We start from the raw sequence: 72089 nt of genomic DNA, 5'->3' as shown, positions 1-72089 counted from the left end.
ATAGTTGCTTTTTTGAGAATTTAATTTGAGATTGTACTAAAATATAGTCGCACCAACCTGTTAAAGAAGCGCCGTGATTGAGAGTGAAGTACAAAAGATGAAAACAATTTCCATATTATGAACCAAGTTTAAAATCTCGTCATTTTCAATAAACCTAATCTTGTCATCATTCCTCACACATGTGGAAGAGGACTTTGTCTTTGAGAGACAGAAAATAATTGCTTGGGTTAATTAATATTATAGTAAGTTATTATATATGTTTGAGTTCTCAAAATGATTCTTTGATAATATAAAGTATTAGATGTTATTATTATAGCATATCCTCCTCCTCGACATTGTGCAAGGCAAGCATGTAAGAGTAATATAACCTTAACCGTGCTATTATTCTTGCAATAAAATTCCTACTTTTGAACGTGTGCATCACCTTTCTGAAGAATGAAGAACTTCTTGCTGAAAAGGGTCGACCAAAAAGTTGGATATACGCACAATAAATAAGGGTATTTATCTTATGCATTCTCTTTTGGTTGAACCACATATTTCATCATATTTGAGATGGATAGGACCATTATGCACGATAAAGCTCACCCCTACCTCACCCCTACCAAAATTTTAATGCACATGTATTTGTAAGGATTCAAACCAAACCTCTGCTTATTTAGAACAACCTTGTCTTTGTTAATCTATGCACTTGATTGTTATCTTATGCATTCTCTAACTTAGAAGGTTGTGTCTCTCTTTTCGTCCAATAGCTAAGGTTGTCCGATTCGATAAGGGTAGAAGTCCTATCCGACCCAACCCCATAACTCAAATAAATGGCGATATTATAAAAAATCGTCTCCATTTTTTCGAACCAATTCATAGGCGCTATATAATGATGAAATTATAAGCACTCCTAACGAAGCTATATTAAAGGAATCTGGAATGAATTAAAAAAACTTATTATTATTGGTCATGACATAACATATATTAACTAAACAATTATTTATTGATTAATTGTGAGAGAGGAGTACACTCTGCCAGGAGGGGCATGGAAAAGTTTTCCAATAAATTATCAAAAGCAGAACCTTCATGTTCTCATTCTTCTTTGTCTTTTTAAAAGAGAACCCTCCGTGACCAAATTTAATCCTTGGTTTAATTAGTCAGCATTGGAAGGTTGCAAACTAAAAAATTATTAGGTTGTGAAATCACTAATAACTGTCTAAGTTCAAATTAATGCTGGGCATGCAATTCAATCCAAAGATTAATGCTAGCATATGCTGAAGCCCTGGTTGGTTCCATTAGGTATCTTCGTACAATGGAGGTGTTGTCCAATTTAATTGCTGGTCCCAACAAAATGCTAACATGGGGAGGATGGTATATTCGCCTTAGCTATACGCATGCATAAATTAAGTACGGCCAAGACCATTCCTTGAAGGAAAGTACACATAATAATCACTTAGCATCTGTAGATTAAACTAGTAAAAGGGTTTTGTGGTATCTCTGCAGAGTCAGGAACATTTGCTAAACAAAAAGGTTGGAAAAATTCTCCTATAAATGCAAATATAGATATTTACATTGTGTATATACTTCCACCAGATTTCCCAATAATTATGCCAACCTTCTTGGCTTCTTGCTTTAAGAATCAAACTAAATAAGACAGCGACTTTTTTACTTGGCTGGTGTAATTTTTAAAAAAATTTACCAAACTAGTGCAACTTTTGATTTAATTACACAATTGGTGTAAATCGCCATTTAAAGTGGCGATACCTCTTTATTTTTTAATTTTTTTTTATAAAATCGCCACTTGCAGTGACGACACCATAAATTTTGTTTTTTTGACTCTGCTCGTTAGTGACGGACAAAATTCCGTCGCTAATAATTTTGCGATGGAAATATCTACACTCTAATATCCGTCGCTAATATTGTTTGTCATTATTCACTAGGATTTTGTGACGAATAACTTCGTCGCAAACAAAATTGCGTCGCTAAACAATTTGCGACGGATGTATTCTCTCTTTACCTTCCGTCACTAATACCTTTCATATTATAATACGCTAGGATTTTGTGGCGGATTTCTTCCGTCACTAAAAATGAAAGTCAAAAAAAAAAAATTGGGTGTCACCACTGCCAGTGGCGATTTCTATAGAAAAAAAAAAAAGATATCGCCATTGAAAGTGGCGATTTACACTAATTGTGTAATTAAATCAAAAGTTGCACTAGTTTGGTAATTTTGTTTTCAAATTACACTAACCAAGTAAAAAAGCAGGGCCGACCATGTCAAGTTAACGATTTAATTAAGTCACTGAATATAAGAGTATCTCCAATTCTGGTTTTTAAAGGTGAGTTCTTAAGTTAAGAACTATATTAAAGATAGTTGACGTTGAGTTCTTAGTTCTTAAAGATAAGAACTAGTTCTTGTATAATAAGTAAATTTGCTTTATGAGTTCTTAGCATAAGAAAATATTTTTTTCTCTTATCCAAATTGCTTTATTATTTTATGAGTTTCTTTTATTGCTTTATGAAAATAAAAAAAAGTATAAATAATGTGGTGTGGTGGGACCCGGCAAAATTGAGAACTTATGGTTAGAGCGAAATATGCAAAACTTATGGTTGGAGCGAAATAGGCATAAGTTCCCTTCCCCATTTTGTTTTTGGTTAATCATCCCCAAATATGTATGAATTGAAGTTCAATCATAATATGACAAAGTTAGAAGCCATGTCATTTTTATATGTTCGGATAAGGGATTAACAAACCTAAGTATGTGGGTTAGGAAAGGTTGCAGGACTTATAGTCTACATATTACCCTAATTTCAGCAAGACTGAAGAGACGTCTATTAGGGAGGTGTGTTCCCTTAACATGTATATATATAGGTAGGGTTTTAACAAATCTGTGAAGAATCAAGTGTAGATATGATATCATCATATCACAAATATTATTCAGTAATTGTAGATCTTACCTTAGTTATGAGTCTTTATTCTCATAATGCGTAGAACATCATTAACATTGGGCCAAAGTACTAGGTTTATCGTTTTATTCAGTAATAGTTTTCCTCCAATTCGAGTATCTAAGGCCTTATGATGCTTGGAATGTCCAGATCTGAGAGAGTTCTCTAGTTCAAAGCAATGTGATGTTTAGTCAACCTCTCGTGGTATACTCATCTAGGATGAGCTTAAAAGCTTATAAGGCACGTATCTGGGGTGATTTTAGGCAAGTCAGTTTTTCCATAGCTTTTTACCTTGGATATTGACGCATTGTCTAAGGCCCTCTAGGACAATAACAGACCAGGTGTTCTGCTCACATTTGCGTGTAAGGGCTCTACTGAAGCACTCCAATGATCCTAGCTAAGCTCCAAATCCTAAATATAGATTGCGTCTATGTCCTCTGACTTGTCCAAAATAGTTTCTAATTTTCCATAATCCGTCCACTATGCCCTTTGGCATGATTTCCTTTAAATAGGACGTGATTAAGAGCTTTGAGCATAATTGGCCTGACCAAATTGTGCTCCCTAGGAGGCACGATCATGCTCCTAAAAAGTCAACCAGAAGGGTGTGTTAGGCTTCAATATGGTCATGCTTCTCATTTTTTACTAAGCACGGTTGTGCTCTAAGAGCTCCACAACCATTCTCCCTCTTCAAGATAGAAGGCTTGCTTGTTTGCCTCATTTAACTCATTTTAGCCTCTAGAGGCTAATGTAAAGAATACTCAGGATTAGCTTACAGAACTTGGAAATTAACATATTCCAAAAAATTGCGCTTATTAAGGAAGCACTTAATGTGACTAATTATTGTATTGATTTTTTAAAAAAGCATACATTCTTCCTTATTTAACCTTTGTTATGCACTCACCATTGATATCCCAAAAGTCATATTTAGTTGGATTAGTAGTAATTAATGGTAGGTGGTAACTTTGGAATTGAAAACATATAATTAATGTGGAGGGTAAAAATGGAAGAGTACAAAACCTTTTGTTAGATTATTGTAACTAGGTCTTATATTTAGGAACTTCAAAATTTTGAAACTAGGTCTTATATTTAGGAACGGAGGGAGTATTGTTCTTGAGTGGTTCGTTGTTGAGTTTTAAACACACACGCCTCAAAGAGAAAGTCCACTTTATTTTAAAATTAATATAGTAGTTAAGTCTTAGTTATCGAACTCAAGGGACTAAGGCATGAGCGACAATTTAGTAAAGGATCTTATTGTCTAAGCATTCAAAGAGTGGGTTGGTTTTGTACATGTGAATTAAAAATAAAAAAAAACAATAAAAAAAGAATGGAGAATAAGATATAATTAGAAGCCTCGAGATTGTTGGATATACCTAACTTCCCACTTAAGGGACTAGCGAGCTGCAATCATCATGCATGCGAATTTTCTGAATTTGGTGAAGAACGGAGAAGCTATTTGGGAGATGTTTCACAATCCGCAGTAGCTAGATATGTTGAAGCATATAAAATTATTAGCCAGGAGCGTGTTAGTACTAACTTCCTATACACTATTCCTTTTCAATTTTTTCGCCCTCCGCCATGAGCTAACTCACGTACCTATTTTCCGGTAAATCACGTCGTAATGTTATTAAGTGTGGAAAAGAGAATACGAGCGCAATAAGAAACTGAATTGTAAACATATATAAAACGGGTGTCCAATTCATCTCCTACATTACAACCTCGAAAGAGAGTTTTTAACTATCCGTGATAAAAAGTACAAATCAGATAATACAAGTAACTAACATCATACAAAGTATGCGAAATAATTGTTACTCCCAAAATATATTTATCCAAGCACTCCAATCGTCCTGAGCTCTAAATCCTAACTCTAGACGATATCTCTATCCTCTGACATGTCAACACCAGTCTCTCTTGTTTCCTTTATATGTTCTCAATCACCTTTAGGGCTTTGAGCATAACTGGCCGCACCAACAAGCACGATTGTGCTCCCTAGGATGCACTGTCGTGCTCCTCTAAAATCAAACTGCACGGGTGTGGTGGGGTTGAATGAAGACTACCTCGTACAAATGGAGACCCTACATCTCCTCCATATCCAGCCATTTGATTAAATGCAACTTGAATGTGCTCAATAATTGGTGCCTCTAGTGGAACTCTGGTGGAATGAGATGTGTGGTCTGCTTTACGTGTAAGCACTGACTCGAAGTAAAACATACGTTTTTCCTGGGTCTGGAACCATAGTGTCGTCTATTCACAAAAAACAACTGCCACAACCAACAACAATGACACGACTTTGTTCAATAACACATCCACACCCATGATCTAAGGGTGTCCACGACTATGATATTTAATTTTTCCTTCCTTTAATTGATTGTTAATCTTTGATCGACGAACCTCCCCATTCATCTCTTTCCATCTTGTTTCATCCATTTTATTATATCCAATCTTGACCTATACGGGGTACTGGAGAAGGTGATCATCTATAGACAGTGAGAGAAATTTAGGGGAAAAACTTACAATTTAAGATTAACATAGCAGTGTTGTTCTGATAATTTTTTGGTAAGTCAAATGATATCCATTGTCCACAAATAGGGGTAGAAGTAAGCCATAGCGGCTCATGACATGGTCTGTCCAAGGCCTAGCCTAACCTTGCCCGTATTTTGAAAAGGTCAGACTTAGACTTTTTAAAAGACTTGATTAACTAAAGAGGCTAGGTCCAGGTTATCAAATTAAGAAGCGTGTTTGGCCTAATAAGATGAATTGTTTACATAATCTTATTTTAATTATTACTATAAATTGAAATATAATGATATATAGAAAGACCTATTAGCCCGCTGGTCTATGAGCCGGCGACCCATTAGTTCATTGGCCTCTTTAAAATGGTATTTTCTGTAAAATAGACTTGAAAGCAGCTACTAGGACAAACCAAGTTACGCCTTAGAAATTGGTCTATGATAGGACACATGCCAGGCTTGGGTCATAAAATTAGGATGAAGGTAAGGCTTGGGACGTGCAAAGTCTGGCCTGGCCTGGCCTGGCCTGACCAATTTCCACCCCTACCGACATTAGTAACTAAACTTGCGAGTGCTCACAATAATCGATAAGCGGCTGACCACAAAATATGTTATGTTCTCATGGGTGATGATCGAACCCTTGACCTCATGGTTAAGGAACGAGGTAAGCAACTACAAAGCTTAAATTATTTTAGAGAGAAAAAATGATATATTAACAATCAAAATAGTGCAACCCCTCAAAGAAGAGAAGAAGAACGTGAACATGTGAAAGTCACATGATGATACAAATTTAAGAAAGAGAAAAATACGTTGAGATCCTGGAAAAAATAGCAAATTAGTATACCCCATATAATTACCTAACATTTATTATATGTTATTTACGATATGAAAAATAATTTGCATAAAAACTTTTTAATTTAATTTACGAAGCAAATTTTTCTTAGTAGACACGTCCTTGAAAGCAGGGACGGACCCACATTAGAAGGGATGAGGTCAAGTGCCCCCACATCATTTGCACTTTTGCTCCATACCATACTACTTTTTCTTGGTCAACTTTCATAATATACTATGTAAAATACTACATTATCCCCACATACTTAATGAGTGCCCTCATACCTTTACAATTTTACCTTTTCTGCCATTAAAGATCAACTTTTGTTATGTCTAAACACATTTTGCTTTAGTTTTCTATTGAACAAAATTAATGTCCAAGGAATCATAATCGTCACAATGGATACTGTGTTTCTAGATTGTTCTTATGGTATTTAATAATTTGATTTTGTACTTTTGTGTTTTGTTATGTGTTTGTGTTTTTCGTATATTTTATATATCTACCGCCGGGTAACAAAATTTTATTATGTGATATTCTGAAACTTATTGAAAGCAATTTTAGGTGCATATTTTAAATTTTATAGAGGTAAGTTTATTTTTTATTCTACTATTATACATTTTAGGAGTGGGAAATTAATTATGATTATGTGATTTTAATTGATCAAAAATTTTAGTCCCTAAAATAGTGTCTTGTCCTTAATGAAATTGTGATACCTCAATTAAAAATTACTTATATAGGCTATAAATGTCATATTTATACATTTTTTATTTAATGTGTCACAATTTCATTGATTGAGATAAAAAAAAAGACACAATTCAAAAACAGAGTATCTTAATCCGATTTTAACTAGACTAGTCTTGAGAATGAAAATTTTATGCAATTTGTTTTCAAAATATAAAAACTCGTAATGAAAATAATTATGATGTTTATTCAAACTTCTATATGTTATGTTTGTACTTAAAATTTATATGTACATATTGCCCCCACAACACAAAATTCTTGGATGCATCACTGCTTAAAAGTGTGCTAAATAAAACCATTGTAAAGGTACTAAAACCCACACGGAGGAGTCTCTAGTCAAATAATTCAGCCTATATAAAGTGCACGAGTGGAACCTTAGATACTATGAGTGTGTTTGATATATACATATATATATATATAATATGTAGTTTTACAATATCATTTTCAAGTGTGAGTAAGAAGTCTTATATTAGATGATTAAAAGAGAGATGAACATTTTATAAGTGAGAGGACCCACACACCTAATGTCTTAAGGTTTTGAATGAAAGATGTGGTGTTCAATCCACTTGTGGTGTGCTATAGTTATCCCAATGTGATGATCTCCTGATTTTATCTCTTGCGGTCCAACAGTGGTCTAAGAGCCGATGGTTAGTATGACCATGGTAACGACTCCTTGTGTCGAAAGTCTTCCAATCAACGGTGGTTAGGCGGCGTTTCATGTTGATGGAGATCCAACAGTGGTGCAAGTAGTTGGAGGCTTCCGCTTGAGATGGACTCACTTGAGGGAGAGATTGTTGGGAATTCAAGTGTGAGTAAAAAGTCTCACATTGGAAGATTAGAAGAGTGAGGAGCACGTTATAAGTGAGAGGACTCATACACCTAATGTCTTAATATTTTGAGTGAAAGATGTTATATTTAATTTACTTGTGGTGTGCTCTTATTAGGCCAATGTGATAATCTCTGATTTTATCATTTCGCGGTCCAATATTTTTATCCAATATTTTTATTTGTGTCTATTTGATTAATATTGAGGCACGGCGCATTAATAACTTTGAGAAAAGGGTTTGAAAACGAGGGCCACATATTGAGGATAAAAATAAAATGTTAGGTATTCTGACTTTTCAATGCTGATGTATGAGGGATACAAATTATTGTCATATCTTGAATAACAAATTTTAAAACCTTTGTCTTATGCTTTACTTTTTACTAGATATTATACCCGTGCGTTGCACGGGTTTACTTACCATATTTTTTAATATTATATATAAATTATTATAGTTTAAATAAATAAAAAAATATTTTTTAATTATAATTGTAAATAAACTGTGTTAAGACATTTCAATAAATATTATTAGATTTTTTTGTATAAATAATTAATATTACTCAAATTTTATTATTGATATTTAATTATTAGCATAGAAATGATTTTTAGAAATAAAAAAATTTATGAAAAATTATTAAGTTAATTTGAAATATTTAAATTACGTAAAAAAATGTTAAGTGCTAGTGTCATGAAATAAATTTTAATATCATTTTTTATACTTTTGTTCTAGAAATGAACACTCAAGAATGGTATAAGCCTCAAACCCTAGTAACGCATGAGTCTAGTAATAGCCTAATCCTTTAGAATAAATGTCGAATGATCCTTTGCAATGATCATAAAGTCCCATTTTATAGAGGTTACATGAAACCCTAACTTTGCCACTAATGGGGCTTGTTGGGTCGTACCTCACTCGGCTCAACTCCCTTACATACATCAACCGCCCCTGGCGCTTGCCCTAAGGGGGTCCCTAATCTCCTAAGTCCTTTCTCTTCTCTCGCCCCTAGCGAGTTCCTCTCTTTTAGGTCTTGTTCGTCCCTCGGGAAGTTCCTCTAGGGTGTGGGGGGCTCGCCCAATCCAACTTTTTACCAAGAAAGTCATTTGTTGTGACTTGTCAAGGTCAAGAAGAATAAATTAATTTTAAATTTTAGAATTATGATAAGTGATAACATAAATAGCTTAAAATATTATCAAGCGAATTTAAATTTATTTAACTTATTTGGTTTCCGAATGTTTTCTCAAAGCCGATAGCTAAGAGACTTATAATCTCTCGAGGTTCTACGATCACATTAAATGGATATGCCTCTCACAACGAACATTTATTCAACTTTGACCATTATTATTTTTCTCTATTATGCTTCCTTAAGTAATTTTTTTTTTACAACAAAAGATGAATATTATTAATAGCAAATGATTCATGAGAACAACCCTCTCATGGATAAGTAATTTTTACTAATATATCATAGATCAAAATTATTATTAGATATTTTTTCAATAATGCACATATATGTTATAGTTAACTTTAAATTCATTTTAGCGGCGCTTTTTAATTTTAAAACTATTTATCTACATTATTTATTAAAAATATTATTTTATTATTAACTAATTCTAATTTTTCAATATTTGTCAAATGCAAAACTAAAGAAAATTTCAGTTTTTTTTAACAAAATTAATTTTTAATATTGACAATAATTTTTTTTAGTTTTTAATTTGAGAATTATATGATTTAATGCATTTAATACTCTTTGCTAATGAGTTTAATGCAAAAGCTCAAGTGAGCTTTCCGTAGATATATAGATTTTGTAGCTAGTGTCTCAATATTGTTTTCATAATCAATCAAGGAATAAACTTTGTACTATTTAGTCGACTATGCTTCAGTATAACTAATTATCTTAAAAGTTTAAACAGCCGTGTAAATGATATTTGAGCGAATTTATATTATATTCTTATACGCTCCTTCACGTAAGAGCTTACTTGGACTAGAAGTATGAACAATGCACAGACCCAATCTACCACGTGCTGAACTTAAATTTCTTTTTGTTAGAATAATTGAGGGTAGCTAGAATCGAACTCTAAACTTTTTGTTCATCAAGACTCTAATACCATGTCAATGTTATCAATTATCTAAAAAACTTAAGTTGTTGGGTAAATGTCACATAAATAATTTTATATTATATTCTGACATCTATATCTTTTATAAATCAAGCGCATTCGGTAACTAAGTAGTGAGATACATAATTTGATTTGAATCTATCCATTGCTTATTGGACCATAAGTGAAAGAATCTATTCTAACATCTATAGATTTCTTAATGTGTTTACCTACATGCCATTTTGAAGTTCTAAGTTATCCAATAATGAAGTTGAGTTCTCTTAATTAAATGAGCAAAAATACAGTTAGTTAGGCAAGTGCTCGAGTAATAGGAAACCTAATTAAGCACAGACATCCATCATTTTTTTCACATATATAAGTGAAGTTCTTGTATATGCCGTAAATAATTGAAATGGAAGTGATATATATTATCTAATAAAAGTCGAACTTCAACCTCTTTCTGTCTCCTCCTGAACTTTTCATTTTACCTCAATTATTGCTTCAAGGTGGAAAGACATATAAAGTACTATTTACATCCTAATTATATTGATGAAGAGTTTGAAGACTGAAAAGGTTCTTCAACAGTGAAAGATGGCTGAAGTTTATGGATATAAAAAACATAGAATGAAGTCATGTTCTTTCTTTTGTATTAATTTGCAATGGCGTATCATCTGTAAAAGAACAATGAAGTGCAGAAGAGGAAATATTCTGTTTTCCTAAAACTGAAAGCATACATGGAAAGTAATCATACACAGTCACATACAGCAGCAACTAGCAATTCTTGGCTGAATAAAATATTGAGTGAATGATCAGATTGGTCTCTAAATATATTAGGCATTGACAAGTTCGTCCCTAAAAGAAGGAAATATTTTTACGGTATCTGATTGTGTAAAATATAGGGACTAAATTGACCGACGTTTTATCTAATTACATGAACTAACTTAACCAATGTTTTATATAATTAGAGACGAGAGTATTTCCTAAATTTTGGAATCAACTTATTAGTGTTTAACAGTGCCAAAAAAACATTTTGCCCCTTGACTCATAAAATATCTATAGACAAGTTCCTGCGAATAATTTCCCTTTTGCGACCTCCCTATATCCCCGTAAACTACATGTTTTTCACAAGTCACAACATAAATTCTGGGAAATAGGGTCTTTAAATTAAAGTAGTATCATTTTTAGTTCAACTAGGATTTATTCAAATTCTATAAAGAATTCATTCTATTTCCACTTATTTTTATTTGTATCTCTCTCATTCTTTTCTATCATATCACACAATACATCTTATCTTTTTTCTCTCTTTTATTTTTATCTCTCTCATCTCTCCACTTCTTTTCCACTTATAATAAGGTGTGAAGATAACTTTATTCTTTCCAATCTAAATCTGGCCGAAGTTTTATACATTTCCTACTCGTACATTAAAAAACAAACCATTTTATAACCCTATACCAATCAAAGAATAACCACAACAAAAGTCTTATCAGTACAAAAAAGGGGTAAATTAGCGTCAAAATATAATGTCGTCCTCGACCATAATACTAGAATTTACTCATTAAGCGATATAAGGCTCACCTAAATAGTGATAAGAATTCAGAACTAAGAGTATCTTCAATGTTAGTTCTTAGTTCTTAACACTATTCATGTGAGCCCATATTGTCACATGTGTCTAAGCAACTTTTGCTTCAACCAAACGGTCTAGACTTCGATCCTTGCCGCCCAAAATGTTTTTAATATAAAGTTGAATATCAGAACATGATAGGTACGCTTATGTATTGCTCACGCTTCTAGCCTAAACGAGTAAGTCCATACATGCTCTTGCATGAAGAGACGTGTTAGAATTAATAACAAAACCATTCATGTACCATTTACCTAACAACTTAAACTTTTGTAATAATTGGTGTCAACAATACAATATTACTAAAATTAAGTGCAAGATATACTCTAAGTGCTTATAAACATTTAATCGATCGACATCTTTCCAATGAAATTAAACTGCAATATTGAAAAGGTAAAATAAAAATATCACAACCAAAAGTTCCTCATCTTCATCCCAGACATTAGGGGTGGGAATGAGTCAGGTCATTCATAAGAGTCTATGATCTAATCTCCAACAAGTTCAGGTCAGATTAGATCATTTTAGTAAATAGATAAGACTTGGGCTTTTAAAAAAAAATTGTAGTGCTTACAAGTATCCTCCATTTGAAGCAATCCTTTCAAGTTCGGAATATCCACGCAAGGTGGGCTAACTCTTGGAGCGAAGGTTTTTTTCATCCACAAAACTCGAACTCGAGACCTTGCTTAAGGGGAATCAAACATGTACCACTTGAATTAACCACTCACTAGTTATTAAAAATAGTAGGCTCATGACATCTAAAAGGTCTTGTGAGCCTAAGGTTAACCTATTTAAATAATTTTATTAATAAAAATATATTTTATTATTGATTTTGTTGTTACATTATAAATTTGTTATAATATCTTGATAATATATACTTATTTACATTTTTGTATATTCAAGTCAATAGCTTCCGGTTTCTGCTGTAAGCTTGCGGCCTCGCCGGCTTGCTCTCGATGCCAAGACCAGCAGGAAGATAGCTTGCACTGTCTGAGAGATTGTAGGTTCTCTAGGGATGTCTGGTCGAGGCTAAATGCGCTAACTTGGCCTGGGTATCTGGCAACTCATACCCATGCTTGGATCAAATCGCAAGTGAAGGGCTCCCATGCTTCTTTGTTTGTTTTTGCTCTTTGGGGTATTTGGCGTTGGCGAAACAATGTTATTTTGGGTGATGGTAGTTGGACTGCAATGAGCACAGTGAATTGGATCATTAGAGAACATGTTGAGTTCTCCTCTTACCTTGCGTCAGATCTTGCTAGCTCCATGGGGCATTCGGTGGTTGCGCGTTGGAGCTTGCCTCCTTCCGGCAAGCTGAAACTTAACACGGATGGTGCTTGCGACCAGCAAGGTATGCTCATGGGCATGGGGGGTCTTGTTAGGGATGCTACTGGTACGTGGGTTAGTGGATTTTACACAGGTTCCATTGGAGGTGATCCATTTAAAGCTGAAGTTGAGGTGCTAAAGTTGGGTTTAATTCTGATGTGGGATGCCAATATTAGGTGTGCAGTGTGTGAAGTGGACTGTATTGAATTAGTCCAGGTCCTAGCTGATGAGAGGTACCAATTTCATTTTTTGGCGTCAGATCTTCTTGATATCCGGCTTCTTTTGGATCGTGATTGGGATGTCGAGCTTCAACATATCTCTCGGGATGCTAATGGTGCTACTGGCTATCTTGCTGGCATGGGGTCTAGACTCCAGTGTGCTTACACTTGTCCTGAGGCTCCGCCTCCTCAGCTTTGTCCCACCTTGGCTAGGGACTTGTTAGCCTTGTAGTTCCTTTCCTTGCTTTGTTTTCTTTTCCGATGTACCAAAAAGAAATGATTCAAATAGAATGTTGTTATGATAGCATCTTTACATATAAGTTTGTTAGTATACCGAATAGTCTAATTATGAAACAAGTCTTTAAATAGACTTTACAATCTCAAGCTTGGATTTAATGAAGTTCAGCTTAGGCCTTCAAAAAAATTAAATGGTGAAGCCAATTAATGCAAAGCCTATATCAACCTGGTCTATTCTCACCTCTACTAGACATTATCTTCACTAGAAAATAAAACAATATTGGGTTGTCGTACACTACTAATTTTACTACGTAGCATGAACAAAACACATTAATTACTTTCTTGACCTTTATATTCTTGTCAACCTAAAGAGACACACTTCCTTTTCCTACTTGTATTGGGATTGAAGTACCCCTTGTACTTCACTTTTATATATTTTCTATGGCTTATCTAAAAAAACATTCAAGAGGCACAAGTTTTGTGGTGTCACCACAACAAAAAAGGCGGGATTTAGTATTCAAATTTATTGTCGACCATATTGCCGACGCTAAATCGAATTTCTTTGTGTCGACTAAAATAACACAAAACCGGTGCAGAAAGGGGAAAAAAGTAGCTGAAAGTTGGCATCGGTCTAGCCACAACTTAGCATCTGCAATTCATAATTTACCATCGACTATGGTTGGCGATAAAAGCATCATTCTACTTAGCGTATGCTTACTTACATATAGCGGCGACAAAGGGTAAATACTGCATTCACTGGCCAATTTTGTGTCTGCACGGATTGACTCTAACTCCATGTGTCTACGACATACCTCGTGGGCGGGAAAATTATCGTCAACTTGCATCGATACTAAGTTCAGTAGATTTCTCTGTCAAGGCTTCCATGTAAGCCTCTCTACTGTAGATCTTAAAACTATTTTCACTCTTATCTTCCTTGTCTGTCTCCTTCGATGCCCATTTACCTCATCCGATACACTTTCTCCTCACCGTCCTCCGCCGCACTTCCTCCTCACCCTCATTCGCATGTCCTCATCACCCTCCTCCGTCGACCCTCATCATGCTCCACATATGTCCCTTTCCCTTGTTTGTCGCTTGTCTACGTCACAACTCTATTCCGCTATCAATCGCCCCGATCTCATCTCATTTTCCACTGTCACCCTCCCTCTAGCAAAGCCATCTGTTTCGCCATCGTTTGTCTTCCTCCACCACCCTCACTCTCTCCCTCAGCCACCAGATCCCCACTTTCACACACTTCCTTAGTCTCTCACTCTTCGCCATCCCTACTCTCGCCTCCCATATCTGCACCACAACAACCCCACTCTCATTGTTAGGCTGCGTCGCTTTGTTGTCGGACGCCCCACTACACTCGCCCCATATCAACGTTCTTGGCACCCCACTCCCACTGTCGGCTACGTCGTATAGCCCTCGACTGCTCATTTATTGCCACGACTCTACTATCACCTTTTACAGTATTCACTACCTTCTTCTAGTTACCGTGGTATATGTTAATGTGATTTTATGTTTTTTTTAGAAGTATCATATTTGTGTGTTTCAGTTCCTAATGATAAATTTTATTTTGCTTGGCTTTTCTTAATTATACTATGCTAGGTTGTGTTTCTTTGTGACATATCAATTGAATTTAATATGAATGAATTGTTTTGCCAAAGGGAAATTCAAGATCAAGGGGAACGACAAGGGCGGTTTACCACAAGTATGTTTGTAACTTTAAACTGATTTGTGAATTTTAGTTTGCTTAACAGGTTTTGAATGCTAATTTGTTTGGGTTTTATTATGCCTATATTATTAACTTATTGGCCTAATTGTAAAGTAGCTTGGATAACAGGCTTCCTAAGAGAAATGTACTCGCACTATATGAAAATGGACGTTCCAACATTATATGAAGGACAACACCCAATATATGGCAAGGGAAGACCTCAACCGGCTAGCATTGTTGCTCATTTACTAATTTAGTCGGGATTGTATGAAAAAGTGGGAAAACACTTGGACTGGGCGAGCCCCTAGGGGGGCAACGCCTAGCATATAGCCCGCCCCGAGGCGGGGCCCTAACCTTAAGATGGGCCTTGGCTTCGGAGGCCCAATTGGCCCAAGAGATAGTGCCCGAACTCTATAAATAGGAGGGAGTGACCAATTGTAAGGGACCTTGGCTCATTTGATGAAATGATACATGAAATTCAGCATTCTCTCTCTCATTCTCATTCTCTCTCTAGCACAATTCTCCACTCTCTAGGTACTATACCTTTCTTCAATGTTCATTGCTAGAACATTTGGCGCCGTCTGTGGGGACCGTAAACTTTCTACTCCCATTCACGTGGATTGATTGTGCAGGAAGTTATCTCTGTTGGCGATTAGGCAATTCTCTGGTCTTTTGATTTTGATTCTGTAACCGGTGTTCGTTTTCCGATCGAGTTTGCATCGTTCTTGGTTTGGATGGAGACTCGACGCAGGAGGCAGCATCATTCACCGGTGCGACAGCGAATTTCACCGCCTCGGCGGCCTCATCGTGTGATCCTGGATTCTCCGGTACGAACGGCGGGAGTACAGCCGCCTTCTCCTCCTCCGTCACCACCACCTCCTCCATCGCCTTCACAGGTTGGATCTCTGGAGCGCTCACCAGAGAATTCACCTGCTCCGGAGCAACAACCGGCGGTGACACAGGAGCAATGGCGTCATCTGATGCGCAGCATTGGCAACATCCAACAGAGGAATGAGCATCTACAGGCTCAGTTGGATTTCTACCGTCGCGAGCAGCGGGACGATGGAAGCAGAGAAGCAGATTCCGTGGCTGAGTTCCGTCCGTTCTCGGAGGATGTTGAGAGTGTGGCGATTCCGGATAATATGAAAATGTTAGTTCTGGATTCTTACAGCGGAGATTCCGATCCGAAGGATCATCTTCTGTATTTCAATACGAAGATGGTGATAATTGCGGCGTCAGATGCGGTGAAGTGCAGGATGTTTCCATCGACGTTCAAATCGACGGCGATGGCGTGGTTCACAACTTTGCCGCGCGGATCGATTTCAAATTTCAGAGACTTCTCATCCAAGTTTCTAGTGCAATTCTCGGCGAATAAGAATCAGCCGGTGACGATCAACGACCTATATAATATTCGCCAGCGAGAAGGAGAATCACTGAAAGAGTACATGGCAAGGTACAGCGCAGCGTCGGTCAAGGTTGAGGACGAGGAGCCTCGAGCTTGTGCTCTAGCATTTAAAAATGGTTTGCTACCGGGAGGGTTGAACAGCAAATTGACACGTAAGCCGGCGCGTTCGATGGAGGAGATGCGTGCTCGCGCCAGCACTTATATTCTTGATGAGGAGGACGACGCTTTCAAAAGAAAGCGCGCGAAGTTGGAAAAGGGCGACACGTCGCCCAAGCGCGCGAAAAAAGATAAGAATGGCGAAGATAAGGGGGATGGCAAGCAGCAAAGGCAAGATAAAGGGAAGGCGGCGTTGAGGCCGACCAAGGAGCAGTTGTATCCACGGCGTGATGATTATGAACAACGCCGGCCATGGCAATCCAAGTCCCATCGCCAGCGGGAGGAAGCTGACATGGTAATGAATACTGAATTAACGGATATGCTCCGCGGGGCGAGCGGCGCAAATCTAGTGGATGAGCCAGAGGCCCCTGAGTATCAATCACGGGACGCCAATCCCAAGAAGTGGTGTGAATTCCATCGGTCCGCCGGGCACGGCACAGACGACTGCTGGACTTTGCAGCGGGAAATTGATAAATTGATTCGGGCGGGATATCAAGGAAATCGCTAAGGCCAGTGGCGCAACAACGGCGATCACAACAAAACGCATAAGCGAGAAGAGGAGCGAGTGGACACTAAGGGCAAGAAAAAGCAAGAATCAGTGGCTATCGCCACAAGAGGAGCTGATGACACGTTCGCTCAACACTCAGGACCGCCCGTCGGGACCATAAACACCATCGCTGGGGGATTTGGCGGCGGTGGCGACACCCATGCGGCGCGGAAACGCCATGTTCGTGCGGTTAATTCTGTTCATGAGGTCGCTTTTGGATTCGTACACCCTGACATAACAATCTCGATGGCAGACTTTGAGGGGATAAAGCCTCATAAGGATGACCCGATCGTAGTGCAGTTAAGGATGAACAGTTTCAACGTTAGAAGGGTACTCCTGGATCAGGGAAGTTCGGCTGATATTATCTATGGTGATGCATTTGACAAGTTGGGACTAACTGACAACGATCTGACTCCATATGCGGGAACCTTGGTAGGTTTCGCAGGGGAGCAAGTAATGGTGCGAGGATACATTGATCTAGACACAATATTCGGGGAAGATGAGTGTGCCAGGGTTTTGAAGGTAAGGTATCTGGTTCTCCAGGTGGTGGCATCTTACAATGTCATTATTGGGCGAAATACATTGAATCGCCTTTGTGCTGTAATTTCAACAGCCCATTTGGCGGTCAAGTATCCGCTAAGCAGCGGAAAGGTTGGAAAGTTGAAGGTGGACCAGAAGATGGCGAGGGAGTGTTACAATAATTGCCTTAACTTGTACGGCAAGAAGAGTGCGTTGGTCGGTCATAGATGTTATGAAATTGAAGCTTCGGATGAAAATCTTGACCCACGTGGCGAGGGGCGGGTAAACAGGCCCACGCCAATTGAGGACACGAAGGCGCTGAAGTTTGGCGATCGCACTTTGAAGATTGGGTCCAGACTGACGGAAGAGCAGGAGACGCGCCTGACAAAGCTGCTTGGGGAGAACTTAGATTTGTTTGCTTGGAGCTGCAAAGACATGCCTGGAATTGATCCAAACTTCATTTGCCATCGATTAGCATTGAATCCAAGTGTCAAGCCAGTTTCACAACTCAGGCGGCGCTTGGGAGGAGACAAGGGAAAGGCGGTTCAACAGGAAGTTGACAAGTTGCTGGCGGCAGAGTTCATCAGGGAAGTGAAGTATCCGACGTGGTTGGCGAACGTCGTAATGGTGAAGAAGGCGAACGGGAAGTGGCGAATGTGTGTAGATTACACAGATTTAAACAAAGCATGTCCAAAAGATTCGTATCCCCTTCCCAGCATTGATAGCCTCGTTGATGGTGCCTCGGGCAACGAACTGCTTAGCTTGATGGATGCTTATTCTGGCTATCATCAAATCCGCATGCACCTGGCAGACGAGGACAAAACGGCTTTCATGACCGCCAGAGTCAATTATTGCTACCGCACCATGCCGTTTGGACTAAAGAACGCTGGGGCGACCTACCAAAGATTGATGGATAGGGTTTTTGCTGGGCAGGTGGGGAGAAACATGGAAGTTTACGTCGATGATATGATCGTTAAGTCAGTACGTGGTTTGGATCATCATCAAGATCTGGAAGAAGCATTCGGCGAGATCAGGAAGCACAATATGCGCCTTAACCCGGAGAAGTGCTCTTTTGGTGTTCAGGGTGGCAAGTTTCTGGGATTCATGATCACATCCAGGGGAATAGAGATAAACCCGGACAAATGCAAGGCGATTCAGCAGATGAAAAGTCCCTCTAATGTGAAAGAAGTCCAACGTTTAACCGGGCGAATAGCAGCTCTATCTCGTTTTCTCCCTAAGTCTGGCGATAGATCTTTCCCATTTTTCAAGTGTCTTCGAAAAAATGCTGCATTCGAGTGGACAGCGGAGTGTGAGGAAGCTTTTGTCCGCCTCAAAGAACTCCTGTCATCACCGCCGATCTTGTCAAAACCAATGCAGGAACACCCGCTGCACTTGTATTTTGCTGTGAGTGATAGTGCTATGAGTTCTGTGATATTGCAGGAGGTGGATGGCGAACATCGAGTTGTTTATTTCGTTAGCCACACACTCCAGGGCGCAGAGGTCAGATACCAAAAAATCGAGAAGGCAGCATTGGCGGTCCTCGTCACCGCCCGGCGGTTAAGACCTTACTTTCAGAGTTTTCCAGTAAGGGTGCGAACGGATTTACCCCTGAGACAAGTGCTGCAAAAACCGGATTTGTCAGGCAGATTGGTCGTCTGGTCGGTTGAATTGTCCGAATATGGTTTGCAATATGATAAACGAGGCAAGGTTGGCGCACAGTCGCTGGCTGATTTTGTGGTGGAATTGACCCCAGATCGGTTTGAAAGAGTAGACACTCAGTGGACTCTCTTTGTAGATGGATCCTCCAATAGCAGTGGCAGTGGCGCGGGAGTAACGTTGGAAGGACCAGGAGATCTAGTACTGGAACAATCGTTGAAATTCGAGTTCAAGGCCACAAACAACCAGGCAGAATATGAGGCTCTCATCGCCGGGTTGAAGTTGGCGCGTGAAGTAAAAATTGGAAGCTTGTTGATAAGAACGGACTCGCAGTTGGTGGAGAACCAAGTGAAGGGCACTTTCCAGGTCAAAGATCCTAATCTGATCAAGTACCTAGAGCGAGTGCGATATTTGATGACACTTTTTCAAGAGGTTGTGGTGGAATATGTTCCTCGGACTGAAAACCAGCGTGCGGACGCGTTGGCCAAATTGACGAGCACGCGGAAGCCCGGCAACAATAGAAGTGTGATTCAGGAAACGCTGGCGTTCCCCAGCATTGAAGGCGAGCTCATGGCATGCGTGGACAGGGGAGCGACGTGGATGGGACCTATATTGTCCATCTTAGCGGGGGACCCAGCGGAAGTGGAGCAATGCACGAAGGAACAACGGCGAGAGGCGAGCCACTATACTCTCATCGACGGACATTTGTATCGCCGTGGTTTTTCGGCGCCATTGTTAAAATGCGTACCGCCGGAAAAATACGAGGCAATAATGTCTGAGGTGCACGAGGGAGTGTGCGCAAGCCACATTGGGGGGAGATCTTTGGCTTGCAAGGTGTTGAGGGCGGGATTCTACTGGCCCACCCTCAGGAAAGACTGCATGGACTTTGTGAAAAAATGCAAAAAATGTCAAGTGTTTGCTGATTTATCTAAGGCACCGCCAAAGGAGCTGGTAACGATGAGCGCCCCATGGCCCTTCGCCATGTGGGGGGTGGATCTAGTAGGGCCTTTTCCGATCGCCAGGTCGCAAATGAAGTTTATATTGGTAGCGGTGGATTATTTCACTAAATGGATTGAGGTCGAGCCCCTGGCCAAAATAACCTCTGCGAAGATAGTCAACTTCTACTGGAAGCGAATTGTTTGCAGGTTCGGGATTCCAAGGGCGATCGTATCCGACAACGGGACCCAGTTTTCAAGCAACCAAACTAGAGAATTTTGCAGGGAAATGGGCATACAGATGAGGTTTGCCTCTGTGGAGCATCCGCAAGCAAACGGGCAAGTGGAATCTGCAAACAGGGTAATCCTGCGCGGATTAAGGCGACGGCTCAAGGAGGCTAAGGGAGCCTGGCTGGAGGAACTCCTGGTGGTGCTATGGTCATACAACACCACTGTGCAATCCACTACAAGGGAAACCCCCTTTAGAATGACCTATGGAGTTGATGCTATGTTGCCAGTGGAGATTGACAACTTCACATGGCGAACCCAACCAGATTTTGAAGGGGAGAATCAAGCCAATATGGCGGCGGAGTTGGACCTTTTGTCAGAAACGCGTGACGAGGCGCACATTCGGGAAACAGCGATGAAGCAGCGCGTGGCGGCAAAGTTCAACAGCAGGGTTCGCGTCCGAGATATGCAGGTCGGCGACTTGGTCCTCAAGTGGCGATCGGGAGCCCTGGGAAACAAGCTCACGCCTAAATGGGAAGGGCCCTACCGCATTATTAAGGTTCTTGGTAATGGGGCCTATCACTTAGAAGAGCTTGATGGAAGGCGGCTACCTCGGTCGTTCAATGGTTTGAGCTTGCGTTACTATTATAGTTGATCGCAGGCGAGAAAGCGAACAAGGCGAAGTCGCCGGAGCCAGATATCTTTGAAATTTTCTGAAAAGTGTTTTCAAATCCTCCAATGTATTGCAATAACAAAGCGTGCTCTTTTTCTCTGGAAGGAGTTTTTTAATGAGGCGCTCCATCAATAAAGTAAAATGAAAATTCACGAAATTCGTGTTCAAAAATTCCAGGGATTCCCTGACGATCGGAATTGCCGATCGACATAAAGAATTACGACGATCACTAAGTGGGGCAAGCTTGATTCCCAAAGGGGCCTGCTGGAACCCTGAAGGTGGCGGCGATTCCACAAATGGCCTTTGACGCCTGGGAATCACCCCCCGGAAAGTCTGACGTGATCGCCGGTCCCGTAAACGATGTGCTGGGTAAGTCTCGCCAGAATACGACGAGCACCGTTAACTAGGCAAAAGTCTTGGGACCCCCAAATGGCCATTGGGATCCAAGCATTGTAAGCCCCGAGCGGGCAAAGCCCCGGGCGAAGCCCTCGAGAATGGAGGTCGTTTCTTCCTTTGGGGAAAACGTCTAAAGTCTTGGTGGTGGAATACCAAGCAACAAGTCCTAGTTAAAATTAATGCATGAAGTCGTTAGGCGTAATTCAATCATATGACGCGTGAAAAAATAGCGCAAGATATAAGGTCGGCGAATGAATAAGGTGGAAGGCGAGTGCTTGGACACTCAGGATGTTGGGTATTTTATTACTCCGGCGTGGTGGGGCGTTGAATTATGAAATTCATTCTTAAATTTTTTAAGCAATAAGAAGGCGGCGACCAAAAAAAGATGTACGGCGAAAGCATTCCAACATGATTTACAAAATATCCAACGGCGATATAAAAAGCTATGGCGAAGGGTTGCTTAAACATAGATGAATGGCGGAAAAGCACACTACAAGGTGACAGTAAAAGCTAAAGTGATGTTAAAATTACATTATTCATTGTTTTCTTTCTCTTTCTCCTGTTCTTCTTCTTCCTCTTCTTCTTCAGTCGCTGTCCAGAGGTGTTGGTCAATCAGGGGAGGATCGTCGGGACCAACCAGTCCTTCGGCGGTTATCTCTTTCATTACTCCCATGGCTCTAAAGTCAAAGTTCGGGTACAAATGTTGGGCCTGATCTTTGGCGAGGTAGAAACCGCGCTCGCGGTTGTCAAGGGCGATGTCAGCGGCTTGTTCCCTCGCCTCAGTGGCTTTGGCTTTTTCCGTCGCCAGCTCGTCCTCGAGCACTTTGATTTTTGCCAGTTGGGAAGCAATCTCGGCATCTTTTATGGCGAGGGCCTCGGCATGAGCGTCGGTTGCTTTCTTGATTTCCTCGGACGTGGCTTGCATCACTGCCTCCATGTCAGACTTCGCCAGGGCCTGGGACTCAGCAGACTTTTTCTCTTGCTCCGCCAGCGCCTTCTTCACTAACTCCAGCTCAGCGCGCAATGTTGCGAGCTCTGACTCCTTAGCAACCAGCGCTTCGCCGCTGGCGATCAGGTCCTTCTCAGCTTGCTCTTTTTCCTTTTTGCAAGCTTGAAGACTTGCATCAAGATCATCCGCTTCTTCCTTCATCAACGCCAGCTGATCCTCTAGTTCGCCTATTTTAATTCCCGCCGAGCCAATCAACTTGTCGGCTTGAACTTTGTCTTTCCCTGCCTGCGTCGCCAGTTTGTCGAAGCGTTTTTCCCAAGCGGCGGCGGCTTCTTGGTGCTGAGCGCTCTCGGTCCTCAACCGCTCAGCTTCGACGGTGGCGGCGTTGAACTTTTCAAATGCATGAGCAAAGATGCACCCAGCGCGTAGGAGACAAGCAAGAGTTTCCTCCTTGGTTTCATTAATGCCCCGACTCAAAACTTCTTTCTCTATGACTTCGCGATTGAGGCCGGTAAGCAAGAATTCCGAAGGTTCAATGGCGTTGGGAAGCATGTTGTAGTAGCTGGAAGAACCGCTCTCTTTACCAGGAGCCTGCTCGATCTGGGTAGCGGCGACATCAGAGGGTCCCTCTTCGCGGCGAGGTGGAGAAGACACGGAGCACCCATCATCTGTTGGGGGCGGGCTAGGAGGTGCGTCCTGGCGGGGAGGAGACTGGGGGGTTTCATTTTCTTTTCTTTTCTCCCCGGCAGGAGCATCAGACGACGCGGCAGCTGTTGTGGCATTAATGGTGACGGGCTCCTCAACAGCTGAGGGTTGGGAGATGTTGGCGGTTGTGTCGGCGGTTGGTGACTGATCAACAGAGGTAGTTGCGGCACCGGTGGAGGCAGCTGTAGCACCTACGGTAGTGGACTTGGCGGCGGCTGCGGAGGCCACGTCCGCAGTAGCAGATTTGGAGGCCGGGATAGTGGTTGTCTCGGTAGCTGCGGCGGCGGAGGCTTTAGCAACACTTTTGCCTTTGGATGCAGCGGCAGTGGTGGGCTGAGCGCCAGGGTTTGAAGTGCCGGCGACGGAGGAGGCTTTGACCAATTTTCTCCTCTTAGGGGCTTTGGCGCCCTCACCTTGGTTCTCGGCACCGCCCCGTTTTTTCCCATCGCCCTCAGCGTTGAACTTTGGGGAAAAGCGGGCCATTCTCCTCTCGCGAGCCTTCAGGAGCTCGGCGTTCGTGAAGTTCATATCTTCTGTAACAATAAAAAAGGGTCAGTGACAGCATAGGAGACGAGAAAGAAAATGTTGACAATAAAAGTAAGCTATGGACAACCTAAATATTTGGGAGTTCTTGAGAGGTCAGCGCCCTCAAGGACTGTTGTGCAGTCAAGGATGGGAAGTGGGGCAAGGAGATTAAGAAAGGCTTTGTCGTTGGCGGACAAAGATTCCTCTGAAGGATCGGTGATCCCATTGGGCTTCTCCGTCCAGTAAAGAGGGAAAAGGGCGGTCCCGTCCCGAAGGGTGAACGCCTCTGGGTAGGCGGGGTGAACCGCCACACGAAAGTACTTCCGCGCGAAGGAGGACTTCGCGTTACTTATGTGGGGATGCAAGCACTTCCGGCCGGCCCGGGCCTTCAAGGAAATCCATCCTTTGTTTTTTATGGACTTGGGGTCAACATCGTAGAGGTAGAAGAAACCGGTGGGGGATGGGGCGATGCCAACAGCGGCGCATAAGATTTCAAAGCACCGAATGAAGGCCCAGGCGTTGGGGTGAAGTTGGCAGGGAGCCGCGTTGATGTCGCGGAGGACGGTTTGGACAAAGGGCGAGAAGGGAAGCCTGATTCCAAGCTCACTAAACATGTATTCGTACGCAAAGAAAAAGTGGGATCTCTTTACGTCGCCGTTTAGCTTATGAAGCCAGGGGCGATCCTCAGAACTGCAAATCCAGATCCGGAGCTTGGCGTTAAACTCATCGTCATTAGACAAACCACCCAGGGAGCTCACGAATTGCACAATGAGATCGCTATCCTGGAAAATGGAAGGTTGGTCTATAGCCTCGTGGGTGGGGGCATTTTGGACTGGAAGGGGCAGAGTGGCAAAGGTTTTTAATCGGTAAGAAGGGATCTCTGGGACCTCTAAACGGAGGCCGCCGGCGGCGGTGGAGTCGGGGTCGCTTCCGGAGGAGGAAGAGGAGTGATTGGGGGAGGTAGGATTTGAAGCCATTTTTAGAAGACAGCGAAATGAAAGAGAGGAAAAGATGAGTATGTATATGATGCAAAGATAAAGGCAGTAGGACTCACCGGAGTAAGATGTGAAGAGTGGGTAGCGGAAAGGGTGATAAGCAACGGCTCGGAACGGAAGTTGGCAGAGGGGGTTTGGTAAGCGATTAGGGAGGTGAAGCGAGGTTTTGGAAAGGGATGTTTGTAGGGAAGGAGGGTTTTTATAGGGAAGGGGGAAGGGCCGGAAGAGTGACGCATGTTGGACACGTGTGGAAGGTTGGGAGTCATGATGGTATTTTGGGGAAATGGGTTGCGTGTAATGGGGAGTTATTGCGCATGATGGGATGTAATGGGGAGTTACTGCGCAAGATGGGACGGTTATGAAAAGAGAAGTGACGTTTCCGGAGAAAGAGGGAAATTGATGTAACTGACGCATCACGTGGGGCAGTTGAGGATTCGAAGGGTTTTTGAAATAGGGGAAAGCGCGAAAGGCCTCGCCACTGTAATAGCCAAACATCATCGCCCGATAGGTGATACCATCAACGTTTGGGTGATCGGCACGTGACCAATGCTTGCCACCTTTCCCGCCGGCGGACGATCATGCACCTGTTCCAGCTGACCGCCAGTACGGAGCGATCGCTCTCGCCGCTTGTGGACTTATGGACTTGCCGGCTCGGGTTGCTCGCCGCTTGTGGACTTGTGGACTTGTCGGCTCAAGTTGCTCGCCAAGTCAGTGGACTGGATGACTAAAGATGCTAGTTTCCTTTTGCTCACGCCATGTTGGCAACGTAGTTTGCTTCTCTTTTCTCAAGCCTTGTTGGCAGCTCAAATCCCAGTGTATTATAGGGCATATGTAAAGGCATTTAAAAGACACACTTAGCTCTCATACTTCGAGCTCGGTGTCTTTTGGACTAGTGGACTGGGCGAGCCCCTAGGGGGGCAACGCCTAGCATATAGCCCGCCCCGAGGCGGGGCCCTAACCTTAAGATGGGCCTTGGCTTCGGAGGCCCAATTGGCCCAAGAGATAGTGCCCGAACTCTATAAATAGGAGGGAGTGACCAATTGTAAGGGACCTTGGCTCATTTGATGAAATGATACAACTTATAGGGATATTCTAGTACTTTGATATTTTCTCTACTTTGATGTATTTTCTATTTTAGGTTAAGATTGTATTTTTATTATGCAGAAGTGAGCGAAGATGTATTGTATGCAAAAGTGAAAATCAATGAATTAAGAAGATAAAAAAATGAAATAACCTTAGCATATAATGTAACTCTAATGAATTGAAAAACTTAACAAAATTGTCGAGAAGGATTATGAGATTCTTTTACCTATTTTCGTCCATTTAGATTATTGGTAAGTTTTTCAGTTTGAGTTTTACATTATATTTCAGTTATTTCATTTTTCCCGTTATTTCCTTATAAGCTTTGGCCGCAACCGAAACTACGTAGTAAAGCTTAGAGTCGGTTTTACGACTGACGCCAACTGTAGAACGGTAGCACCGGTAAGTGGCTCAAACAGCTACGTCGGGTTTAGAGTCGACTTGATCGACAATAAAACCTTGCGTCAGCTGACTCAGCAAGTTTGCTTCGACCATTTTAAACAATGTCCTGACAACAACGTTAAGTCAACGCTAAATCATCGTAGTGTCGATTTTTGGCTGATGTTACAAAAAAGCATCATGCATAATTGTGATGGTTTGAAACCGCCACAATAACGCATCATGCATATATTTTTTGACGTTGAAAATTGTCACAAAACTTGTGTATCCGAAGTATGTCGCTATTGTCCGTATGTTCATATAACATTTTCCAATTATTTTAAGCACTCAATCATTTCAAAACCAAGTTGATAATTGTTTTTTATCTTCTTTTCATCACTTTTAAGACCTTTAATTCTCTTACCATTGAGGCCCTCGGGGATGGAAAGGATCAATGTGTTTTCTTGCATTAGGAATGGTTTTAAAATGTGGACGACATGATACAAGACACGATGCCTGAAATTGCTGTTGTATTGTAAAAGCTAGCTTCTTGATAAACATGTGCACTGGTGCTGCGGCTGAATCTCGAGGAAATATAAATGCTGAGCCTGTGACTTCAAAGGTCGGAGAATACCATGAAGACAGAATGGGAACAGCAGAAGCTGGCGAAATAGCTTGCAACTCTGGCTCAGGCCTTCTTCAACGCCTACATTATCACCTCACTCCACTGCTCCCTAACCTTAAAATCTCTGAGGTTCGTAAATTATATCTCTCTCTCATTGTTTCTTTTTCTTTGGCACGGATGTCATCACCTATTCGACCAGAAAATTGTAGTTGTCTCTCCCAACTGTAACTATTTCAATCTATCTCACCCTTCTGTGGATCTTAATTTAGTTACCCTCATCACAACAACACCTTCTTACTTCTCTCATTGTGTTTTGCTTCTTCTGACTTCTGAGCATGTTTTTGTTGGTATTTTTTTCACATTTTTGTTTTAACAGGTGAAAGTTAAGAATATGTGAAAACCTCATAATTAATAGGCAGAATCAAAACATAAACCCGTGTGTCCTTTAAGTATGTGCACGAAAGTCATTACTCCTTCTAAATTATAAGAGTAATATGATCAGAATGATATTCACGGGAAGAATAATAAGAAAAGGAAAAATTTATCTTTAAAACCACAAATTCACTCACACCTATATATAGATAGATATGAAAAGAAGAGAGAGAAATGAGTGATGTCATGAAAATAATGGTGAAAATGAAATGGAAAAGAAAATAATGTGTGAATGTATTAAAACCCAACATAAAATGAATGCCATTTTAGCAAATTAGCACTTACACCATATATCATCTTAGTTTAATTTCCATCCAAAATTGAAAGAAAAGAAAAGTGTATTGATATTCGTGTAGAATTTTCATCCTTTTCTTTTCCTTGACCATATGAGAAAACATGCATTAGAATTTGTATGTTTTTCTTCCTATTCTTTTTCCTTCCTTCCTTTTTCTTTCCCTACAAACATAGCATTCAAAGTCTAGGAGTAATCATTTCAAAAAAAAAAAAAAGTCTAGGATTAATCAATCACAATCTTAAATCCTCTAAAAGTCCCCTCCCCCCTTTCCCTCCACTAACACAAAGACACAAAATGAGTGTGTTAGCAATTTTTACGTAGTATATATATTAACAAATTTTGAATTGTAGTTCATTAAGATACTCCTTATTCAAAAATGTCATAGTAGGTTAGTAGCTCCTCATAAGGTATATTGATGTTTGCTCACTTGGTTTTCAAGTTATAATATACTAACAGACTCATTAAAAAAAAGTGAAAGTATAGGGTAAGAAACTCTATACCCACCTGTGTTATTAAATTCAGTCTAGTGATCGACTCGGTCAGGGCATTGGGTCAATGAGTCACTGGTCTGATCACTGGGTCACACATTGAATCGTTTGACACTAAATTTTTTTTCAAAAAATTCATAATATATACCATAACAAATACCATACACACAAAAGCAACATATGGAATATTTTACCACAAAAAAATGTCACAACTCACAAATAACTGAAATAAGTTTTAAACATTATCAAACAACATCGGTTTTACGTTTTAATCACAACAAAAAGCGCATAAACAAGTTTAAAATCGAGTTCAACAACTAAGGTCTTGTTACATAATAAGCTAACAAATGATAAATATAACAATAACAATGTCAAGTTTCTTCATGTCCAAGTAGGAAAGGGAGACAAAGTTTCATCCAAGTCAGGTTAATTGCTTCTAAGATCTTCCTATTACACGTACTTCTATAAACTCTTTATAGACATAATTAATTGTTGCTGGAACTTTAGTGAAGGTTTGAGTTACTTGATCAAGAGCTACATAACATAACAACTCACTTGAGGCGAAGATGGAGGACAAGGCGAGGAGCGGAGCGGTGCGACATGGTGGGACGACGACGTACGGAGATGAGCGGCGTGGAAAGTGGAAACCGAAACCTGAGTGGAGGAGCGGCGTGAATGAATTGGATTGAAAACGCACATAGCCCTATCTCTATCTATGCAAAACAACCCTAACTCGCAATTCGCAAAACGAAATCATTTTGGAATTTGAAGTTTTTAAGAAGAAAAAAAAACTTACCGGTCCAACCGTAACTCCGGGTCACCGGTTTTTTTACCAACCATGCCGGTTCAAGACAAGTCGATTGCATCTCAAATCTGTTGCTCGACTCGAACCGATCAAGGGTATGGTTCCCGGTTCAACCGGCCAAACCGGCCAGTTCGAGCCGAGCTTAATAACACTGGTACCCACTATTAACCTGTTTGTATTATAGTTGGAGAAAAGAAAACCGAAATTTATATGACATGGCAAGAGCATGAAGAGAGAGTTGGGCTTAACTTCGTTTTGTTATCTCGGAATGAGGGAAATAAAAATAACAAACAGGCTCTTTTGAGGTTCTTCCTAATATGCATCACTTTTATAGTGGTATAATTTTACACCACTTGCTTTGACTGGTTATAGCAGATCAACACATTTTTTTAATAAATATCATTAAAAATTTGTTATATGTTAAAAAAAAATTTAAAAATTATGTGTTGACCTATTATAGTATGTTAATGCAAGTGATGTAAAATTACACCTTTTAAAAAATTGTGCATATTAGGGATCACCCTCTTTTGAACACATTAGTCGACTTTTTAAAATGCCATCACACTTGCCTTATAAATTTACCATTATTTAAAAAATAACATATCTCTCCGGCACATAAAACAACTCGCCATCATTAATAGTTAAACTTTTTCAATTAATTAATTTTTCATAAAACAATCTTGATCTTCAAAAATAAAGTTGGTCAAAATCCTCTACGGAAGGGAGCTAAAAATACTACTACTGCTCAAGCAAGATAGACATAATAACACATTCTTCTTAAATGAAATTAGATCCTCTCAAGATGCCTCAAGCTTGTGAGATGAGAACTCCAATGTGAGGATGACCTAGGTTTCGATCCTTTCCTATCTAAAATCTTTTTTTAGTATTATTCATTTTAACACTATTTTAAACATATTTATTGATATGTTAAAATTCATCAAAAGTCCACATTTTTAATTGAATGACACTCATAAATTTCAACCGATTAACAAGAAATGTGTTTAATTTCTATGCACTGATGATGTAAAGTTTTTTTACATCATCAACCAATCAAATTTCAAAGATGTGAGAAAATCTCTCTTTTTATTTAATTTCATTAATTGATGTGACACATCTTTAAAATCTAATTAATTGACGCAGTGCATCATCTTTTTTTCTCATAAGAAAGTGGGTGTTGAAAAGAGATTGCAGGCTGCTTCTATTCTAAGTTTCAATCTAACGTAACTTGTATTCTTCAGCTCCATCTAGATAGAACGCATCTCCAAAATTGTAGAGAATATAAAATCAGAACTCAGAACTACTGGTTTGCATCCAGTTCAAATCACAAATGGCAGACATACCCATGAATCTGATTTCGGTTTTCCCCCATCTCCAAAATCCATGTTCTTACTTTTCATTGTCGTCAAGCTGAGTCAGCAGTGTACTATTCTATATTATTATCATTACTATAATATTCAGCGCATGCATATGATTCATCATAACCATGTATTGTGATTCATTCATGGTGTTACAAATCCGTGATGCATAATTCATGAATATCCTGTTTTTTCTTTTCCCTATTATAGGTGATTTATGATCATACTATCTTATACTATGTCTAAAAAGCTTACCTTATTTCTTTGATGGAAATAAAACGAAGCGATTTCCGTGCCCTTTTAAACTCAGAAGATAATTTTTTAACTTATTGATTCATTTCATCTTTGAGAGTAAGGCTATGTTTGGCACGTTTAGCTGATAAGCTAGCTGAAAGCTGAAAAGCTAGCTGATAGCTGAAAAGCTAGCTGAAAGCTGAAAGCTGATAAACTAGCTGAAAGCTGAAAGCTGAAAGCTGAAAAGCTAGCTGAAAGCTGAAAGCTGATAAACTAGCTGAAAGCTGAAAGCTGATAAGCTAGCTGAAAGCTGCTAGCTGAAAGCTGATAGCTGATAGCTGAAAAGCTACGTAATTTGAACAAAAGTGTTTGGTAAAACTAGTTGTTGAACAAGCTGAAATTGTAAAATGACATAAAAGGACATACTTGTATAATTTTTTTATATTTAACATTAATTTATTTTCACATTAATACCTATATGATATTAATATTAAAATTATTATAAATTTTTTTAATTTCACTCAAATTATTTATCATCTTAAAAATATAATATTAATTTTTACTTATTTACTTTTCTATATTTTTATTAAATTAAATAGAATAAAACAAATAATTTGTAATTTGTAATATAAAATTATTTATTTTATTCTGAAGTAGTAATTATTTCTATGCGGGAACGATGTACATATGAGACAAGTGTGATAACTGATAAATAAATAAAATTTTTTTTTGGTACATCGGAAAATGAGTAGGTAAATAGGTTTAGTAGAAAACATATAAGACTAAAGGTGAAATTTTGATAAAATAGTAAGGATAAAAATGAGAATATATTTAATAAGTTATAAGCTTTAAGCTTTAAGCTACCTGAGATAGCTTATAGCTTAAAGCTTTAAGCTATTGAAATAAGCTCCTTCACCAAACATTTTTATAGAGCTTTAAAGCTAGTCAAATAAGCTTTAAGCTAGTCAAATAAGCTATAAGCTAGCTGAAATGGCATGCCAAACATAGCCTAAGTGACTTGTTTTACACAAAAGGTTAAAGGGTACTAAACCGGAAAAATTTAACCTACACAAGTAAAAAATTGTGCAAGGTTGCACATTGGCCTTTTGACCCACTATAACAGGTTTTTAAAAAAAAAATAAAAAACATATTTTCTTAATTAAACATTTATTTTTAATTAATTTCAAAAAAATTATCCTTAATTAAATTTATTCACCATCAATTATATCACTGTTTCTTCATCTTTATTCTCCCACAACAGAAAAAACTGAAAATAAATAAATTATTGATTATCATCTTCATTATTCTAGAACAACCTGGAACCCATTTGCTGTTATTCCAAAATCGAATCACCAAGCCAAGGCCTCACCCTCACCCATAAACCCAGAACCCACCCCTCATCCAAGCCTCAACCCAAAAACTTTCAAACCCAGAACCCACTCCCTTTCATCCCTGTCACAACCCCCAAAACCCATGGAAGAAGCACGTCCTGGCAGATCCGATCGGAGAAACCCACCCCTACACCACCCAGAAACCCAGAACCCAATCAACCCACCCCCACCCAGAACCCCGCCAACCCACCCAGAACCACATCCCCAGACCATCGAACCCACCCCCGCCCAGAACCTCATCCCCATAACCCATCACCCCAAACCACCAAAATCCCCAACCCAACCCCCAATCGCAACCCTGAGAAGAAGCATATAGATCAAAAATCTCCGCCCTCACTCACAACCACTGTGGAATTTCATATCTGTGCCAACCATAGTTATGTGTTTTTCTTATGGGTTGTTGTTTTCTGTGTTTTTCTTCTCACCCTTTCTGAAAGTGTTTCCTGAAAATGGATGGGTGAGTGAGTGGGATGGGTTTTATTGCGTTTTGTAGAGGTGGGTTGGACGGGTGAGTGGGAGAAGGAAAAACTTTTTTTTCTGTAATTGTAAAGGGAGATGATTATAGACAGAGAGAAAGAGGAAAGGGGGAAAATTGACATGGCTACTTATTCTTCTTCAGATCTGAAAGAAAAGCTTCAAGCTTCCAGATCTAAAACCTTCGAACAAACCCAGATTTAAATTTGGTGTTAAATCTGAGTTAGGTTTGTTTAAATCTGGAAGAGAAGGTTTGAGCATGGAAGAACACGTCGAAGAAGGAGAAGAAGAGTGTTGATGATGATGATGATGAAAAAGAAGAAGAAGAGAATCATGGGTTTTGGAGCGGTGGTGGTAAATGGGTTCTGGGTGAGTTTGGGTTTAGTGGGTTTAATATGGTAAGAAGCAAGAAGAAATGATGATGAAGAAAATGGATGAAGATGACAGATTTGGAAGAAAATGAATGATGAAGATAATGTTTGGGTGGAAGATGATAAGACTAAGGATTAATTAAAAAATGATTAAGATATATTATGTTTTTTATTTTATTTTTTAATTTAATTAAAATTATCAGAGGTTAATGTTGAGGAGAAAAGAAAGACACAACTTGATTCAGACAGTACGATAGAGCGAGAAAGCACGAATAAACCACACAGAATCTTTGTTCACGCAGTTCGGCCAATTATGCCTACCTCTGCGGCTATAGAGTAGCTATAGCTCCCTTTATTGATTCTCAATAATCAATTGTGTTTACAATAGCAGTTTCTATTGCTATGTGCCCTCGCACACCGCCAAATTGCGGCGCACTTGCACACCACCCAATTGTGACGCACTCCGCACACACTTGGTGCACACTAGCACACTTTTAGTGTTAGAGGCCTTATCTATTTATAGGACACTACTAACTCTAGTATTACAAGATAAGATAATCTTAACCGATAAGATATAATCTTATCTAAACCCATAAGATAAGATAAGATAGAGTCTTATCTAAACTCATTAAATAAGATACAATCCCTCTACACCCATATCACAATCCTCTTAAATTAAATTCAAATAACTGATAAGATAATGAGCAAATCCCAACAGTTAATTATTGTAATTAATAAATCTGTATTTTTTTATTTTTTTTTTAAAAACCGGAAAAACCTGCTATTACATGTCAAAAATAGCTTGTGTAATAAATTCCTCCTACTAAACCCATTTGTATTTATAAGGTACAAAGTAATGTCATAAATATAATTTTGATTTTTTTATAAGCAAATATAATTTTGATACATTTACACACTTTCATGTTATTTGTGATAATTTTCTTCATATCTTTTCTTTTTCTTATCACATCATATCTTCTAGAGTTAGAAATAATTTTTTCTTCCCATAATAAGTGATATATAACATGAAGACATGCGGTGAAAAATGATGTGGAGGCTATAATACATGAGCCTTTCAAGTAATGTATGTGTGTAAGATGATATTTTCTCACCTCCATAACACTAATTTTAAGGGCAAATTTGTCAATTTTTAACTATGCACTCATACACCATTTGCAAGCTAAGGCACCGTAGCCATCGCCATATGCATATTTTAAGCACAATCTGTAAGCTAAGAAGAGGAAGAAATTGGCAACAATTGCATAAAACTAAATGTATAAGAAATATGTCTTTGATGTTAAACTTGGAATTTATCAATTGTTTCATTCTCTAAATTTCTGGCACATCTTTACCAGTTCACACCTCAATGCCAGAGTGTGGGTGGCATTGTGAACGAAGAGAGATAGGAATTAAATAGAGATACTCTAGTTTGGTCGTCGTACCCGTAGCCGGTACGTATCCGGTACCGGTACTCTTGGGTACTTGAAACTACGTACACAATACACACCGAAATTTGGGTACTATTTGGGTAGTTTTTTTGTATCACAATACATACCAGTTCACACCTCAGAACATGAATTATAAAAGATGTTTGATCCATCAACCTTCAATTTGATCTTATACACCCATTTGCAACCAATTGGGTGCTTTCCAGAAGGTAGATCAACACTGGACTAGATGTTGTTTTGAGCAAGCATCTAGCTTAGTTATTTTAATCGCCTGCTACCAGAACATATATTAAAAACCTTAATGATAAGTATTAGGTTCTGTTTGTGAGGTAAAATAAAATTTCTCATATTGGTATCCACATGCTTTTATTGACAAATATGAGAAATGCAATTGCATGCAGGTGAAGGAAGAGTTGCAATCTCTTGCAAAGGTTGCATGTCCTGTAGTAATGACTGGTCTTATGATGTACTCTAGATCTGCTGTGACCATGCTCTTCTTAGGTCGCCAAGGGAAAGTAGAGCTAGCAGGAGGCTCACTTGGACTTGGTTTCGCGAACATCACTGCCAATTCAATCCTCAAGGGACTCAACATGGGAATGGATCCCATTTGTTGCCAAGCTTATGGAGCCAAGAGATGGTCAGTTCTCAGCCAAACCTTTTACAGAACACTCTGTCTCCTCCTACTTGTTACCATCCCCATTTCACTCTTATGGCTGAACATGGAACCTATCCTTCTAATGCTAGGTCAAGACCCTCAAGTCACAAAAGTTGCCCAAGTTTACATGATCTTCTCTATCCCAGAGTTGCTAGCTCAAGCTCACCTCAATCCACTGAGGACTTTCTTGAGAACCCAAGGCATAACCACCCCAGTTACTATAACAGCATGTTGTGCAGCAATGTTGCACCTCCCCATCAACTATTTCTTTGCCACATACTTGAATTTAGGGGTGAAGGGAATTGCATTAGCCACTGGTTTAAACTCTATAAACATAATTCTAGGTTTGTTGCTTTATCTTTTTTTCTCAAAGAAACCAATAAAACCATGGCAGGGAGCTAGTTTTCTCTCATCAGCTTTCCATGGGTGGAGACCATTGCTGAGCCTAGCAATTCCTAGCTGCCTTTCTGTGTGCTTGGAGTGGTGGTGGTATGAGATCATGCTCTTTCTTTGTGGCACGTTAAGCAATCCACAAACCACAGTTGCTACCATGGGGATACTCATTCAAACACTTGGATTCTTGTATGCATTCCCATTTTCTCTTAGTGCAGCCTTGACAACAAGAATTGGTCACTCCTTAGGTGCAGGGCAACCCTCCAGAGCGCAAAGCACAGCCATACTTGGGTTTGTCATAGCATTTGCACTTTCCATCTTAGCCTTGATTTTGTTGATTTCTCTGAGGAAGAGCTGGGCAAGACTTTTCACTGATGAGGCACAAGTTGTTGACATGGTTGCTACTATACTTCCAATTATGGGGCTGTGTGAAATTTTCAACTGGCCTCAAACAGCATCATGTGGGATTTTATCAGGGACAGCACGTCCTTACTTGGGTGCTAGAATAAACTTGTGTGCATTTTACCTAATTGGGTTGCCAGTTTCTGTTTTTGCTACCTTCATCTACAAATATGAATTGGTGGGGTTGTGGTTTGGAATGTTAGCAGCACAGTTTTCTTGTGTTTGTATGATGGTGTATGCATTGATTCAAACAGATTGGGGGCAGCAAACTAAGAGAGCAGTGGAGCTAGCTCAGAAAACAACAGAGCAGGAAAATGTAGATGATGAGGAAAGTGGGCTGCTTGATCCCTGATAAAAACTAGCAAGCAATGCTAAGAGCACACTTTTTTTGGAAAATAGTATTATTTAGCGAGTTTTATGTTGATCATAAAAAAGTTCGGTTCATTATTCTATTTTTAGTGAGACTCACATGAAACATCTCTAACAATGAGGATTCTGTCATACATCACTAAATTGGTGGTATAGCCTACACTAGTATTAATTTGTAACTGTCTAAAAAATTTATATGTAACTTATCACTAAAATTTGTAATCGATTACAAATTTTAGTGATAAGTTACAAATTTTATTACACAATCACGAATTTGTGTCAAGAGTGTTATGGGCATTTTTTTCTTTCTGATAAATGAGATTTTGAAGTAAATTTATTGTATAGTGGTAGTACCTAAGTGTAGCAAGTTTTCATATTTGAAGAGTTTTATATTATTGCTCATAACATTCAGCTCTGCTCGTATGGTTGACACAACCTCCGGAATGAGTTGATGGACTGGGTTTCAAGCTTCAAATTTTTAGAACGGTTGGGTCTTTAACGCTCAAATCAGTCTATGATCGAGCAGAGTAACAATATAAAGAAAGTGTACATATTTAATTGTGGCTGTTGATCTCATATTTATAAAATGTTATTACCCTCGTGGTTTACTTCCTCTATCTGGAAAGCACAAGATATCCGGATCATGATTCGAGATGATGAAGATCTTCCCTTATCTCTTTTTTTGGTCAGAGGTTCAGATTTTAATTTTATAGATCATGGACTGAAACCCTCTTTATCAGGATAGGGCATGTTGCAGCTGGGCCAACTCAGACCAAATCGTGGCTTGGCCTTGGACTGCTTAATTGGGTCGAGCAGGTTGGACCAAGGCACAGATTGTGATATGATTATATTATGATTGTTCTAAACTCATAGGTTATATATTATGATATGATTACTGAACTCATAGCTTCAACTCAATTATATTATGGTTGTTCTAAACTCATAGGTTATATATTCTCATATGTTTCACCAGTCTCAATCATAGTTCTCAATTATATATGGGGAATAAATATAGACAAAGGAAGAGGCCATTGAAAATGGTAAATCGGAAACAATTAAATCATACACAAATTTTGTCCTCAAATAAATCTGATGGGAAAAATAAAATGCCTTTTGTTGTTTTTTTTTTCCTCAGCATTTTTCTATTTACCCCATTCTTCATTCATTCTCCATTTTTTTAGAAGGTAATTTTTTCCCTGTTACATGTGAATGCTTACAAATTGCAGAGTAAATAATGTTGAAAATAAAAGCCACCCAAACTGAGATAAAGAAAGCAAATAATAATTACTCACAGCGCAAAAACATATCATCATTATCTTATATATGTTGTTTTCTTTTGATATTGTTGATAAAATCCAAAATAACATCTTTTATGCTCATCCAAGAACACGAGCAAGTCCTTATTATTTTCCTTTTCTAAATGTGAATAAGTCTTGGCAACATAGCTGAACTCCTGTCCATACATATAGGATGCACATGCTGCTTTGCATGTGAGTAACTGCAAATCACCTGCACCATATAAAATTTGGTAAAGCAAATTAACATGGCTAGGATAAAACATAGCGCACAAATGTGTTACAATATGTCTAGTGAACTTAAAAAAGTTCACACATGTTATCTTATAGTGAGCAGCATCATTAAAAGAGTTTAACCTCCTAGGTAGTTATCATCTTAGTCCAACTCTTTGAATCATTGGAAAATATGATTGGATAATATTGTAAAATGGTTTGATCAAAACTAAACAAAATATTTACCATTTTCAATATCTGATTCAAGCTTGCTATTGCTGAAATGTCTTGTTAGCCACCACCTACAGCGAAGTCTCCAAGATTTTCCTGATACACCCTCTGTAAATATTTTTGGGGTTCTGTTAAAGGAACAATGTTGCCCCTGTCCATTTTCATTTTGAACAGAGCATATAGACATGCAGTCTTCTTCAATGAGAGACAGTTTATAGAAACATGAAGAGAACACCCTCCATGTACTGTGTTCTGCTTCGGTAGCATCTAAATGTAAAGCAGCCATTTCCAGAAGAGATTCAAGAGCATAGTCTCCTACAAAATATCAGGAACAAACCAATTAATGAACTATGCAAAGGTTATCTTCATTCGCATAGATATTTCTGTCTTTATCAGAACAATTAAGTTATCATTAGCAAATAACTCTAAGGCTACGATAGGCAGAGCCAAGGTGTGAGTCGTGTGACATCCAATCAAATTACAACTTCAATTATTTGTATTCTAAGAGGTTATGATAGAATATGTCAGCTAAGGAAAAATTTTGAAGCAGGAAGTTCTTCAGTAATTCCAAAATGAACTCCAGTATCCAACTCTTTGAAGATCATGTTTCCTTCTTCTTTCCCCCTTTTCTTCATCACATGAATCTATTTCAACTCCCTTTCAAGATAAAGATTGGTCTCAACGCGAGAGAGACAGATATACCAAAATTATCCAAATAATATAAATAAATAAAATTATGAAGAATGAAAGTACCATTTTGGTGCATCTTGTTAAGTTTTGCTAAAGCATCATGGCATGTTGGATCCTTCTTTAATATATCCTCAAAACAACTATGAAGCAAGAGAGAGTTGTTTCGATCAAAACGCTGCAAGAGAACAGCCCTTAATCTGCAATTTTGTACATCAGCAACTTTATGAACATAACAAAATGGTATTTTGAGTAAAATACAACAACTTGCTGATCACATATTGCTGGTTTAAGGACTACATGTTCATCAATAATCGTAAGATATAAGGGATGTGTACCTAATGGGGAGTATAGAGGATGAATCATAGCATTGTTTCTCAAGCGTACTTAGAGCCTCATCAACTTGACCTCCAATCAGCAGCAGCTGGCAACATAAAATAAGTTGAAGCAATTGCTAATATCTCACAAATTAGGAAAAAACTTACCTCAAGTTATATCTTTTTTTCAAGTTCTCCATTCAAACAATGACAAATGGACTTTATTTCAAACACTAAATGACATTTATTAAAACTTTATTGTTAAATTTTAGAAAATTATAAACATGTCACTACATGATTGGAGAACTTGATAAAAAATGATAGAAGGAATTTGATATTTTGCTTCCAGAAATTATTCAATTTAGAAAACATTTGTCATGTAATTTAATGTTCACAGAAGATGCAAACATGTGCATACAAGAAAGGAAATCAGCTATAAGATTGCAAAACACAATTAGTTGCTTTGTGCAAGTTAAGGAAAAGTGATTTCAAATAATCCAAGCTACTGATATTTCACATTGTGTGTACATGTAGAAGAAAGGGCCAAATAGGCAAATAGCAATAGCATGTGAAATGGACCAAGTATCCTAAAGGCTTAAATTGTTGAGAGGAGACTTGGGAATACTTTTTTTTTAAATCTCTAATACACCCTTTCATACAAGAAGAAAATTGGGTGTTGTGCTGAAATTTAATTTAATGATGATCAATGGGGATTGGGAGGGTTGAGCTCCTAATCACTCATCATAAAGGCAATTATTTGATAGGTATGCTCCATACCTGTATTAATGGAAGTAATGCTGCTGATCCGGAGGGCTTTGAGTTGAGAGCTAGTTGCAAATATTTTACTGCATTTTTATAATAGTCATTAAGCTGATTTCTTTGCCTGTACATGAACTCCTCTAAACTGTTCTCATTGGAAAAACGCAAGGGCAATAACCACAAATCAAGTCCCCCTAAGTGAATGCAAAAGAAGATCAATATAAAGGTTACGGTTGAGTAAAAGACTAATAACAATCCAAACCTAGAATCACTGAGTAATATACACTGAGTCTGAATCAGAGGTTTCCAAATAAAAAGTAATCAAGGGCAAGAGGAAAAAAAAAATCAGACTATTATGTATGTGCAGGTATGCAGCCACAAGAACAGATTTTCTCCTGTACATGATTAATCAGGAAATAAAAAAACTTACCAAGATCATACAAGGTATCTTGTGTATGACCTCCACTGTTTGGAAAAGGGTCTCCCATTCCTTCATGTTCTTCAGAATTCAAGTAAAAACCTTGCGAATGAAAGTTCTGATCCGGTTTTTCTCTATTATGGTTAACATCAACCTCCATGAAAACTCCCCTATCTTCATTGAAGCCAACATCCCTAGAAATTTTCCTATCATTCATGACAGAGGCATCTGAATCACATTGATATTGAGAGTCAGCCATGTGGGTTTCAACTGAATCATGCCACTCTGACTGTCCAACTTCATTGCTGAATGAGGTTTCATCCACATGTGAGTTCTCTTGTAAGTCAAATTGGTCAGAATCTATCCACTGAAATTCTTTGGGGATAGAAGAATACCAAAGCTCATAGAATGTCAAGCCCATCATTATCTTTGACACGGGATCAATATCAACTTTTTCTTGCTCGAGGCTAAAGAAGAAACCAAAAGACAAAATAAAAAAGAGAGAGGAGAGAATAAAGGAAAGTAGAGGAAGAGTAAAAATATTAGATCCCTCAATCCCAGTAACTTAGTTATCACACTATTTCTCAAACCCTACAATGTTAAGCAAAAATGATCATTAATAAATAAAAAGATAGCATTTTCAATGGAAAGTTTGCATTTGATGTCATGTTATGATGCCATACAACCAGTTGAGCACGTTACCTAGCAATGATGAGTTATGGAATAATTTGTTACTTGACATCATGATGCATGCAACACATGAATCTCTACTGAGGCAAAGGACTAAGCATTAAAAACTATATTACATACCACAGAGCAAGCTGATATGCATCCCCAGCATTGCCTTGTGAAAGACAGAATAACATGAACTCCAAATTAACTGCATATCTGCTCTACTTGACAAAAAAATTATACATCAAGAACAGAAGACTAAACAATCAAGCTTGCAAATTCTTCATCATAATAATAAACTAGTGAGTATTAGATGGTTAGGACTAAACTCAGCCATCAGGCTAGATCTTTTCTCTTACCTCCCCCTCTCTTTCTATAAGAGTTTTCAGAATGTTAATTTATGATTTACATGTCTCTAGTGATACTGCATGTCTCTCTCTCTAGTGAATACTGCATGTCTCTCTCTCTCTACTGACTTTTCTGTTCACTTCTTCTACTATAGCTTATAACAATGTGATAGTACTAATAATTTGTTAGAAACTTTTTAGTGCACTAGAAGATTATTTATAACTTGTCATCCCTACAAACAGGAAAATATTCCGTAAAGTATAGAGCTACACCCTAAGTAAAAAGAAAATGCATGTGATCTAGAAGACTCTAATCTTTTACTGAAGTTATTGTACTTCTGTCTCTGTTTCTTTGTCACTCATTACAACTTTTCTCAGGCTTAAACCTTAAGCGTCCCATTTCAATTAGAAAAATAATGAGATACCCTCTAGGGACTTGACAACAAGGTACCAGTCATAATTAGTTCGTAGATGATGAAGTAAATGAGTAGACATTTAACATAAAGGTAACTGTTATAAAGCATTTAGGGGAAGTTTTCTTTTCTGAAGCATACCTCTAATGGACAATTCTTCTTTGATCCATTCTTCTTTGCCCAAACATCATAGATATTCTTGATCCTCGTTGGATTAATAGATTGGCTTTCCATATGCTTCAGAAGCTCCAATAAAACCTACATACATACCAGCATACATGCTGATGTTCAGAAACTAATGCAGGATATAAGTGATAGAACAAATTACAGCAAAAAGTATAACAGTTTTAGGAGGAGCGCAAAAGGGAACATAAGTATCACTAAGGAGAATACCCAAAACTTAAAACGATTCTTGAAGGGAGAGGTGTCATTAAGGGTTCCCTGCAAGTACGCACTGAGAACACCGCTGGCTTCAACCCAGTTGTGCTGCCTCACAAGCCTCTGAAGCAGGTAGCATAATCTCCTACGGTGCTCCAACCTAAAAGGCTTGGGGCCAAGTTCAAGAACGTAGGATGGCCTGGTCAGCGACAAGAGAATCCTCTTCGCAAGCTTCTCTCGAGTTTCCACGTGACCATCATCATGCATATACTCCTTTCTCTTGCGGTGTTTCGACTTCTTGGTGGTGGCACGGCCATTGTTGTTCTCGCCTTCTATGTCCAACACCTTCTCGTCTTCTATGTCTAACACCTCAATGTCCATTGACCTAGCTACCTGCGCAACAATGCACAACAGATTTACGATTTTATTGCGCGTACGCATCGGTCAGTATGATGAAACTTAAGCTAACTAAATTAGATACTAACAATCATGATTACAACTTATAACATATACATAGTAATTGAAGGCATGGTCCAAAACTATAACAGGATATTAGACCACAAAAGTAGAATTATAGAACCTAAACAAAACTGAAAGACATTGAACAAGCAGCAATCTGATGTGAAAAACAGTGTCCAGTTGCAGTGGTCGGGCATGAAAAGTAAAAAAGATAACAAACTCACTTGGCAGCTCAGGAAAAACCCCTGGTTTTCTGGTACCTCGGCCACAAAACGATGTCCGCCGCCAGGTGTTTGGTACGCTCTGCCGCCTTAGGGGCAGCCGGTGCGGCGAATCTGGACGGCGGAGCTAGGGCGAGACCAACACGACCGCTGCTTGGCGGCATAAAGCGAAGCTCAATCTCTCTCTGCGATGATTTAAATCACATTTGATTGATGGGGAAAATAGATTAGATTAATTAAAATTAGGCTTGGGGTCTCTAAGGTTGGAAAAAGATTTAAATGAAATGTCATCCTTGAGGGAAAAAAATTAATTAAATTGTCTTTTTCATCAATTTTGACCGGCGAGCCCAGTCACTAGAGATCGTCTACATGGATTTGTATTTTTTACATTTTCCTGTGAAATTTTTTAAATTATATTTTAGTCCTTCCTTTATAGAGCTAGGTAAGCAGGTCAATGTCCGCGAGCCAACCCGGGGAACGCGGAATAGCGCGGGCTATAGCCCGAAAATTAGAGGACGCCTAATTGTGGGCCTATTAAGGCGGTAAAAGGGATAAGATAGGTAAAAGTCTGCGGGCTGGCACGCAAGATCACGGACCAGCAAGAGGTATAGCTCGAAAAACATAGGACCGCTTAACTACGGGGCGAGCCAACCAGGGGGTAATTCCGGGGCAGATCAACTCGCGTACCCAATTTTGCTCCTCTTTACCACTATCTTCTTCCTCCTCCACCTTCATCTTCTTTCTCTTCCACTTTCATCTTTTTCATGGTTGATTGGTGGTGAATGGGGGTGGGTGGAAGGAAAAAGATGAACAAAGCCTAAGGAGGCTGGTTGATTGTCTAGATTGTTTTATTTTTTGGAATGCATAATGAAGAAGATGAACCGGAAGAGGAAGAAGATGAAGTGGGAGATGAAAAAGATAGTGGTAAAGAGGAGAGACTAAAATATAATTAAAGAAATTTCTCATGAACTAAAATTGATGTGAAACAAGTCCATGTGGACAATCTCTGCTGACTAGGCTCTCGCTACTGGAGCGTTGAACGGTCAAAATTGATGAAAATGACTTAATGTGAGGCTAATATGTGTGCTTACATACTTGCTTCCTTGAGTTTGCACTTTTAATTTGTGTTCGAGATTTGATCTTTCGTCCCGTCATAAGCGCTTATGCTATCGGATAAACTCTTGCAAAGAGAGTCTCATCTCTCAATTTTATTAGATCATAATTAATTTTAATTTTAATAATATTTAAAAAAAAGAAATAAAAGAATGTGATTTTTTTTTTATACATCGGAGAAAAGATCATTAGATTTGGCACCCCCAACCATTAGAAATGTCACCCCACTTACGGAAACTCAGTTTCCGAAATATTTCGGAAATAAGGTTTCCGAAGCACTTTTTACTCAAAAGTGTGGTTTTTTACTCAAAAGTGTGGTGTTAGATGTATTTTGAACTAAAAATCACGAATTAATTTCGGAATCTAAGATTCCGAAATAATTCGGAACTTGAGAATCCGAAAATTAGGGGTGTGAAATCTAATGGTTGGGGTGGCAAATCTAGCTCTCCGAAGAAAATGAAGAATGTGATTGAATGAGAGTAATTGAATAGAAATTCACATAGACAAAGACTTTATACCAGGAATGGACGGTCAAGATGTTAGGCCAAAGAACACGCAAACGTTTGGATGAAAAGTAAATGGGATACGTAAGACCGAAACTGAAGTCAATGCTTTCTTTAGACAAACAAAAGCATTCATCAATGCCCGCACACAACACTCGGAGTCTCCCAAGGTAGAATCAACAACAAGACAAGACTCAACTGTTCGAGTACGATAATGTCAAGGTAGAAGATACAGAGAAAAAACACTGAGAGAGTGTTTGTTTTTGGTTAATCGCTCTGAGATCCAACCCCAAAATGGGTTGTTCTTGATTTTCACTGGGAGAGATGGGTTTGATTTGATGAAATAATTCACATGCCCACATAGCTTAGAGGTTAAATTTGTATGATTTTCTTTGGGTTTGTGTGATTTTTGCATGTGGGTCGTTTCAATTCCCTTCAATTGGTGAGATAATTAGCTTAGAAGTGTTTTTTCTTTTATGGCGGAGCATGTAGCAGCCTTGCACACTGCTACTAATGCTTTGCAAGCGTTAGGAAGGGGGTTTGATGTGAACTTCGATACAAGATTGCTTTATTGCAAAGGAGTTTCAGGGTCTAGGTTAGTTGAGATTGATGAAGAACACCCGAGGGACTTGTGCTTGTACGAGGATGTGGTTGTTCCTAACGTGTCCAGAGATATTGGAAGCTCTCCGGAGTCCAATGAGCGTCAGAGTTCTGGGGTTTGCAGTTTCCAAGAGGTAAAGAAGACCATTTCAAAGTTTTCTGTTTATAGTTCTTTTTTCTTGTTTTGTGATTTGTGAAAGTGTTGTGAGTTGACTTGGTGAAAGTTGTTTTATGAATGTCATTCAGCATGTTTGTTGTTTAGTTGTATTTAATTATTTGTAGCTGTATAGTGGACATGTCTCTGTTATGTTTGGTAAATTTGACTGTGGTTTTGGATTGACATTGATGATTTTGGAGAAGAGATGGCCCTGGTGTAATGAGATTGTGGTGTGGGAATGGATGCTAGAAATGAATTTGATGAAACCCCTAATGTGAAATTCTTGAGGTTGAGGGGTTTTATGTCTCTCTTAGGCTACTTTGTGTAACATGGGTTTTGTAAGGGAGGGGGAGCGGTGCTTGAGCATTAGTTAACACAGGAAGGTAGCTTAATTTGGGGTAATTAGAGGGCCTATCTTATGCTAGAAAGCTGAGCCAGCCTTAGCATAGACTCTAAGATATCCTGACAGAGAATGGTTCTTTTGCACCTAAGATTATTTTATTGTTTGCTTGAACTTCCTAATCATACTTACATTTATTTTTCATGCTATTTTTTCTCTTTGATTCCTTGATATGATGCGGCAGCACCAACAACAACACTTTTTCCCACCAGGTGCAATCGGCCACATGAATCAGACGATGCTATAAATCACTATCATGAATTAAATCTGAAGATAATTTTTTATCACTTAATATCTTATCATGGTCTTGCCAATAGTGTTATTTGATCTATCTCTACCTCTAGCTATAGGACTATCCTCCATCTAGCAAACCATCCTTATTGGTGCTTCTATTGGTCTTCTCATTATATCCCCTGACCACCTAAGATGAGACCCTATACCATCTTTTCTACAGTAGGAGCTACTCCAATTTTCTCTTTAATAATTGTGTTCCTAGTGCTATCTCGTTTATATCCCCTCATCAATCACAACATTCTCATTTCTGCAATACCGAGTTCACTTTCTTGTTAACTCTTTACCACCCAACATTAAGTCCGGTATTGCGTTGCATGTTTTATAAATTTTAGTTTGAGTGACATTTTTATATCACATATTGCATTCGAAGCATTCCTCCAATTTATCCACCTTGCTTGGATCCTATGGCTAACATCTTCCTCTATCTCTCCGTTACTTTTTAGTAATTTCAGATTTTAGTGTATGAAAGAACTGGATTCATAATTGGTTTTTGTAAGTTTTTGCTTTCAATGTAGGGAAGCATTGAAAACTAAAGCCAAAGATATTTGGTGTTAAAGTAATAATGAAAGCCAGATGTTTTTACCTTTTTACTTATTATGTTTGTACATTTTATAATTGTTCATTTGTCACTTGACTGCAGATGGTTGAATATTTTAATCGTAAGGCAAATATATCAGGGAGCTATCCTCTTGGGAGCTTTAACTCAGCATTTAGCTTCACTGGTTCAAAATATGTTGATGATGTAGCCACAAAAACCTTGTCTTCAGATGGGTTTTTCATTCCGCTTGCAAAGCTTCAGCTCAATAAACCCCGCTTACTGTTGCAAGAAAATGTCAAAAGGGCTATCCCAGTCAATTGGGATCCACCATCCTTGGCAAGGTATGTATATACAAGTTATCGACATAATGCTGTAATTAATGAAGATATCTTGAAATGGTCCCTGACTTATAATGACTTTTTGACAGCTTTATTGAAAATTTTGGGACACATGTCATTACTTCAATAACTATTGGTGGTAAAGATGTTATTTACGTCAAACAACACAATACTTCACCTTTGTCAAGGTTGGAGATGAAAAACTACATTCGGGATATTGGGAATCAGAGGTTTTCTGACATCAATAGCCATACAAGCTTAGGTCAAACAAAATCCAAGGATAAGGCTAGTTCACCTCAATTGCACTTTTCTTGCATAAAATGATATTATTCATGTTCATGGCAGCAAGAAATATAATTCTTGATTATTTTAATTATATATTTTGCAGGGTGTTGATCCGTTTTCATTCAATAGTCAAGGGATTTACCCTCAACCCACAACAGCAACATATCCTACTGGGAAAGAAGTATGTATATAGATTTTACAACATATTTCATTTATACGATAATTTTTATAGTATTATTAGAGATCTTGGTGCCTTGGTGGTTCAAATATTTTCTGATGAACTCTAATTTTGAGCAAGTACACTGTAGGTATGTAGTCTTATTATAATCTATTGCGTCTTTGGGTTTTGGCATGGAAGTATAGGTGGTCTTAGACTCTTAGGTCCTTCCCTGTTCAGGACTTCACTAAAGTCCTCTAATATAGTTGCTCCCCCTCCTAACAAGAAAACATCATTTTCAATTTCACCATCCCTTTCTTAATTCACAGACCTTGTTGACAACTTGATATACAAAGCAAAAAATTAAGAAGCTAATCAATAGTTGTGAATTGTGATGCTTGATACAGGTACATGTATTGGATATTGTACTGGGAAGACATGGGGATACGGCATTTCATAAAAAATTAGGATATGATCATGAACAATATAACATGACACATATATGAAAATTTATATAAACCATGTCACATAATGTTTTAATGCACAAAATTACCAGACATCTTAAATAACTAATGTGTAGTTTGCTATTTCATGATTAAGAGGGAAAAGTGAAGAAGAGAGCTTTGGTTTCCAACAGTTGTCATAGGTGACGCAATATAATAATACTAGCTTTTTTATCAAATTCTAAATCTCATTCATACTGGCACAAAAATTCTAAATTAGGAATGTGTGTGCATGTGCTATGTGTATATGTATTATGGGGATCAGGCTATTTAATAGAACTTGAGTATAATTTTCAGCACCGATATGTATCCAAACTAGTACAAATGACATTGTAAAGTATCAGTGCTTACTGCTTCCTAGGTAAATAGATATTTTTTGCATTTCCTACCTGAACTTTTCATGTGATCTGTTTTCCTTTTATTTGACTTCTTTAAGTTTTAAAATTTGCCAGCAGATTAATGGGATCTGTTGTATCTGAGATGGACTGGACTCAGGTCCCTTGGCCTTGGTCTTCCCTCCAGAGTCGCAAATCTTGGAATGCTTGAGTATCTGCAATGAAGAGAGGGGCAAACCTTCCTAGTCTCACTCATATGCCTAAGTACGGACAACGGACAGACTTCATTTATAGGAGAGACTTTTGTCAATTAGTAGTCGTACTGAGCGTAAGGAGAAATGGCAGGAAGAAGAGTGAGGAGAGATTATCATATTATTCATACCTTAGTAATAAGAGGTTTAGTATTTATAGGCACAGTAGGACTGGGAGTAAAAATGGTCTCGAGTTGTGACTGGGAGTAGTTGGTTATGGGGTTTTCTCCTCATTGGGCTTTAAGGCCCTTCATATTGGGGCTGCCAGGCTGCACACTACAGGATCCTTGGGTCTCTGTCAACCACATCCAATCAGAATAGTTTCCTTTCTTCATTTATTCGATGGCTCTAAAGCTTAATTCTAACAACCCTTGTTTGCTAAATGCCAGAATTAATACATTGGTGAATAGTGATTATCATGAATCAACTATCCCAAAAGCTTAGACTATTAAGTGAAAACACATGAGTGGTTTTTATATCTAGCATGCCTTCTCACGCAATAACCTTTTGTGTTTGAAACGTGGCTAATGCATAATCTCAACCTTGTACTGAAGTTTAACTTTTATTTAGAAGAATTAGGGTAACAAAGGCCCTAGACCACTTGGCAACAAAAGCTCTGGTACCATGTTATGGACCAACTTAAAAGTTTAAGCTATTAGGTGAAAGCACACGAATGATTTTTATATCTAATAGCGATTAAATGTGAATATTTTATAACTGAGTGACCGGCAATATGGCACGATTCTATCTCTGTTATTGCCCATTCTTTTAAAGCCTTGAATGGCATATTTGTTGCTGATTTTGTGAGATTTATTTTCTGATTTCTTGGAATTTGGTCCTATATAAGTCTGCAAGTTAATGAGTGGATAGGGAACTATGCCTTAGCATGCACAGCTGTACTGGGAAGAATTCATACTTACTATTAAGAATGATCTTACATTTCTTTTGTGGTCTTTAATTGTTAGTAGCTGGCTGATCTATTGGACATAGAAAAAATCTTCATGTTTTCTTTTTCTCTTAACTTCCTCGAATACTTGTTGTTCAGGATGTCACAGTCATTTTTAGGAGGAGAGGAGGAGATGATTTGGAACAAAACCACAGTATATGGATAAATACAGTCAAGTCCTCCCCAGATATAATTGAGATGACTTTCTGTCCAATAACAGATCTCCTAGATGAAGTACCTGGCAAAGAGCATTTGACTCATGCCATTGGTCTTTATCTTGAATGTAAGTCAACTTATCCTTTATTTTAGATGATTTAGAATTTTTACTCATTGGCTTCTAGGTGTATAATCTAATATCAATTGGACATTTCTTTTTTTCCTGAATTTTGTGCTCAGATAAACCTCCAATTGAAGAACTTAGATATTTCCTAGAGTTTCAGATTCCTCGTGTTTGGGCTCCTATGCACGACAGGATACCTGGTCAGCAAAGGAAGGAACCTGTGTGCCCATCTTTGCAGTTTAGTATAATGGGCCAGAAACTTTACGTCAGTCAAGAACAGGTAAAGGATATTTTGTGGTATTTTACATTGCTTTAAAAGTTGAAAACTTCTTAACCGGGGTTGATGATTAGTTTGAAGAGATGTGATGTATTCACAGTTGTTGGGTAGATGGAGTGTTCCTCCCTTTGTTTTCAAGTCTTTCTTTCTTCAAGGAGGGGACATTTGGTTTGTTACTGTTAGTTTCTAGGCAAGGGATAATTCCATGACTGAATCAGATAGTAAAGGACAATCTGATGCTATAAAGCTCCGTCCATAATGGGGTCCAGGGTAGAGTTGGACCCATGGTAGCCGATCGATTGTAGGCAGTCTCACCTTGTCACATAACAGCAGCTCCAACCGTTGCACCAAGATTTCCCTTCAGACATAATCTCATAGTGCCTCTTACAAATTGTTTTCCAAGCCAGGGAAACCTAATAGCCATTTAATATCTTTTAGATATATCGGGGAAGTGATTCTCTTGATTATATTAGGCGTCTATCTTTCATTTCCAGCAGTTGAACTGCATATAAGTTGGGGCTATTTACGTTCATGTTAGTATTTCCTTTAACTAAAGTTAATGTGACTTCCCTTTTCATTATTTCTCGTGGGCGTGATATTAAGGCAGTTTATCCTTTTTCCGATATGGTGCCTATAATTGTTCAATCTGGTTCTGCATCTTTGCTGTCAAACCTGTCCCTGAAAGAAAATAACTTGCATTCTAGAAATTTGTTAGTATTATAAATTTATAATAGATTAGGAGTAGTATAATCCTTTCTTTTCTCTAATATGAAGTTCATCAGTAGAGTCTTGTGGTCTAGTTTGGATATAAGGGGATGGTGGACAGCAGTTTATGTCTTCAGAGAGAAGAATGGCTGTAAAGACAATAAAGATCTAACTGTTGATGTTATCTTATGGTTTCGAAGAAAGCTTCTCGAGAAATTTCTAGACAGATTTAAGAAGTTTTCTGTCATATTGGTGTTTGGTGATTAAATATATATAATTATTTGTTGCTTGGGTTAGGAAGAAGGCATCAAAGTGCAGATTAAAGATGCCACATAATTAATCAATTGCACTTTAAACATGGTGTTTCTTTTTAAATGCAGATTACAGTTGGACGTAGGCCAGTAACTGGCATACGTCTTTGTCTAGAAGGAAGCAAGCATAATCGATTGAGTGTTCATCTTCAACACTTGGTATCCCTTCCAAAAATCCTTCAGCCATATTGGGACAGCCATGTAGCTATTGGCGCTCCCAAGTGGCAGGGACCTGAGGAACAAGACAGTCGGTGGTTTGAGCCTGTTAAGTGGAAGAATTTTTCTCATGTGAGCACCGCACCTGTCGAGAACCCTGAAACGTTCATAGCAGACTTCTCCGGTGTCTGCGTAGTCACGGGAGCGCAGCTTGGAGTTTGGGATTTCGGATCACGGAATGTACTGTACATGAAGCTCTTGTACTCAAGGTTACCTGGCTGCACAATCCGAAGATCACTGTGGGATCACATCCCAAACAAGCCACTCAAAACGGTGAGTGTGGGGAACACTTCCAACCCAGATGAATCGAGCATTAGTTCTAGAGAAAACACCACCACAGGGAACAAATTGGTTAAGTATGTTGACTTGTCTGAAATGAGCAAAGGACCGCAAGATCCTCCTGGCCATTGGTTAGTAACTGGTGGAAAGCTTGGTGTTGAAAAAGGGAAGATTGTTTTGAGACTGAAATATTCATTGCTTAATTACTGATTTCACTGTCCAAGTTTGTTGTATATGGGGATGTTCAGTGATGGCTTGTGTTAGTGGAGGCAGTGTTTTAGGTGCTCTTATTATAACTTGCCCTTGTAGTCCATGTGAAAACGTTTTTTTAGCTTGATGACCTGAATTGAATAGGAAGGTTTTACTTTAAGCTGAAGCTAGGATAAATTCTCAGGAGAAGCTAATGTGAGTAACTTTTGAATTTCAGGCCGATAAAAAAGTAGTTAATCCAAACGTGTAATTGGTCACCAAAAGTGTCAATTGGATGTGTGATAGTTGATTCGTGATCCATAGTTTTGAAGGGGTTTGAAACAAGACAGCTACACAACAGGGTGATCCTTTATGTTAGGGATGGTAGACCAAATTAAAATTGGTTACTAATAAACCAAAAGCATATTCTGTTTTTGTGTAGGGTGATTGGTTTTTTTTTTCCTTTTTTTTCATGAAGGTGTGAGAGTAAAAACTGTTGTCAAATTGCTACATAGTATGTGATTCCCTTGGGTGAATTGTATTAATAAGTAATGAACCAGGGGCACTATTTATTTTAATGCTACTTGACTATGTTTAACAACACTTGCAAAAATGAATGTTTGTTCGTAGTAATGTAGGGGTAGAGAGGATGATACGAAAAAAGATTGAGAAACAATTGAAATTAGGGATTCTTATTAAGAGTGTGCATGTTATTATGCATCTGAAACAAAGGTTGGGCGCATCTCCCTTAACACAAGTCTCTGCAAATAATTGCTCCATATCAGCTTCATCGCACTCTTAGGTTGTGTTTGGATGAGGGATTGTAGAAATTCAAGTGATTTTAAATGCTAGGGAATTCAAATGATTCAATTGAATTCCCTTGAATTTCAAATTTTATTGTTTGGATAAAATGTTGAAATTCGCTCAATTGTAAAATTCTTTGTTTGGGTAATATAAATGAATTTCCTTCATTTAATTGTTTTTATCTTAATATAATCGGCCGAAAACCCTAAAAATCAGCCCGACTCTCAAAAATAGACCGAAACCTTAAAAGTCGACCTAAAAGCCTAAAAAGTGGCTGAAAAACCGAAAGTCGGCCGAAAACCCAAAAATCGGCCGAAAACCTAAAAATCAGTCGAAAACCCTAAAAATCGGCCAGACTCTCAATAATCAGCCGAAAACTCAAAAGTCGACACAAAACCCTAAAAAGCGGCTGAAAACCCTAAAACGGCAAGAAATCCCTAAAAATAGGCCGAAAACGTGAAAGTCGACTCGAAACTCAAAAATCGGCCCATAACCCTAAAAATCGACCTGACCCTCAAATATCAGCCGAAAACTCAAAAGTCGTCCGAAAACCCTAAAAACCGGCCCAGCTCGAAAAAAATCGGCCGAAAACTCAAAAGTCGGCACAAAACCCTAAAAATCGCCCTGACCCTAAAAAATTGACCGAAAACCCAAAATCGACCCATAATCCTAAAAATTGGCCGATAACCCTAAGAATCGGCCGAAAACGTGAAATTCGGCTCGAAACTCAAAAATCCCCAAAACCCAAAAATCGGCTGGAAACTCAAAAATCGGCCGAAAACCCTAAAAATTGCCCGACTCTAAAAAATCGTCCGAAAACTCAAAAGTCGGCACAATATCCTAAAAATCAGCCCGACACTCAAAAATTGACCGAAAAACCTAAAACCCGACCTTTCGGGTTTTTGGCTGATTTTTAGGGTTTTGTGCCGAGTTTCGAGTTTCGGCCGATTTTTGAGAATCGAGCCCATTTTTAGGGTTTTGGGCCAACTTTCAGGTTTTCGGCCGATTTTTAGGGTTTTGGGCCGATTTTTGAGTTTTCAGCCGATTTTAGGGTTTTGGGTTGATTTTTGAGTTTCGGCCAAACTTTCACGTTTTCGGCCGATTCTTAGGGTTATCGGCCAATTTTTAGGGTTATGGGCCGATTTTGGGGTTTCGGTCAATTTTTGTGTGTCAGGCCGATTTGTAGGGTTTTGTGCTGATTTTTGAGTTTTTTGCTGATTTTTAGGGTTTTGGGCCGATTTTAGAGTTTTCGACCGAATTTTGAGTTTTCAGCCGATTTTTGAGTTTTCAGCCGAGTTTAGGGTTTTGGGTCGATTTTTGAGTTTCATGCCGACTTTCACGTTTTCGGCCGATTCTTAGGGTTATCGGCAAATTTTTAGGGTTTTGTGCTGACTTTCGAGTTTTCATCCGATTTTTGAGAGTCGGATCGATTTTTAGGGTTTTGGACCATCTTTCTGTTTTCTGCCGATTTTTGAGTGTCGGGCCAATTTTTAGGGTTTTGGGCCGATTTTTGAGTTTTTGGTTGACTTTCGAGTTTATGGCCGATTTTAGGGTTTTTAGCCGAGATTAATTTTTTTTACTGAATTTAGATAGGGTTAAGGGAGAGATGAAGAATTTGAAATTCCTCCTATTTTGAGGTGATTTCAATTACTCTAAATCCTATTGAGTAAAATACCTCATTTAATTACTAGTAATTTGAGAATTCTCCACATTAGATATCCAAACAAGGTATTTTAATTGAAGGGATTTGAAATACCCTCTAAAATTACATTCCCCTTAAATATTCCCCCATCCAAACACATAATTAGAGTTACTTGAACACATGTGACAATACGGGCCCACATGAATAGTGCTAAGAAATAAGAACTAGCATTGGAGATACTGAGTGTCTTAAATCATATGTGGTAGTATGAGCCCACAAATAGTGAGTTAAATCCCAAAATAAGATCTCACAATTGGAGATGCTCTAACACCTCCATTAAGAAGGGTCACGCTGACATAACTATTATTTTAGACTTCAGTTCTCAGAAATTTCTTTATTGTTTTTTTTTTAAGAAACATACACGTATTCGGACTCTGACATCTATCATTTCTTCTCTATTCTTAATTAGGGCTGTCCAACATTTTTTGAACCGACCGGCCCGTTACAAAAAAAGGCATCCTCGTTTCGGGCGGGTCGGGTGGCGGGTTGAGGATTAAAAAAAACCGGCTATAGTTGGTTTGGTTCGGTCGGTTACGGTTTGGAGCCCAGTCCGACCGAACCTAATATAAAAAAAATTCAACCGGCCCAAGTTCAGCCGGCCCAAAAAATTCAGCCCAACCGCTGAAGGTATAAAAAACGGTAGAAAGGGGGGGTTTGAATAACGTTTTCAAGATAAAGCTTCCACCTTAAAGATTTTGACAAATCTTTCGAGAACTTAAGTGCTAAAGATAAGAGATAGAAAAGCACACAAGGATTTTATCCTGGTTCACTTGATAAATCACTCAAGCTACTCCAGTCCACCCGTTAAGGTGATTTCTTCCTTCTTAGAATGAAGGCAATCCACTAATCAGGTAAGAGTTACAACTGCACTTGAAACCTACAAGTGACTAACAATTACACTGACTTAGCTCACACTAAGATTCACTCTCTTAGTCTTCTCTAGGATCCGATCAACCTTGATCTCCTAAAGGAACTAAACAAACTGTTTATCAAAGAATTGTTTACAAGAGATTTGCTTCTAAAAAGCTAATAGTAAACACAATGAATTTCAGATGAAAGAAAGCTTAGAAGAATTTGAATTTGTCTTGCGCGTATGTGAATGCTTCTAGCCTCTTCTTTCAGTCTTCAGCCTCTTTATATACTCCAAGGATTAGGGTTGAGCGTTGCATGGGAAATGCTACCGTTGGAGGGCAGTTCTGGAAAATCCAGCTTCTGCTGTGTCTGAGACTGTTAGGTAGGTCGTCAGGAAGGTACAGTTGCTTTTGTACTTGGATAGCGACTTGACCTTTAAACCTAGGAGACTTCTGATCAGGAGAAAGCTTCATGTTGGAACTTGTGAAGCCGGTTGATCAGAGTCAGAGGGAAAGCCCAGACCCTCTGACCATTGTATCTTCTGATTCTGAACTCAGAGGGAAGTACATGGTCTTCAGAGTATCTTGCTTCTGGACATCAGAATTTCACTAATCAGCTTCTGGATCTTCAGAGTCTTCTACACCATCAGAACATCTGAACCTTCAGTGTTTCTTGGTTATCAGACTTTCTGGATCTTCAGAACTTCTAGTGACTGAGTCCTTATCAGAGCTTGTATAACTTCAGATCTTCTGAAGTAATTCTACTGTTCATACTGAACATAGATGTTGCGAAAGCGTTGCTTGGGTCACTCTATATGCACAGTGCTTCTGATTTGTGTGAGATGGAATTGAGGTCAGAGCCTGTAGACAGCACACTCAGAAAAACACGTTAGAGTACCATAATTGTTCATACTCAAAAGTTAACTTGTAATCATCAAAACATAAGAGTTGTACTACTAGATCAAAACTTGATCTTACAATCTCCCCCTTTTTGATGATGAAAAAACTAAGATTTTTGATGAACAATTCTTAAACATTAAACTGAATTCACTCAGAGTTTAGGGATATAGAATAAAACTTATCCTGATGTGAATAGTTTGTCTTGCTCATTCTGAATTCAAGTCACTGCTTGATTCTGAGCTTAGCTCCCCCTGAATCTAATACTTGATGAAAACGTTAGTAAAGTCTAGATTCTGAGCTAAATAATATAAGAGTTCAGAGTGAAAAATATTATGACATAGATGAAAATAGAGTAATCAGAGCGCATAAGTAATCAGAGTCAACGGACAAGGTATCAGAGTCTTGGGTATCAGAGTCAAACTAAAATCACTTCAGAAGAAGTGAAATGTATTCCTTGTATTTGCCCAGTGACACATCTATGGTCATAAAGGTGGAACTCTTAAGTTCTCCAAAAGAAAAACTAAATCACACTAACACATCTTACACATCAAAAACTGGGTGTACTCCCCCTTTTTGTCATAAGCAAAAAGCTTGGGGTGTGAAAAACTTAGCTTGAAGTACAAGGTACTCCCCCTTAGAGAAGGTCTAAGTTTTAACAAAAACGATGCAAGAATCAGAGTTAGGCGAATTAAAGAGAAGAGTTAATGCAAAAGAAGAACGTTTACCACCGGCCAAAGTAGTAAAGATAAGGGTCAGTTACAAAGAACTTAACCTCTAGAAACTGCAGGAGCATTAACTTTCAGAGAGAGAGTGAAGCCTATATAAAGCGATGGAGAATGGGGTAAGCTTCACAACTCGAACAATACCATAAAAAGAGAAATGGCATCAAGCATGATCGCACTAGAAGAACTGAGAAAGAAGGCCTTTGAGGAGGACTTGTTCCTCAATATTAGGCATCCAGAGGGTACAACAACCATCTCAGAGCTAACACGGACACTGCTGGAGGAGGACCTGCGTCCAGAGTTGAAGAAAAACTTGCGGGAATTTCTTGCCTTCGTGGAGGAAGTGCAAGAACTCAGCCAGCTTGAACTGAAGCTACTGGAAGAAAAAGAGATCTTGGAAAAGAAGCTCAAGACTTCAGAAGAGATTCTGGAGAGGGATGAGCGAAAAGACAGTCTCAACAACATCCAGTATGCACTGGAGCGTCTGGAGAAAGAAAGGTCAGAGCAGCGCCAGGAGTGCAGAAGAATGAGGAGGGATCCTCCATTCTAGGATTGTTAGGGAAAAGAAAAATATGTATGATGTAAATGCAGTTTGTGATGAATAAAGAAAATTTTGCAAACATAATGTCAGATATATATATATATGTATGATGTGCGAAAATAAATAACGAAAAGACATAACAGAAAATAATAATAAAAAAAAACTTAAAGAAAATAAAACTAGGGTAAGAAGAAAAACGAAGAGATCCTAAGACTAGGGTTTAGTAGATCGACGCAGAAGTTCCATCATCATTTCCTTCATGTCTATTAGCATAGACTCATGAGTATCAAGTCTTTGTTCCATGATGTCGAGTCTGGACGAGCTTGACTGGGTAGAGCTGGAAGGAACATTCTGAGCAGCTTGAGGAGCTGGAATGGAAGCAGAGGCAGCAGGAGTAAACACTACTGGTGCAAGTGCTTGGCATCTAAGAGCGTCAGCCTCAGCTTCAAGTCGTTCTGCCTCTAATCTGGCTTGTTCAGCTTGAGCTGCTGCTTGACGTGCAGCTTCTTCTGCTTGTTCTTTCTTTCTTTTGGCTTCTTCAATAGCTTCAAGTATCTTCTGTCTCTGTTCTTGTTCATGAAGAGCCACCCTTCTAGCGAACCTTTGCTTTGCAACCTCGATCCTCTGACTTCCCTCTGCATTCAGAAGCTGCATCATAACCGGAACTTGAGCCACTAGCCAAGTGCTCAGACGGTTCCACTCTTCAGCCACATATTCAGCATTCTCTCTTAGGTCAGTCTGACCTTGCACATTGCGTAGCATCAATGAAGCTTCATGATGGAAAATATTGATGCACTCAGAGAGAGATGTGGGTCGGAGGTGAGTGTAAGGAATTATGGAGAGGTTGGTTTCAGGAGAGGCTGGGTGATTGCTGCTATGAGCTTCAGAGACACCTTGTGGAGAGCCAATGTTAAACATTTGAGCATTTGGTTCAGAGGTTCCAAGGTGAGGTTCTGAAGTTTCAACCAGAGGATGGGGTGATCTAACTGAGGAGTGGTTAGACACAGATTGTTCTGGTTCGGGTTCTGGTTGAACTGGCTCTTGTTGGTCAGGGGCAGGTTGAGCTTGTTGAGCCAAAGGGTCTGCCTCATGTAAAGGATTAGCCAAGATAGGTTCATCTGGATCTACTAGACGTTCAGGTCTAGGGCCATGATATCTCCTAGGGCTTGGACAAGTGAGATAATACTCTTCTAAGGTAGACACCTTTTCTTTTCTGACCTCCATGAATTTTCTAATGGATTCAGAGTTGTTGGAGGGAGAAGAGTCAGCAACATTAGTTGGGAAGGATACATGTGTATAGGCTGTGGAAGAGTCTGTATCAGTGGTTCTGGGAGCCAGACGTTCTGATGCTCTTGGGACAGAGTGATCAGAGGTTCTGGGTCCAGGTTCTGTTTGATTGGGCTCTGGTTGTTCAGGGATAATGGGTTCAGAAGTTAATGGGTTATACTGGATGGTGATGGGTGAGGTTGGTTCATCTGGCCTAGATGGTTGGTTCTGGAGCAAATTCCAGAGAGGTGCTTCAGTTGGAGACCTTGGGGAATGTGGTGGAGAGGTGGTTTGTGCAGCTGGTTGGGACTCAGGAATGAGAGTGAGTGGATTTGAAGATTGTTTGAGCATGGCTGAGATGGGGAGTGCATCAAATAAATTCAAATCATCATCAGAAGCAACTGCAGACTTACTTGATTATGCTGATGATCTTGTCACTCTGGCAGGAGTTTCAATCCTTCTGATCACTTCAGCAGCTGGTTCCACCCGGGTAGGTTTCACCACTATTCTGACCTGCTTCTTCTTCTTCTTGGGAGAAGGAGGACCATCCTCATTATCACCATCATCATCATCATCTGGTTTGCTGGTATCATCATGTTTTCTCTTGGATTGACCAGCCTTCTTCCCTTTGGTCAGAGGGACATCTGATTCCTCAGAGGATTCTTCGAGGATCATCTTCCTCTGAACCTTCTTCTTGAGAGGAGAATCAAGCTCTGGTGCAGGAGGCAGCATTCTGTAGAACTCATCAACATCAATCTCAAAGCCTTGATTCCTCAAATCCTCAACAAAGCACCTGATTGCTTCTGGGTTGTCTGCCTGGGTCCACACAGGAAAGTCATTCAGAGGGACTCTCCTTTTTCTGATTTCAGAGGATGTGTCTTCATGGGCAGGAGCAATCTTCTTCTTGACCAGACACATTTTCTTCAGAGAGTTTGCAGTGAAGACATCACTGACAATGGTGGTCAAATCCTCTACGCATCCAACATTGACCAGATCTTGAATAAGGCCACTCTCAATGAAGAGATCAGACAGCAATCTCCCAAAAGGGATATACTTGATTGCGGACTTGATGGAGGCAGTAGTCCTTGACTTCCGGATACATTCCTTCAGGTATGAGAACAGGAAGAAAGGGAGGCAGAGTTTTCTCTTGTCTTGGATGAAGACAAGCATTGCCTTCTGGCAGAAATTGATGTAATTTGGGGAACTGCCCTTTGGCCTCTGGTTGATGCAGTTCAGCAGAATCTTGTGCCAGATTCTGAGTTTGGGATGAAGATCCATCACTTTGTAATTAGTCTTGCCCGGTTTGTAATTGGTGTACAGGGCCTTGTTGGTCTCATCCTTCGTTTTGGGTTTCAGCTTCGATTCAGTGAATTGGAATCGATACCCACGAGCAGTTTCTGCACCCAGCAGATTCACGAATGACTTCTCTGTAATTATGATCTTCCTTCCAAGAATATGAGATACCACCTGAGTATCATCGCAGTCGGCATGCTTCCAGAATTCCTTAATCAGTTTGTCATACACCGGTCCTCGAAGCCTGTTGAAGTAATTTTCCCAACCTTGAGCTTGGACTTCAGGACGAAGATCATACCCATTTGTAGCAAGATTGTCGAGGTCGAATCTCCATTCTGCCAGTACTTGAAGTTCCTCAGGAGCATATACGCAGTGAACGGCACAGCCCCGTTCTGCAATCGGAATGATCTGTTCTTGAGCTTGACCTTGATCTTGATTCGGATTCTCAGGACCCCTTTGACCTGTTGCTAAACCCACTACCATATGAGGGAACTGGGCTGCATCTGCAGTATCTCTTCTGGTTTGTCTCACCATTGTTGGAGCGGTTGAAGGTTTTGGGTAGAAGATGAAGGTTGAAAGATGAAGAGAGAGCGAGAGAGAAGTCGAGGGTAAGCGGTTTTGAAAAATACAGGAGAGAGAGAGTAAAAACCGAAAGTGAAGGAGATCGTGTGTGTATAGTGGATTTTGACAAATAACCGTTGTTGATTCAAAAAGCAATTTAAAATCAACGATTGAAAATTAAAGATAGATGGTAACAGTAAATACACATATCACACACAGGAGAGAAGCACATCTACACGCAACATGACAGACTGTCACACGGGCACAAGGAACTATGCATCAGAAATACTGACACACGTGTTGCTGTCTCAGCTTCAGAGTCAGTACCAATGGGTACACACACTCTGATTGAGTTACCTTCTGGACTAGACATCTTCTGATCAAGAAGTATCATAGTCAGAGGTTCTGATCCATCTTCACTCTGGACAAAAGTCCATGTTCAGATTTTTCAGAATAAAATTAAATCTATCCTCTGCTAAGGGCTTTGTAAAGATATCTGCCCATTGATGGTCAGTATCAATAAACTTCAGAAGAAGTACGCCCTTCTGTACATAATCTCTAATAAAGTGATACTTTACCTCAATGTTCTTTGCCCTTGAATGCAAGATAGGATTCTTACTCAATGAGATTGCAGCAGTGTTATCACAATAGATTGGGATATTGCTCTCAAGGATCTGATAATCCTCCAGCTGATGTTTCATCCAGAGCATCTGGGTGCTGCAAATTGCTGCTGAGATATATTCTGCCTCTGCAGTGGATAGTGCAATGGTTGATTGCCTCTTGCTTGCCCATGAGACTAAATTGCTTCCCAGAAATTGACAATTTCCTGAAGTGTTTTTTCTCTCTGTTCTATCTCCAGCATAATCAGCATCACAATAACCTGAAAGCTTATACTCTGATGTTTTCTTATACATCAAGCCAAGGTTAGTGGTGCCTTTCAGATACCTTAGGATCCTCTTAACAGCAGTTAAGTGGGTTTCCCTTGGATCTGATTGGAAACGAGCACATAAGTGAACACTAAATAATATATCAGGCCTAGATGCAGTTAAGTATAGAAGAGATCCTATCATACCGCGATAAAGCTTCTGACATACTTTACCACTTTCATCTTCTTTCTCCAGAATGCATGTAGGATGCATTGGAGTCTTGACCACTGTAGATTCCAGCATATTGAACTTCTTCAGAAGTTCTTTAGTGTACTTGCTCTGATGGATATATATTCCTTCTGGTGTTTGATCAACTTGTATACCCAGAAAGTACTTGAGTTCTCCCATCATACTCATCTCAAATTCAGCCTGCATCATCTCAGAAAATTCTTTGCATAGAGATTGATTAGCAGAACCAAATATAATATCATCAACATAAATTTGCACAATTAAGATATCATCTTTATAAGTTTTGCAAAAGAGAGTTGTATCTACTTTACCCCTTACAAACTCATTCTCCAGAAGGAATGAGCTGAGTCTCTCATACCATGCTCTGGGAGCTTGCTTCAGACCATAGAGTGACTTCTTCAATTTGAACACATGGTCTGGCTTCTTCTCATCTTCAAAACCTGGGGGTTGATGAACATAGACTTCCTCTGAAATATAACCATTTAGGAAGGCACTCTTCACGTCCATCTGATGTAGAACTATGTTGTGATTCACTGAGAAAGAGATCAACAGTCTGATTGCCTCTAGTCTTGCTACTGGAGCAAATGTTTCAGTGTAGTCTATTCCTTCCTGCTGGCTGTAGCCTTGAGCAACTAGCCTTGCCTTGTTTCTGACTACGTCTCCTTTCTCATTCAGCTTGTTTCTGAACACCCATTTTGTTCCAATTACATGGACACTCTCAGGCTTCTTCACTAAGCTCCAAACATCGTTCTTGGAGAATTGATTCAATTCTTCTTCCATGGCCAGAATCCAATCCTTGTCCTGAAGAGCTTCATCTATGGACTTGGGTTCAATTAAGGACACCAATCCTTTCAGACTAAGCAAGGTCTCTTCAGAGGGTCTGAAGGTTGATCTGGTTCTGACTGGTTCGCCCTTGTTGCCCAGAATCAATTCTTTAGGATGAGCTGCAGTGATTCTGCTCTTCTTCAGAGTTTGTGAATCAGAGGGACCATCTTCTTCTTCTGGTTCATCTTCCTCTGGCTCAGCTTCCTCTGGAGCGTTGCCTTTGTCAGAAACATTAATGCTTAAATCTGCAAACTTCTCAACTAGCTTTGACTGGTCAGAGTCAAGCTTATCGTCAAATCTAACATGAATAGATTCTTCAATAGTCTTAGCATCAGTATTATAAAATCTAAAACCTTTAGATCTTTCAGAGTAACCAAGTAAAAGACATTTAGAAGACTTAGCATCAAATTTATGCAATCTATCCTTAGTATTGAGAACATAACAAACACAACCAAAAGGATGAAAGTAAGAAATGTTGGGTTTTATGTTCTTCCACAATTCATAGGGAGTCTTATTCAGAATTGGTCTCACAGAGATTCTGTTCTGAATGTAACATGTTGTATTTACTGCCTCTGCCCAAAAGTGCTTGGCCATGCCAGTTTCTTGGAGCATGGTTCTAGCCATCTCCTGAAGAGTTCTGTTCTTCCTCTCAACAACATCATTTTGTTGAGGAGTTCTGGGACAAGAGAAATCATGTGCAATTCCATAGGAATCAAACACATTCTCAAACTTGTCATTCTCAAACTCTCCACCATGGTCACTTCTGACACGCACAATCCTACAAGCCTTCTCGTTTTGCACTTGGGCTATGAAGGTAGAGAACACAGCATGAGACTCATCCTTGCGGGTTAGAAACTTTACCCATGTCCAGCGGCTATAGTCATCAACGATAACCATCCCATATCTCTTGCCACCTATAGACTCAGTTTTCACTGGTCCAAAAAGGTCGATATGCAGAAGTTCCAACGGCCTTGAGGTTGAGACAACATTCTTTGCCTTGAAAGGGACTTTAGTGAATTTGCCTTTCTGACATGCTTCACAAAGAGCGTCTGAAGCGAACTTCAGATTGGGTAAGCCCCTGACAAGGTTTAGCTTGCTCAGCTGAGAAATCTTTCTCATATTGGCATGCCCTAACCGTCTATGCCATACCCACTGCTCTTCATTAACAGAAAGAAGGCACTTCACATTCTGAGCCTCTAACTCAGATAATCTGATCTTATAAATGTTGTTCTTCCTCTTGCTGTTAAACAGAACAGAGTCATCGATCTGACTTACAGCCCGGCAGGACTTTTGATTGAATATAACATCATAACCCTTGTCAGCTAATTGACTTATAGACAATAAGTTATGTGTTAAGCCGTCTACCAATAACACATTATCAATGCATGGACTACTATCTACACAAATAGTACCAGTACCAACAATTTTACCCTTTTCATTTCCTCCAAAGCCAACTTCGCCTCCAGGCTTAAGTTTTAGCTCTTGGAACATACGCCTTTCTCCCGTCATGTGACGCGAGCATCCACTGTCCAGATACCATGATTGGTGTTTCAGTGGAGCTATCAAGGATATCTGCAACATAGATAATCTTGTCCTTAGGTACCCACTTTCTGGGTCCTCTTTTGTTAGTTACCCCAGAGGTTCTGATCACCTTGGGTGTCTCAACATGATATTTTAAAGGAATTTTTGCATTATATTTAGACATGGAGAAGGATCCCTTTTTAAGAGGGGCTTTAGAAACTTTAGCAGGTAAAGGATCAGGCAATATGGTACCAGAGGGAACAAAGCATTCATACAAAGATTTAGCTTTAGACACAGAGGGCTCATTTCTAATTGGTTTAGAATAGCCAATGCCATGCATTCCATTTCTGCTTACGCCATAGATCATTGAAGCCATTAAGCTTCTATCTACGCTCTTAGCCAGGAATCTTTGAAATGACTTTTCATACTTAGACTCATTTCTACAATCAGAGGCATCACAGGCAACTATTTCTTCTAACTTAACAATCTGGTTCTTAAGCACAGAGTTAGAATTGATCAAAGCATGATTATCATTTTTCAAATCAGAGATAATTTTCTCATGTTCAGAAGGAGTCTTGGAAACAGCAGATAAGTCCTTTTTCAACTTCTTATGTTTAGACAATAAAGAGTTATACTTATCCATGATATCAGACAAGACATGTTTCAGTTCAGAGGTAGAGAAAGAAGCGAATACCTCATTTTCATCGTCTGAGTTAGGATCTCCTTCTGATTCTGAGTCAGAGTCAACAGCTTCCTTTGACTCTGCTCCTTTGTCTTTGACAATAGCCATGAGTCCTTGGACTTCACCATCAGAGTCAACATCCTCTGACTCTGATTCATCAAATGTCACCATCAGACTCTTCTTTGTCTTGAAGTGCTTCTTTGGCTTCTTGTCCTTCTTCAACTTTGGACAGTCACTTTTGTAGTGCCCTGATTCTTTGCACTCAAAGCATGTGACTTCCTTAATTGAGGACTTCTTCTGGCCTGAGGATTCAGACTTTCCTTTTGCCTTTCCAGAGCCTTTGTACTTGCTCTGCCTGTGCTTCCAGATTCGGTTGAGTCTCTTGGAGATCAGAGTCAGCTCATCTTCATCAGAATCTTCTGATGCTTCTTCAGATTCTTCTTCTTCAGCTTGAAGAGCTTTTGACTTCTCAGCCTTAGCCTTTTCAGATTTTGATTTCAAGGCTATAGACTTTTTCCTCAGATCTTGCATCTCAGAGCGCTTCAGCTCATGGCATTTCAAAATGCTGATGAGTTCTTCTAAACTCATATTCTCAACATCTCTCGTGAGCTCTATTGAAGTCACTAAAGGCATCCAGCTTTCAGGAAGACTCCTAAGAACCCTTATGACATGATCTTTTGTTGTATAGATCTTGTTGAGAGGTCTTATGCCAGCCACAAGCAACTGAAATCTGGAGAACATTTCTTCAATGGACTCATTTGGCTCCATGATGAAGGATTCATATTTTTGGATCAAAGACAATGCCTTTGATTCTTTGACTTTCTTGTTTCCTTCATGAGACATCTTCAGAGATTCAAAAATGCCTTTTGCAAACTCACGATCTGTAATCTTCTGGTACTCTTCATAAGAAATAGCACTTAGAAGAATTGCTCTTGCTTTGTGATGTTGTGAGTACAGCTTCTTTTGATCTGCAGTCATCTCTGACCTTGGGATCTTCTTGCCATCTGCATCAACTGGACGCTCGTAGCCATCCACAATAATATCCCAGAGATCTGCATCGAAACCCAGAAAGAAACTTTCCAGTCTATCTTTCCAATATTCGAACCTTTGACCGTCGAACATAGGAGGCTTTGCATTGTAACCATCTCTTTGAGTTTCACTGGTGGTGGCAGCCATTGTTTTTCACACCGGCCCGGATCACTGAACACTGTTAGGTGTGGTAATCAGAACTTGCGCTCTGATACCAATTGAAGGTATGAAAAACGGTAGAAAGGGGGGGTTTGAATAACGTTTTCAAGATAAAGCTTCCACCTTAAAGATTTTGACAAATCTTTCGAGAACTTAAGTGCTAAAGATAAGAGATAGAAAAGCACACAAGGATTTTATCCTGGTTCACTTGATAAATCACTCAAGCTACTCCAGTCCACCCGTTAAGGTGATTTCTTCCTTCTTAGAATGAAGGCAATCCACTAATCAGGTAAGAGTTACAACTGCACTTGAAACCTACAAGTGACTAACAATTACACTGACTTAGCTCACACTAAGATTCACTCTCTTAGTCTTCTCTAGGATCCGATCAACCTTGATCTCCTAAAGGAACTAAACAAACTGTTTATCAAAGAATTGTTTACAAGAGATTTGCTTCTAAAAAGCTAATAGTAAACACAATGAATTTCAGATGAAAGAAAGCTTAGAAGAATTTGAATTTGTCTTGCGCGTATGTGAATGCTTCTAGCCTCTTCTTTCAGTCTTCAGCCTCTTTATATACTCCAAGGATTAGGGTTGAGCGTTGCATGGGAAATGCTACCGTTGGAGGGCAGTTCTGGAAAATCCAGCTTCTGCTGTGTCTAAGACTGTTAGGTAGGTCGTCAGGAAGGTACAGTTGCTTTTGTACTTGGATAGCGACTTGACCTTTAAACCTAGGAGACTTCTGATCAGGAGAAAGCTTCATGTTGGAACTTGTTAAGCCGGTTGATCAGAGTCAGAGGGAAAGCCCAGATCCTCTGACCATTGTATCTTCTGATTCTGAACTCAGAGGGAAGTACATGGTCTTCAGAGTATCTTGCTTCTGGACATCAGAATTTCACTAATCAGCTTCTGGATCTTCAGAGTCGTCTACACCATCAGAACATCTGAACCTTCAGTGTTTCTTGGTTATCAGACTTTCTGGATCTTCAGAACTTCTAGTGACTGAGTCCTTATCAGAGCTTGTATAACTTCAGATCTTCTGAAGCAATTCTACTGTTCATACTGAACATAGATGTTGCGAAAGCGTTGCTTGGGTCACTCTATATGCACACTGCTTCTGATTTGTGTGAGATGGAATTGAGGTCAGAGCCTGTAGACAGCACACTCAGAAAAACACGTTAGAGTACCATAATTGTTCATACTCAAATGTTAACTTGTAATCATCAAAACATAAGAGTTGTACTACTAGATCAAAACTTGATCTTACAACCGCAAAGCCCCAAACCCAAACCCTAGTATTAACCTGGCTCCTCTCTCTTTCACTCTCCATTCTTCACTTCTTCATTTCTTCTTCTTCCCTTACTCTAGTTCTCCCCGCCGCCACCACCTTTCTCCTCTTCTTCGTCTCTCCAAACCCTACCTTCTCGCCGCTCCTCTGCTCCGCCACCACCCTTCTCCTCATGACCTCATCCTCTGCACCGCCACCACCCTTCTCCTCATCCTCTGCGCCGCCATCCACTGCGCCGCCACCACGCTTCTCCTCATCCTCCCGCCACCACCCTACTCCTCCTCCTTTCCGCCGCCACTTCGACATCTCCATCACACATCTCAGAATCTCCTCACACATCTCAAACCCTAGCCACTCCACCACCACAGTGCATTTGCATGCTTCATCCTCCATGCTTCTCTGATCCGAAATAGTTTGTTCATCTTCGTTACCATCGATTCTGATGTGAAATCGCAAGGACAAAGTGAACAATCTATTTCGCATGAGGAAAGCAATGGAATCGTTCTCTCCGGATCTGATCTGATATCGATTTTGTTCTTGGTTTGGTTTATGTTCATCTTACTGAAAAATTAGGGTTCTATGTTCATCTTACTGAAAAATTAGGGTTCTGACTATGTTCATCTTACTGAAATTAGGGTTCTATGTTCATGAAATTAGGGTCTCTGCAAAACCCGGTGTAAACGACCCGACCCGCCCGTTACCCGACCAACCCGAAACCGATCCAAACCGACACATCTCATGGTCGGTTACGGGCCCAATTTTATGCCATGCAGGTTCAGTCGGTGGAGATTTTTGGGCCCGAAACCGACCGAACCCGACCGGCGGACAGCCCTATTCTTAATTACTAATGATCATGTAACAAATAACGTAATGAAAGAGTTACACATATATCACACATGGTCATCACAAATATATTACACGTACAAGATAAGTATACATAGTTATCAATTTGAGCAAGACACGCTCAAACCACTAAAGTACTCATAGAGTTATTGTCCCCGAGGGTTAGCTCAAGTGGTAAGAGCTAGGGGACATAAGGGTGGGGAGGGGAAGGTCCAGGGTTCGAATCCTAGAAGGGAACTTTGAAGGGATTTTCTAACTTACTAACAATTAACCACTAACATTTGCCTATAAAAAAAAACTCATAGAGTTATTACTAACACAACTATACACCAGGATCATCAGCACAGATAAGAACACAATCAAGAGAGTCACACAAGAGTTATATGACACTATTCAAGTTAAGTAATGAATGAAAGAGAAAATATAGGTTAAAAAGCAAGCATAAAGAGAATAAGCAACCATTGCTTAAATAAGCAATTGTTGTTTAAATTTAAGAAACCAGATTGTCATGTCATATTACTTCAATGATGCTTCAAAATAAGAAACGTAGTTTAAGTGCTTCAACTAGATTAAGCAACCCTCATTTCTCTTAGGTTCTAGGTTTGAATTCCACCACACCCTTTAACATTCAGGGATTGCTCGCTGGATTTTAAAGTTTAGAGTTACTTTAGGTATCGCTTAACACTTTTAGGGAACAACTTAAATATTTAATCACCACATTTATAAAACGTTGATCCAATCAAAACATGCACCATATCTCAACTGCGTTTCTAAATTGATTTTGATAGAAGTTTTATCTCAAAAGTACATTTATGATTGGTTTTTTTTTTTTATCAGCAAATGAATAAATATATTAATGGAAGTACTAGGTGTACTTCAAACCAAATACAAAATAGAGGGAGAAGAAAGAATAGACCAAGAGAGAGAATAAATAACAGCAACAATGAGAGTTGCATAGGAGAATGAAGGTATGAAAAACGGTAGAAAGGGGGGGTTTGAATAACGTTTTCAGAATAAAACTTCCACTTTAAAGATTTTAACAAATCTTTCGAGAACAAAGTGCTTAAGATAAGAGATAGAAAAGCACACAAGGATTTTATCCTGGTTCACTTGATAAATCCCTCAAGCTAATCCAGTCCACCCGTTAAGGTGATTTCTTCCTTCTTAGAATGAAGGCAATCCACTAATCAGGTAAATGTTACAACTGCACTTGAAACCTACAAGTGACTAACAATTACACTGACTTAGCTCACACTAAGATTCACTCTCTTAGTCTTCTCTAGGATCCGATCAAACTTGATCTCCTAAAGGTAACTAAACAACTGTTTAAGAAAGAATGTTTACAAAGAATTTGCTTCTGAAAAGCTAAGAGTAAACACAATGAATTCAGATGAAAGAATGCTTAGAAGGTTTTTGAATATAGCTTGCGCGTGTGAGATTCTTCCAACAACATCTTTCAATCTTCAGCCTCTATTTATACTCCAAGGATTAGGGTTTGAACGCTGCATGGAAATGCTACCGTTGGAGGGCAGTTTTGGAAATTCCAGCTTCTGCTGTGGCTGAGAATGTTAGGTAGGTCGTCAGGATAGTACATTTGCTTTTGTACTTGGATAGTGACTTGACATTTAAACCTAGTAGACTTCTGATCAGGGGAATGCTTCATGTTGGAACTTGTGAAGCCAGTTGATCAGAGTCAGAGGCAAGCACAGATCCTCTGACCGTTGTATCTTCTGATTCTGAACTCAGAGGGAAGTACATGGTCTTCAGAGTCATCTTGCTTCTGGACATCAGAGTTTCCACTTTTCAGCTTTTGGATCTTCAGAGTCTTCTACACCATCAGAACATCTGAACCTTCAGAGTTTCCTGGTTGTCAGAACTTCTGGATCTTCAGAACTTCAAGTGACCGAGTCCGTATCAGAGCTTGTATGACTTCAGATCTTCTGAAGCATTTCTACTGTTCAGAGTGAACATAGATGTTGCGAAAGCGTTGCTTGGGTCTTTCTTTATGCACAGTGCTTCTGATTTGTGTGAGATTGAATTGAGGTCAGAGCCTATAAATAGCACACTCAGAAAAACACGTTAGAGTACCATAATTGTTCATACTAAAATGTTAACTTGCAATCATCAAAACATAGAGTTGTACTACTCGATCAAAACTTGATCTTACAGAGAAGAGAAACACATAACAGACAAGGAAAAGAGACTTGAACCAAGAATTGGTTATCCATGACCAGCCAACCAATGGAGAAAGAGCCTTCATTCCTAAAGCAATTTCCAAAAAACATTCCCTGTAGACAAAGCAGAGTCTAATGTCCAGGATAAAAAAGCCAAAGACCACCATCCACTAAGGCACAAAGTTACTGTTGCATAAGGGATAAAATGCAGATGGTGGAATCATGAAATTGACAAAGGCAGTAGGCCGGCAAACAAGATCAAAACCATGAAATCTTCTGCCACTAAAACTATCACATATTGGCTCAAAGAGTTCCTAAACAAATAAGAGGGTTCGAGCTCCATTCAATTAAAGAATAATGGAATCCCTTCAATTTTCCTTTCATCCAAATCCAAGACTTGTATTGGATTGAGTCTAGTGTTGATGATAGGTCAAGAGTTGCCCCATTGAAGACCAATATGTTTCTGAGATGCCATTTAAATCAGATTGTTGATAATTAGATGAATCCCATTCCCCATTTCTATCCCTACCGCAGCAGCTGTCCAAGAACATCAGCATGTGTGCTTTGCCTTCTTCCGGTGAGACCATAGTGATTCCTAGCCAGCGATATACTGAAATCCACACCTTCCAGGATTTAGGACATGTGAAGAACAGATGCGAGGTTGATTCCTCAGCTGCTAGACATAAGAGGCAAGTAGTTTGGGAAGTGTCTAGGATAATCCCCCTTCGTTTCAAATTTTCCTTCAATTGTATCCGATTCAACAGAACCTTCCAAGGTAGGCACATAACATTTGAGGGAGCTTTGATAGACCACAAGTTCTGGTACACTCTGTCTGGGGGTTCCAACACATCTCCTTGCAGTAAATCATAAGCTGATTTGACGGAGTAGGATCCTCTCTCTTCTTTGATCCAAACCCAGCTATCCGGTGTGCCCTCGATGAGTGAGTGATTGGTAATTATATTCATCAGCTCATCCATCATATCAACCTCATGATGCAAGATTAGTCTTCGCCAAAATAGCTCCCAAATCCAGATTCCATTTGACCATCTTCCCATCTCTTTGACAGTACAGTTTTGTTGGACCGAGAGGTTGAATAGTCTCCCAAATTTCTCTTTCAAAATACCAAAACCTAACCAGTTAACATGCCAAAAATTGACCTCATTGCATTCTCCAATTTTCCTGCAAAGACCTCCTTCTATCCATTGTCCTCCACCCTCCTCAAAACACAAAGAATGCAAGTCTTTCCACCAACAAGATGTTGTGGAAGGAACCATGTCATTGTATTTAGTAACTATCCCACTCCTTCAACATCCTCCATCGCCACTTGCCCACCAAGGCTTTGTTGAACAGTCCCAAGTTTCTAACTCTCAATCCTCCTTCCTCCTTTTGCCTACACACCAAATTCCACTTCACCCATGCTGTTTTCTTTTCTCCATCGGAGGCTCCCCAAAGAAATGATCTCATAAATTTATCACATTGAGCTAAGATCCCCACCGACATTTTGAATAAAGATAAATAAAAGACGGGGAGGGAAGTCAAAACACTTTTAATAAGACAAAGCATACCTCCAAAAGAAAGAGTCTTTTGTTTCCACTTTGAGAGTCTCTTCTTGAATTTCAAAATGATAGGATCCCAAAATCTGAGGCTCATTGGCTTGCCACCAATCGGAAGACCAAGGTACACAAAGGGGAGTCTTGAGATTCTACAGTGAAGTATTGCAGCCATCCTCCTCTCCAAGTCATTTTCTATAGCAATCCCCCCAATTTTTCTCTTAGTAAAATTAACTTTCAAGCCTGAAACTAGCTCAAAGCAACGAAGAATGCACTTCAAGGTAACCACATTTTGGATAGAAGCCTCCTCGATAAATAGTGTATCATCAGCAAATTGGAGTAAGGACACACTTAAAGGGCTAGAGTTCCCAAAGGTGTAGGGTGAGAACTTTCCCAATGAGACAACACGTTTTAACATCCCACTAATACCTTCGGCCACTATAAGAAACAAGAAAGGAGCAATCGGGTCCCCTTGTCGAAGGCCTTTCACCATCTTGAATTCCTCTGTAGGGCAACCATTAACTAGGACCGAAACTGTTGATGAGTACAAACAACCTCGGATCCAGCTAATCCACTTATAATCAAAGTTCATCCTCTCAAGCATGTAGAAGAGAAAACTCCACCTAACTGAGTCGTAGTCCTTCTCATAGTCTACCTTGAACACCAGTGTTGGCACTCCCCTTCTTTTAGTATCATGAACCACCTCATTTGCAATAAGGACATTATCCAACATGCTTCTACCACCTAGGAAAGCGGATTGACACTCGTCAATAAGTTTTGGTAAGACACACTTCAATCTTTTTGCTAAGATCTTAGAGACCACCTTGTACATGCACCCTACTAAAGATATAGGTCTAAATTCTCTTAGACCTTGAGGAGACTCCACCTTCGGAATTAGAGCTATGAAAGAGGTATTGGTTCCTCTTGGCCATTGGCCAAGAGTGTGAAATTCTGTAACCATTGCACATTTTGAAATATAAATAACTTTAACATCAAATAATTTTGGCAAATTTTGTTCATACTTTGAATTTTTTTAGGTATGGTACTTGCATTAAATAATTCAATAGATTATTACTCTCTTCGTTCCAGAAAGTTGGTAGTTTAAGGTTGTGGCACAAAGAGTAAGAAAATAATTATTGATAGTATAATTTGACTAGATTATCCTTATTTAATTTTACTAGTATGATGTGCAACTATTAAATTATACTTAGATAGAGAAGAATGTAATTAATAGAGAAAAGTTGTGGTTGGTTAATATGAAAGGTGATA

At 39.2% G+C, this 72089-nt stretch overlaps 3 protein-coding genes across 4 annotated transcripts; 2 read left to right on the top strand and 1 right to left on the bottom strand.

The window, feature by feature from the left end:
• Positions 1 to 26616: 26616 nt before the first annotated feature.
• LOC130742485 (protein DETOXIFICATION 53) lies at positions 26617 to 35954 on the top strand. Its single transcript, XM_057594588.1, has 2 exons — positions 26617 to 26924; positions 34490 to 35954. Exons 1-2 carry the CDS (start codon positions 26730 to 26732, stop codon positions 35888 to 35890), a joined length of 1596 nt encoding a protein of 531 aa, XP_057450571.1. The 5' UTR covers positions 26617 to 26729; the 3' UTR covers positions 35891 to 35954.
• Positions 35955 to 37167: 1213 nt separating this feature from the next.
• Positions 37168 to 42565, bottom strand: LOC130748381 (uncharacterized). Of its 2 annotated transcripts, none has more exons than XM_057601604.1 (10): positions 42321 to 42565; positions 41653 to 42030; positions 41401 to 41517; positions 40638 to 40720; positions 39840 to 40294; positions 39428 to 39495; positions 38672 to 38757; positions 38400 to 38533; positions 37662 to 37961; positions 37168 to 37416 (listed from the first exon to the last, which is right to left on the bottom strand). In XM_057601604.1, exons 2-10 carry the CDS (start codon positions 42016 to 42018, stop codon positions 37220 to 37222), a joined length of 1806 nt encoding a protein of 601 aa, XP_057457587.1. In that variant the 5' UTR covers positions 42019 to 42030; positions 42321 to 42565; the 3' UTR covers positions 37168 to 37219. The 2 variants fall into 2 exon arrangements, with proteins under 2 accessions (XP_057457587.1, XP_057457586.1); XM_057601603.1 differs by having other exon boundaries at positions 39428 to 39603; positions 42321 to 42564.
• Positions 42566 to 44038: 1473 nt separating this feature from the next.
• Positions 44039 to 51175, top strand: LOC130745150 (MACPF domain-containing protein CAD1-like). Its single transcript, XM_057597291.1, has 7 exons — positions 44039 to 44667; positions 46025 to 46263; positions 46350 to 46545; positions 46649 to 46726; positions 48837 to 49020; positions 49134 to 49297; positions 50380 to 51175. The coding sequence occupies exons 1-7, from the start codon at positions 44410 to 44412 to the stop codon at positions 51013 to 51015; spliced, it is 1755 nt and encodes a 584-aa protein (XP_057453274.1). The 5' UTR covers positions 44039 to 44409; the 3' UTR covers positions 51016 to 51175.
• Positions 51176 to 72089: the final 20914 nt, after the last annotated feature.

Source organism: Lotus japonicus, chromosome 3, assembly GCF_012489685.1.
Source record: "Lotus japonicus ecotype B-129 chromosome 3, LjGifu_v1.2".
Lineage (NCBI taxonomy): Eukaryota > Viridiplantae > Streptophyta > Magnoliopsida > Fabales > Fabaceae > Lotus > Lotus japonicus.
The sequence above is the reverse complement of the archived record's forward strand: the minus strand, read 5'-3'. Positions and strand labels throughout refer to the sequence as shown.

Bases quoted from the DNA above. Each gene is read 5' to 3' on its own strand.
- LOC130742485 (XM_057594588.1), top strand. From the start codon at position 26,730: ATGTGCACTGGTGCTGCGGCTGAATCTCGAGGAAATATAAATGCTGAG. The intron at 26,925-34,489 runs GTTCGTAAATTA...AATTGCATGCAG, and splicing joins CTAACCTTAAAATCTCTGAG to GTGAAGGAAGAGTTGCAATC.
- LOC130748381 (XM_057601603.1), bottom strand. From the start codon at position 42,018: ATGGACATTGAGGTGTTAGACATAGAAGACGAGAAGGTGTTGGACATA. The intron at 38,534-38,671 runs GTACACATCCCT...ACAAAATTGCAG, and splicing joins TCCTCTATACTCCCCATTAG to ATTAAGGGCTGTTCTCTTGC. The intron at 37,417-37,661 runs GTAAATATTTTG...TATATGGTGCAG, and splicing joins TGAATCAGATATTGAAAATG to GTGATTTGCAGTTACTCACA.
- LOC130745150 (XM_057597291.1), top strand. From the start codon at position 44,410: ATGGCGGAGCATGTAGCAGCCTTGCACACTGCTACTAATGCTTTGCAA. The intron at 46,264-46,349 runs GTATGTATATAC...ACTTTTTGACAG, and splicing joins GATCCACCATCCTTGGCAAG to CTTTATTGAAAATTTTGGGA. The intron at 49,298-50,379 runs GTAAAGGATATT...TTTTAAATGCAG, and splicing joins TTTACGTCAGTCAAGAACAG to ATTACAGTTGGACGTAGGCC.